The 72,089-nt window shown below is 28.8% G+C and overlaps 4 protein-coding genes and 1 pseudogene across 4 annotated transcripts; 3 read left to right on the forward strand and 2 right to left on the reverse strand.

The window, feature by feature from the left end:
• Positions 1-9,065: 9,065 nt before the first annotated feature.
• On the forward strand, positions 9,066-10,162 carry LOC131171814 (major allergen Pru ar 1-like; annotated as a pseudogene).
• Positions 10,163-10,503: 341 nt separating this feature from the next.
• On the reverse strand, positions 10,504-12,204 carry LOC131172077 (cuscuta receptor 1-like). The gene is made up of 2 exons (XM_058133022.1): positions 11,328-12,204; positions 10,504-11,099 (listed from the first exon to the last, which is right to left on the reverse strand). The coding sequence occupies exons 1-2, from the start codon at positions 12,202-12,204 to the stop codon at positions 10,504-10,506; spliced, it is 1,473 nt and encodes a 490-aa protein (XP_057989005.1).
• A 118-nt stretch (positions 12,205-12,322) lies between these two features.
• Positions 12,323-14,562, forward strand: LOC131168871 (protein TIFY 6B-like). The gene is made up of 5 exons (XM_058131793.1): positions 12,323-12,622; positions 12,732-12,822; positions 12,908-13,211; positions 13,339-13,399; positions 14,174-14,562. Exons 1-5 carry the CDS (start codon positions 12,324-12,326, stop codon positions 14,286-14,288), a joined length of 870 nt encoding a protein of 289 aa, XP_057987776.1. The 5' UTR covers position 12,323; the 3' UTR covers positions 14,289-14,562.
• Positions 14,563-23,117: 8,555 nt separating this feature from the next.
• On the reverse strand, positions 23,118-29,622 carry LOC131172078 (cuscuta receptor 1-like). The gene is made up of 4 exons (XM_058133023.1): positions 29,225-29,622; positions 26,597-26,752; positions 26,317-26,457; positions 23,118-25,415 (listed from the first exon to the last, which is right to left on the reverse strand). Exons 1-4 carry the CDS (start codon positions 29,376-29,378, stop codon positions 23,371-23,373), a joined length of 2,496 nt encoding a protein of 831 aa, XP_057989006.1. The 5' UTR covers positions 29,379-29,622; the 3' UTR covers positions 23,118-23,370.
• A 24,553-nt stretch (positions 29,623-54,175) lies between these two features.
• LOC131171815 (putative receptor protein kinase ZmPK1) lies at positions 54,176-56,666 on the forward strand. Its single transcript, XM_058131795.1, has one exon. It carries the CDS (start codon positions 54,176-54,178, stop codon positions 56,591-56,593), a length of 2,418 nt encoding a protein of 805 aa, XP_057987778.1. The 3' UTR covers positions 56,594-56,666.
• Positions 56,667-72,089: the final 15,423 nt, after the last annotated feature.

Genomic DNA, 72,089 nt, shown 5'->3' on the forward strand with positions numbered 1-72,089 from the left:
ATAGCCATTTTATTTGATTATTAGTCATTTTTAGCTAATTTCATTAGTTAATTAGTTTTTCATAATTGTCGATTTTGGATTAATTTGTAATTTTTACTTTGTTTTGTAGGAAAAATGGTGTTTTTGAAGGACTGAAGATAAATTTTGCCATTGAGGAGTGACTTCTATAGCCAAAGATGTTAAAAACAAGTTTTCAAGCTGAAATATGCATTGACCAAATTGTGCATAACTTGCCGCATAAGCTATGCAGATCTGCATAAGGAGAAAAATCACTGTTCCAATACTCGTAAATGTGCATAAGGAGATCGCATAGCTTATGCATATTCACGCCCCTTATGCACTCTCACGGAATTGTGCATAACCTATGCACCAAGTCATGCGCTTTGCTTAAGTGAACTGTAACCAGTAAAATCGCATAAGGGACTGCATAACTTATGCAGTCCACTTATGCAGTCCCATAAAGGTTTCATTAATGAGCTGGCAGAAGATTCCCTCAGGAAATTCCTCCTAGAACACACCATTTTAGGGCTCCATGTCAGAAAATGCTATAAAAATGACCCTTATCCCATTTTAGAAAGGGGGAGAAAAAGGAGCAGAAAAGGAAAGGAAGAGGAAAGGCAGAATTTGAAGAGTCACTTTCACCTTCCACACCATTTTCAACCAAGATTTGCAGATTTCTTTCTTTCCTTACATTTTTCCTACATTTCTAGTGTTTAGTTTCTTGTTTCTTAACTTGGATTAAAGCTTTATTTCCATTTAAACTCGATATATCTTGTAAGCATTATGGGTAGTGAGTAGTTTACTTTTGATTCTGGAGTAAGGGTTGTAATATTTGAGATATTTTGTGGATTTTGATTAGGTAATCTATATTTTGTGGTCTTAATGAGTTTTATTCATTTCTTGTGTGCTTAATGACATGCTTAGTGTAGGATCCCATTAAGTAATGTTCTTAATCCATGGTTGAGGCACCGAAAGGAGAAGGCCTTGTGATAGATAATCAAGGAATTGGACTTAATTAACTTAGATCTAGAAATAGACTAAGGATTAAGAGGATTCACAGATTGATTAAAGAACTTAATGGGTCTTAATTAACTCTAACTCCACGAAAGTAGGATTAGATTGATTAAGGCACTCTTTGTCTCACTCGAAAGGGAATTCAAAGGATTTAAGAATTAATCTCCTTAAAACCCATAAGTTTCATAAGATTGGATAACCAATTTAAAATCCTAAAATAGCTCGAATATGAAATCCCGAACTCCGGAATCACCTTTTTATCATTGTTAATTTCCAATCAAATTTAATTGCTTGCCATTTTGAATATTGCCATATTTGAACTTGTTTATTTCAATTTGATGCAATTTTAGTTAAATCATTACATAGTTGAATAGATTATCAATTTTGCACATATAAATTTCATACTCCAATACCCATTCAATCTATTGTTTTAATTTCAAAATTAGTTCAATTTAGTCAACTTTTTATATCAAAAATTCAATCATTAACACAACTCCTCGTGGGAACGATATCTTTACTGTATTACTTGTACGACCCGTGCACTTGCGGTTGGGCCACGTCAGCTAACCTTGAAAATCAGTTATATTTTCCAGTCTGTTGTAGATCGATTTTAAAGATTTTAAAGATGAAAATACACTTAGAAGTGGTATGATGCTCTTGTTGAAGTTGTTGAATGAAAAATCAAGAAACTCCAAATTTTCAAGTCCTGATAGTCCTTCACAAGTCATAAAAGAGTATCAGTCAAAGTTTTACTTGAAAATTGAAAATAAATAAATAAGTAAAAGGAAAATCCTGATCAATTGTAATAAAAAGATATCACAATTAGAGCTAACCTTGAATACCACTTTCCAATCTATTGTGAGCTAAATTTAATGATTTTAAAGATGAAAAGATTTGTAAAAATGGTATGATGCTATTGTTGAAGTCGTTGGATGACAAATCAAGAAACTCCAAATTTTGAAGACTTGATAGTCCTTCAAAAGTCATAAAAAAGTGTTAGTCAAGTTTGTGCTTGAAAATTGAAAAATAAGTACATAAATAAATGGAAAATCCTAAAAAATTAGAACAAGGAAACATTTTAAGCTGAGCTAACCTTGAATATCAGTTACACTTTCCAATCCAGTGTAGGCCAAATTCAATGATTTTAAAGATGAAAGATGGCCAATAGATAATACAATGCTCTTGTTGTTGAACCAGTTATATTCTAAATCAAGAAACTCCAACTTGCTGAGTCTTTCTAATCTTTCAAAACCCGCATCATAAGAGGTAGGTACCTAGTTAGATTTATTTATTATTTATTGTTTTCGAGTTGTTAAAAAAAAAAATAATTATGTTTCAATCATAAAACTATGAAAATATCTAAATAATAGTTTCAAACTACTTTTTGTTATTAGTAGCTTTTATTAAATACTAGAAAAAAAAAACTTAAAATATTATGAAACAAAAGGTGTATTAGTTAATGCATAATTATACAATAATGTAAGACAAATTAATATTTTACCTTCATTCTCAACACAATCAATAATACGATTGTTTCGTAAGCTAAGACTCGTCAATTCTTGAAAAGGAAGAAACAAAGATGCATTGAAGCACCATTCAAAGCCCCAATAATCGCTCCGAATACTGAGTTTGGAAACTCGTCCAGTGGTGGAGCTGCAGTGAATATTTTTCCATTTACAACAGTCATCAGTATGTAATCCCCAAGAAAAGAGTGATTGGCCTTCAGGATGATTGAAAGAAGCCTTGAGTTGCAAAAGAGCATTTCTCTCATTCTCCAAACAACCATCACAACTCCACCATCCCTCTAATAATGAAGTTATTACTAAAGCAACCAACAACTGCTTAATTAGCCTCATTTCAATACTTGTATGCGAAATATAAACAATTATTTCTCTTCAATTACGCAATGAAGCAACAGCCTAGCACCTTTGGGCTTTTATAGAACCATGTTGCTTTTATATACATAAGTGTGTGCATGACTTATGTACTTCTGCATGACTTCAAATCCTGCATTTTCTCTTTCCACCGAAACCTGCATAAGGAGAGTGCATAGCTTATGCACTTCTGCATGACCACACTCTCTGAAAACCAAAACCTGCCGAGACTTGCATAAGGAGAGTGCATAGCTTATGCACTTCCGCATGACCACACTTTCTGGAAATCAAAAACTTGCCGAGACTTGCATAAGGAGAGTGCACGGCTTATGCACTTTTGCATGACCACAATTCCTACACTTCCATTTTTAGCCGAAACTTGCATAAGTCAGCGCATAAGCTATGCACTCTTGCATAATCAATTTTTCACACTCCTTATCTTCCACCGAAACCTGCATAAGAGAGTGCATAAGTTATGCACACCTATTCTCCCCTTATGCAGTTTTACACATGTCCTGTTCAAATCAAAAATTTTTTCGGCATCCACTTTCCCACCTCCACTTCCCGACGTTCCTGTTCACGCCTTTCCCCCCACGACCATTTTTCTCGGCATCATCCTTCCTCTCCACTACTCTTTTCGCCGCTTTTGCCCTAACTTCCCTCTGCATCTTTTACTTTCTCCATCACCTCCTCCATTCTCACAATCGACAACCCCATGGAATCGCCTCCTCATTCCCCTCAAACCTCCCCTCTCCAAGTCTCGCCCTTGGCAATGCAGCCTCCCAACCCCGATTCCCCTCCACAAGAAACCCCTCCACCACCTCCCACAGCCACTTATAAAAGAAAAATCAGGTCGAAATCCACCCGACCCATGGCTTCTACACCTCCTCTCACAAAACGTAAAGAACCACTCACCACTCCACTATCAGAGCCTCCACCCAAAAACCCCAAAACTTCAACCTCCACACGACATGAGGCTGGCGTTTCTACCTCTACCCCACAGGCCAAATCACCCTCTTCCAGCAAAAAGCAAATGTCAGCAGCATCACAGGTATCAAAACTACCTTGGCCCTTTCCTGATGCAGCTCACAAGGCAGCCTTTAAGAGACTTAAGGAAAGGAGGGTGCAACGCACTAGGTACATTTCTGCAGATGCCCTCCAATCAGTTGGTTTATTTAATAATGTGGTTGCATACCTTGATGGCTTAGGTTGGATGGAATTTGTGCATAAGCAAGAAATAGTTTATCCAGCTCTAGTTTTGGAATTTATTTCCTCATTTTCTGCTACCCTGAAATTGCATGAGATAGATTACAAGCCAACTATAAAATTTAGATGTTTGGGGCAAAATAGAGAGTTGTCATTAGACCAATTTCATAGCATTTTTGGGTTTGCAATTGATGGACTATTTAGGGTACCATATACAGGGGTAGAGGTAGCAAACAAAGGTGTTTGGAATGCTGCTCAGTTTTGGAGGATTATCACAAACCAACCTCAGACTTTTTCTGCTGGCAGATCCAAAACCTCTCAAATACTAGACCCTGCACTTAGATTTATCCAGAGGCTTATTGCTAGCACTATCTTGGGCAGAGGGACTAGTTCTGGTGCTGTTGGAAAATCTGAATTGTTCATGCTATGGTGTGCTTTTCACAAAGTCAAAGTTTCTCCTGGTTACTTCTTCTGTGAGCATGTGTTACATATTGCCACCAAATCCATAGGTGATATAGTCATGGGTGGGCTCATAACTGTTATAGCCAAGCATTTTGGTTTTAATCCGGAAGAGCATCCACTACCAGCACTTTCAGACACTCTATATTTTAATGCTACACACCTATCCAAAACTGGATTCAGTTTGCCACCTTCTGACACTGCACAACCAGCAGCAGACATAGAAACCACTGCACAACCAGAGGCACATTCTGTCCCACCAGTCCAACAGCATTCTGCTGAACCTACACCACCTACTCAGCCTGCACAGGACATCCCAGCAGATTCTGCACAGCCTACACCTTCTGCAGCTGGACCCTCTTCATCCACAGCACCTCCTCCCCTCAACACTAAAGCCTTATTCACCTATCTTGAAAGGCTTAATGATGATATATATTTTATGGATAGAAAGCTTGAATCTAGTCTTGATACCCTCAAGGATCGTCATGATCAACTCTTTGATTTTGTCATGGAAACCAGAGATAAGCAGAAAGAATTAAAGGAGATGATGAAGCAGCTCATGGTTTTTCTGGGAATGCCACCTCCACCTCCATCACCTCCTCCAGAACCATCACTTCGACAGCAGCCAGCTCCAACCGGTCCCTTAGCAGCATCTTTGGACAAGGGCAAAACAATAGAATTAGATTAGTTTCTGTTTTACTTTTGTTCAAACTTGTAGGAGTTTTTCTTTGTAGATATGTTGAAACAATTTTAGTTTGTTTTGAATTCTGTTTTTCTTGAAGTTCTATTGGATGGCTATTACATTAGTTTTTCATTGATTTTCATTGCCTTTACTGCCCTTTTATGCATAGTTGTCCATACACTGTATATATTTGCATACTTCTACTGGTGTTTGCACATTTTTCCTTGCTCATCATCCTGCAGCAGCTTTTGAAAATATTGCACAAGCTGTAATCCCCTTATGCAAATATTCTGCATAGCCTGTGCAGTCCTTATTGCCACTCATGCAGAACCGCACAGCTTATGCACCCTCTTTATGCACCTGTTATGTACAGCATTTTATTCTGCATAACCTATGCAGCCTCTTATGCATCACCATTATCCCTTGAATTCTCATCTGCTCTATACCAGGTAACTTATTCTTTTTGCTCTTAAATTTCACAATTCCTGGTAATTTCTCTTTACTTTGAGTTTTGATAATGCACTACTTGAGACATTGAGGACAATGTCTAATTTTGAGTTTGGGGGTGTGCATTTTGATTTTTGCTACATTTTTCACATTTTGAGTATAGGAATATCTCATTCCATTCCATTTACATATATATTGTAAATATTTTACATATACATCCATACATACATATACATAACACATTTACACACACATTATACACCACTTAGAAATTGTACACATTGCACACAATTAGATTTTCTCCATTCAGTTAATGCATTGTTCATTTTTAGGAATCATGCATCATGCATTAAAATCTTTTGCCAAATCCCTTGAGTATTGAAAAGTTGCCTATGAGAGTGATTTGACTTACCTTTAGTTGGGTTTGTGGATTGAAAGTTTCCTAAGAGGTGCAAAGTTTTGAAGTGTCTATCCCTTGCCTATACCTTCTTAGCCAAAAAGCCACCCAACTAGTCCTTTAGAGATTGGAGTGTTTAGAGGGAGTTATTGGATATAAGGTAGTCAAATGATGTCTCACCCATCATAGAACAAATTTTCTAAACCTTTCAAGGCGAAATACCAGCTTGTACTTGAAAAGAGAGATGATTAGGCATTCTTTGATTTAAACCTTCTCATTTTAAGCCTTTGGCCCTTTTCCTAATTGAAATTGACCCTTGCAAACCCCTTTGAGCCTTTTTATTCCTAATTTTTCTTGAAACCCTTATTGCTTCCTAGCCAATGAACCAAACACTCTAACCCTTTTCATGAGAATAATTATTTATAATATTAGGTACATAAAAAAAATAAAAAAAAAAGAAGAGAAAAAAAAATACAATAAAAGGGAGAAAAAATGCTTGTCATCTTGTAAAAGTGCTAGTATATGTGCTTTTCATTATTGTCATTCAAATTGAAAGAAATCCACCCAAAGTATTAAAAGGAATGAGTTTGGGGGTTGCATTTTTAGGGACAATCATCAAAAGAAAATGCAAGATACAAGTTTAAAGTACCTAAATGTCCCTCCATTTTTATGTGTTTTGTAAATTATGCTAGCACTTGACAATTCTCATTGCGTATTTCTCTCCTCCATATATAAAAAAAAAAAAGAGAAAAAGAAAAAAAATATAATAAAATAAGAAGCGTACCTTATGTTGTCAAGATTGAAAATATTCTCATGCTTCGAATCCTTTTTACTCATTTTTCTTCTTAGCCTCATTTTTGAACCCCATGGCCCCATTACATCCCTAAAAAGACCTTTGATCTCTTGATAGTACTTGCTACATTAGTGGAGATAGGAGTAGGGAATTTGCCTATGGGATTGGAAAATTATCTATTCATTCATTTAATTCCATCATTCTATATAGAGACACTTTGGTTATTGATTGTCCAAGAATTCCTTTTGAGCATGACTCTCTCTTTTGATTGGTTAGTTTGGAAATTTTGAATGATAATTGACTTGATGGCTAAGCGGTGAAAGCTTGGATAAGCATTAGATTCTTTGCATTTTGAAAGATGGGTATATGGATTGCTGGTATGGCTAAAGGTGTGTTAAGTTACTTTAATAGGTGATTTTCATAGCTCTTTGGATAAGGCACCCCTAAAAAAATTGCATCACATTTTAAAGTTTGCTTGAGGACAAGCAAAAGCTTGAGTTTGGGGGTATTTGATGCATACATTTTGCATAATCATTTAGGTTTAATTTCATAGCCATTTTATTTGATTATTAGTCACTTTTAGCTAATTTCATTAGTTATTTAGTTAGTTTTTCATAATTGTCAATTTTGGATTAATTTGTAAATTTTACTTTGTTTTGTAGGAAAAATGGTGTTTTTGAAGGACTAAAAAGAAATTTTGCCATTGAGGAGTGATTTCTACAGCCAAAGATGTCAAAAACAAGTTTCAAAGTTGAAATATGCATTGGCCAAATTACGCATAACTTGCCGCATAAGTTATGCAGATCTGCATAAGGAGAAGAAACACTGTTCCAATACCTGCCGAATTGTGCATAAGGAGAGTGCATAGCTTATGCAGATTCACGCCTCCCTTATGCAATCTCATGAAATTGTGCATAACTTATGCGCTTGGTCATACAGTTTCGCATAAGAGAGCCAGAAACCAACCGAAAACTGATAAGGGACTGCATGACTTATGCAGTCCACTTATGCAATCCCACAAAGGTTTCATTAATGAGCTGGCAGAAGATTCCCTCAGAAAATCTCACCTCAAACACACCATTTTAGGGCTCCTTGTTAGAAAAAAGTTATAAATAGCCCCATATCCCATTTTAGAAAGGGGAAGAAAGGAGAGGAAGAAAAGGAAAGAAGAGGGCAGCAGCTGAAGAGTCACAATCATCTCCCACACCATTTCCAACCAGATTTGGAGATTTCTTTCTTTTCTTACATTTTTCCTACATTTCTCGTGTTGAGCTTCTTGTTTCTTAGCTTAGATTAAAGCTTTATTTCCACATAAACTCAGAATATCTTGTAAATATTATGGATAGTGAGTAGTTTTCATTAGATTTTGGAGTAAGGGTTGTAATATTTGAGATATTTTGTGGATTTTGATTGGGTAATCCATATTTTGTGGTCTTAATGAGTTTTATTCATTTCTTGTGTGCTCAATGACATACTTAGTGTAGGATCCCATTAAGTGATGTTCTTAATCCATGGTTGAGGCACCGAAAGGAGAAAGCCTTGTGATAGATAATCAAGAAATTGGATTTAATTGACTTAGATCTAGAAATAGACTAAGGATTAAGAGGATTTACAGATTAATTAAAGAACTTAATGGGTCTTAATTAACTCTAACTTCACGAAAGTAGGATTAGATTGATTAAGGCACTCTTTGTTCCACTCGAAAGGGTATTCAAAGGATTTAAGAATTAATCTCCTTAAAACCCGTAAGTTCCACAAGATTGGATAACCAATTTAAAATCCCAAAATAGCTTGAATATGAAATCCCGAACTCCGGAATCGCCTTTTTATCATTGTTAATTTCTAATTGAATTTAATTGCTTGCCATTTTAAATATTGCCATATTTGAATTTGCTTATTTTAATTTGATGCAAATTTAGTTAAATCATTACATAGTTGAATAGATTATTAATTTTGCACATATAGATTTCATACTCTAATACCCATCAATTTATTACTTTAATTTCAAAAATAGTTCAATTTAGTCAACTTTTTATATCAAAAATTCAATCATTAACACAACTCCTTGTGGGAACAATATCTTTTCTATATTACTTGTACGACTCGTGCACTTGCGGTTGGGCCACATCACATTTCCCCAGGGCTATACTTATCTTCACCATCCTCTTTAAATTGTTTTTGTCAAAGTTGGTCATGGGAGTTGTTACTTATGAATGGCAGGTGGCCACCACAGTCGCCCCTATCCAAAATGTTCGAGACTTTTCTCCTGGACTCTGAAATCCTCCTTCCCAAGATACTGCCCCATGCTATTAAGAGTGTTCGTCATTCTTGAGGGAGTTGGAGGACCTGGCACCATCAAGCAAGTTAACTTTGTATGATGGTCTTACTTATACTCCATTCAACATTATATATATGTGTGTGCTTGTGTATACATGTGATTACAATCTGATTCGAATAGAAAATCAGATTGATTTAATCTGCAATAGGAATCAGACTGAAATTAATTTCCCTCTTCTTGAATCAGATAGAAATTGAATCCAACAGTTTCAGCTCAATCCAATTTAAACTGACATTTTTATTTAGACAAAAAAAAAAGAAAAAAGAAAAGAAAAATCCAATCATTAAATTAATTCAAACTGGATCAAATTAAAACTAGACCAATCGAATGTTGTGATCCAAGATTCTAATGTTGTGATCTAAGTTTGTAGATGCAGACTTTCACTTAAATATGACTTAGCCAATTGCTAGACTTGATTTTTATTGTTCTGAAGAAGCATCTTTCAAATCTAACAATGAATATATTTTCTGACTAGCCATGTAAAATACATCAATGTTCAGGTAGCGAATTGAGTCATGTGAAGGAGAGGATAGATGCCATAGACAAGAAGAAATTGACATATGACTACTCTGTGATTGGAAGTGATCCTGCCCTTATGAATAAGGCACTTGATAAAATCTCTTTTCGGATTGAGGTTGAAAGCTGCCCTGATGGAGGATCCATCTTCAAGCGCAGCAGCAAGAGTTACGCTACTGATGGTGCCGAGGTGAATGAAGAGGAAATTAAGGCTGGACAAGAAAAGGCCATGGAAGCCTTTGTGGGAATATCCAGGGCCTTTGAAGCCTACATCTTGGCAAATCCTGATGCTTACTATTTTATTTAGTCAATGAATTTTCCTGCCCCCGTGAGAATTAATTTCAAGCAAATTATTATTTATATGTGGAGTTATCATTCAAAAACTTACCACGAGCTACCATTTATTTATTTTCATGATCAAATTTCATTTTATTATCAAATAATTAAGAATTTAAGTTTGACTATTGCTAAATGAGTTTCCAAAAAAAAAAAAGCTAAATGTAATTTCTGTTATTTTACTGTGAATCTTGAGCAGGTTTGCAGAGTTACTATTTCTTCTCATTCAAGAATGAACAGTAAACAAGAGTACTTAGGAAGCTACAAAGTCAACAAAGTCTGATTATAGCTCATCTAAGCAAGTGAAAAAACAAGTAATGGTACTCTGCAATCAGCTTTAACTCATTATTCTGCAACCATCCCAGCTTACTGAAACTACAACATAAACTCAGCTCATTCATCAAGTTTTAACGCTTCTGAAGTACATAGCAGACCCATACTTCAATAGCATCTAAACAAAAAAGGAATGTTGTCCACCAGAAAATAGTCCAAGTTGGTGAGGCTCAACTCTATCATATAGAACCATGCTCTACGCCAATATGGATTTACGTACAAAACAGCAGCTATGGTCAACAAAACTATGGCATAAGAAGTCAGAAAACTCACATAGAAAGCTTCCATGTCCATAAAGCCACCATCTTTTTTATGATCTTTTTTATCCTCCTCTGAAACTCTTGGCATTAATGTTGAAGAAAAGCAACTTTTAGACAGTGGAGGTCCACAAAGGAAAGGGTTTCCCTCATAGCTACTATTCTCGAAGGTCGCAAATTGTGCAACCATCTCAGGTGTCTTGCCAGATAAGTTGTTGTGTGCTACACTGAAAACAGCTAGAAAATTTAGTTGAGTGAGCTGAGGGATGCTGCCATTCAAGTTGTTGTAGGAAAGATCCAAGCTCTCAATTTGCTTCAAGTTTGAAAATGATTGTGGAATCAATCCTGTCAAACTGTTATGAGACAAGTTTAACACTTGGATCTTGCCAAGATTTCCTATTTCAGTAGGAATTTTACCTGTCAAATTATTGCAGGAGAGATCGAGTCCTGATATGTAATCAAGAATGCTTCATTGGAAATAATACGATACATTCTTTATTGTAAACTGCAAAGGTTGAGTCCTATAACCCATAGAACTCACTGATGCACTTTGATGTGATTGAAGCCAATAGCTAGCAACGTTTATGCAAGGGAGGACATGACCAGAAAGATTATTATTAGAAAGATCAACCAAACTTAATTGGACTAAGTTGCATAACTGACTTGGTATTTCACCTTCAAGATTATTATGACTGAAAAGAAGATAGTTCAGTTTGGGAAAATTGCCAATCCATTCTGGAACCCTTCCAGTGAAAGAGTTGTGACTAAGATCCAATATTGTTAATTCAAAACAATTGTAAAATGCATTCATAAGCGGTCCTTGTAGCCTATTTTTTGATAGATAAACTTCACTAATAAATGGAGGGCCAAAGCTAGATGGTATATTTCCAAAGAAATTGTTCTCTGACAGATCCAAGATTTGGAGAATAGTCATATTCGTTATCCAACCAGGGATGCTACTAGAGAGACGATTATCACTCACGTCCAACATTGCCAACATTGTGCAATTAGCTATGCTATATGGGATACTTCCAGTGAATTGATTGCCATCCAACAATAATCGACTCAATTCTTTGCAATTAGCTTGTTTTGGGAATATTTGGCCATGCAAACTATTGTTTGAAAGAATGAGCTCATGTAACGAACTGCATCCAACAATCAACTCTTGGGGTATTATGCCTGACAAATGATTGTTGGACAAGTCTAATTTTATCAATTGGCTCATTTTGCCAAATGACGAAGGAATGCCACCAGTGAGACCATTTCTGGACAAATTTAATTCTGTCAGTTGACTCATTTTGCCAAATGATGAAGGAATGCCACCAGTGAGACCATTTCCAGACAAGTTTAGAGAATTTAAACTTGGAAAACATACTCCAATTTCTGTTGGAATAGAGCCATTGAAGTAGTTGTCAGAGATGTCTAAGTCTGAAAAATACACATGGGAATGAATTGGCAATTGGAGAGGGCCCGAAAGAGAAGAGTTGTGCAAGTAAAGTGCGTATAATTTTGTGTTGTTCCTGATCAACCAATGTGGAAACTCTCCCTTCATTTTAATAAAATGAAATAACTAATTATATTCAAGCACAAAATGTGCTTTTCATGTTCCTTCCTTTTTTGAACTAATTCCCTTCGGCCCCATCATTTTCCATTTATTAATTGCAGAAAAATATGGCTCTTGATAGACAAGGCGCAAACCATTATACAATGACTGCCTATGCTGTGCAGCATGTTGATGCATATCCAGTCCATCGCCCCCAGCAAATGAGGATATTCCCAGTCATCAACCATCAAAATCCAACAATTACTGTTTCTATGAGCAATCCTAATTTGCAGTCCCATTTTGCTTCAACTGGGAACAATGTAGGTGGTAATTCTATAAATTCACAATATCTTGCAGGAGTTCCAATTGTAAGCCCTGTTTCTGTTCATCCCACTCCAAGTTCCGTTGTTGGTACCACCGATCTTAGGTATCTCCTAATCTAATACCTTAACATGCATTCTTAATTTCTTATGTAACAATATACTAAAGATGGCTGGAATTGCTGATATAACAATAACATTGGTTTTCATTTGTAGAAATGGTTCAAAATCATCTGGGGCTCCTGCTCAATTGACCATATTCTATGCTGGTTCTGTTTGTGTTTATGAGGATATTTCTCCTGAGAAGGTATCGTTTCTCTGTGCTTTGCTTTCTGAACCTTTTGTTTAGAGCTGATGCGCTCTTTTTATTGATGGTTTACTCTTCTGTACAGGCTCAGGCCATTATGCTGTTGGCTGGACATGGGTCTTCAGTAACTCAGAATAAGGCAATCTCCCCAGTTCAAGTGCGGACACCAATCCCTAGGCCTTCTGCTGATGATGGTTTTGTTGGGAGCAAAATCCATACTGCATCTCCATGCTCAGTCCTTCCAAGCCCTATTTCTGTGAACTCTAGTAGCGCCATTGAATTGACAACAGTGAAATCAGTAGGAGCTTTAGCATCCGCAAATAACCAAATTGAAACCTCAAAGACAGTTAGTTCAGTAGCACCTGGTTCTGCAATTCCGATTCCAGCTGGTGTGTCTCTAAGTCTAAGCTTATCTGTTACTTCTAAAATTACAAAGTTTTCTTTTTAAAATAATTATTGAATTGATCTAGTATGCATATATAACGTCATTGTAACAAAATGATGGTTGGCTTGCAGGGGCTGTACCTCAGGCTCGTAAAGCATCATTGGCTCGGTTTCTGGAGAAGCGCAAGGAAAGGTATGTAGTAGTCTCCTAATTTGATGGAAATAATTTGAATTTTATATATAACCATCCTTGATTGTTATGGATTGGGCTTTTTAATTTATTTGCAATATGTGGATGTATGACATTGAAAGTTAAGTTTATGCTTTTAGGATTTCGATTGCTATAGGACATGAAATTTTGCTGTCATGGCATAATATGTAGTTTCAATTGTATGTGAACTGAGTTTCTTCTTAACTAGCACGGTGACATTACATCTTGTATGGTGGATATGTGCTTCATAGTCCTTTGTACACTTCAAAAAAATAGCATGCTTGCACTGAATAGTGAATATACATGCTGGACTTGAAGGTTGACCCATCAAGTTCATAATCCTTCATTGAATCCTAAAAGCTGGAAAAAACTTAATAAATGCTACCAAATGCTTAGTGGTGGATTCAGTTTTACATAAATTGTTAAAGAATCTTTTTGTTCTGGTAAGTGTTGAAAATGTCTATTCCTGATCTCCATCTACTAAGATCAGATAATTTTGTCAAAAGACTATATCTCCTTGTATAAGGGAAAGGCCTGAGTTCAATGTAGGCGTGGGGTTGGGATAGTGCCTATCCTGAGCTTGTTAGGAGAACTATTAGGGGGAAAAGAAAAGGAAAAAAGGAACAAGAAAAGAAGTAGATGCCAAAGATATGGTGGTAAATTGATTATAGTTAGATGATGAACTTGCTTATTTGTTTGTTCTTCAATTGGTTCTAACTCAAGTAACTGATCTTAAATTTTTCTGTATGCATTCAGAGTGATGAATACATCGCCATACAATGTAAGCAAGAAATCCCTAGACTGCAGTGCCACTGAATGTGATGATGTGAGTTTATCCATCAATTCTCTATCTTCTCCCGGCCATCAATGAGCAGTCAAGGACACAGAAGATTCAAATCCAATACCATGCACTCTACAACTATAAAGGAAGAGAGATCTTCATCAACGTCTATTTTTAGTTCTTTAATTGTAAGCTCAATTCTTTTTACTTAAAACTGTTAGGTTTCCTCAATGTCTTAGATATATTGTTCTTACAATCAGTGCCAATTTTTTGAATTTTAACTTAAAATATGTTGTAAAAAATATAATGTTTCACATGATGAATTTTTCCCTTTATTTCTATTCATAGACTACCACATTCATAATGGAACTGTTTTCATGGAAGAATTTACTGTGCTGTGCAGGGGAACTCCTTCATCTTTCTGGCTGATGTTATGTTTTTGAGCTTAGTAATTTCTTGAAATCCACATATTAGTCTTTGATATGTTTTTTAGTAAGATTTGATCCTCAAAGTTTAATTTAGTTAATAAATTAGTGCTTGACTTCTAAGTTATCTTTAATTGCTTTTCAATTCAAAATAATTTAGTCCCTAAAATTTTGTTTTATTAATAAAACAGTTCATTGGCAAAACAATCTTTACATCTAAATTTTATATTCACGTAATTATTTATTTTATATTTAAATAATTACATAAACTTATTTAAACATTAAGGACCAACTTGTTATGCAAAAACATATTAAAGATTAATTTTTGAGTTTTACTATATCTCAAGAACTTAATTATAAATTACCCATAATAATAATAATAATCTCTACTTGTAGCAATCTAATGTGCAAGATAAATTCGGCCAATTATATTCCTATTTCAATTCAGTTGCTTCCCCTTTTTTAAATTTATTTTTTTCCTAATCCTAATTCAATTATGGATTCTAATCCTACTTGAATTTGGACTTCACCGTATATATACTCACCAGGATATATCATAATCCCCAGGATCGTTTGTGCGTAATCATGGGTGGCGAAAGAACCAGTATCAATGACATTCTGAGCGATGAGATATTGCTAGAAATCCTGCATCGGATTCCTTGCAAATCTGCCGGGCAGCGTAATATGCAAGCGTTGGTGCTCTCTAATTCCAATCCCTTATTTCCTTTGTCGCTTCCATGGCCACAACCAACATGATCTCCACCCAAGCAAGATTATTCTCAAACTCTATAAGCAGCAGATGTTCTTGATTCCCCCTCAATGTCCTGGTTTCGAAATTCTCTCTCAGTTTCCTCCCTAAAGATCACATGGTTGTGGGTTAGTGCAACGGCTTACTCTTGTGCACCACAGGTATATTTGATCAGGTCATATACTACATCTGCAATCCTATCACCAAGCAGTGGTCTACACTCCCTCTAGACCCTCGCCGCTATTATTTGGTACCCGTTGGCTTTGTATGCAATCCTTACTACCAAATAGATAATAAGGGATGTGCCCACTATTGATTCCAACCTCCAGTACAAGGGGGTTCGTATTCCTGTCCGCATGGCAGCCAAGTGTGAGTTTGAAGTGGAGGTATTTTCATCTGAGACTGGACAATGGACAGATTCCGTATTGTCATCTCCAAAACCCATTTATTGGTCCACTCCGCTAACCAATGCTATAGTCTACAATGGATTGCTGCATTGGTTGACTAGAGGCAATGAGATTCTTGTTTATGATGTTTACAGTAACAGGGTTGTACTACTTATTGATAAACCAGAAGGCATACCAGATCCATGGTTACGATTGCATTGCCTTGGTTTGTGTCGTGGCTCATTGCATATTTGTGTAGTGTATCGCATGAATTTGCTGATTTGGCAACTCCAGGACTGTAACAAGTGGAGTTTGAAATGTCAGGTTAATCTTACTTTGCAACACAGCATTCTTCATGGCCGTCAATGGCTAAATCCATCTTACTGGTTCTCTGGACGCGTTATTGCTATCCATCCTTATGATCCCAACATCTTGTATATTGGTTTGTCTATGTCAACACGCAGGGTTCTTTCTTGCAATTTGGCAACTAAAACCTCGAAATTAGTTATGGTGTTTTCGTTTCCTTCTAACTATGGTTGCTTGTATCGATAGGAAGATGTATTTACGCTTGCGTGGTGGCCAACTCCTATACCTTCAATTTCACATATCAACTCCAAAAATTGAGTTTTTGGATATTTTCACTTCTTTATTTTGGAAGGATAGACCTGCTACAGCGAAACAATCAACAATTAATTTCTCAAGTTTGGTGAGGAATGGAACTTGGTTTCGTATAATCGTTGTATGTTGATAGGATTTTATTTTGGTAACTTGTTCAAAGTGTATAAGTTTTACGTACAATGGTTGAATAAATTCGTTTTTTGTTCTAACACATTGTAGGTTCCATTTGAAGAAGGAAACCTGGATTGTCAATTCAATACCTAGTCCTTGCTAATTACGAACCTTTCTTGGATCTGAAGAGAACTTTATTGAAAGCGTAGAGCAGAGCATCACAGTACAAAATATCCCCTGGCTAGTTAACAGAGCTTAAGCTAACCAAACCTCGAATTTTACAAAAAGAAACAGATATGAAAAGAGTATAAAACTGGGAGATGATTGTCACTTTAGCTTGAATGTTCTTAAGGGTATTGTCTTTGTTGTGAAAAATATGCTCGTAATGAATAAATAATCAGAATATAACATTCTGTTTGGGAAGAGTTTTATAAGGTTCTAAAATCATAGATTTGCATTTGGGAGTCTCCATTGCCTTTGTTAGCTTACAGCAATTAGCATGATTATAGGAGATTTGTATAGCATAATTACAGCAATTAGCATGATCATAGGAGATTTGTGTAGTATAATTACAGCAATTATTATTCTTGTCTAAATTAGCTCATATTCTCATGTATAAATAGATTTAATATCTCTGTAAATCAGACACAGACAAATACACAATTATTTCCTTCATTACTTGTATTTTTTCTTCTAACCTGGTATCAAAGCCGTAAAGCTTTTATTTTTAGTTTCTGGGGTCTCTCTTCTCTCTCTACAACTTATTCTGGTTCATTCTTTCATTCCTGTTATTATACCATTTTTTTTTCTCCTCATCTTGTTATCAATAGAGAAATCTGATATTTCAAAACCTATTACAACAGTTCTGACTAGTTCCAACTATAATCTTTGGGTTCAAGGAATGGAAAGTTTTTTGATAGGTCACAAGCTTTGGCGTATTGTTACCGGATATATCACTACGCCAACAAGAGAGAACGATGAAACTGATACAAAATTTGTTGACCGTCTTGAGGATTGGGATAGTAAAAATCATCAGATCATCACTTGGTTTTGCAATACCTCTGTCTCATCCATCCATATCCAATTTGCTAATTATGACTCTGCAAAAGAAATTTGGGATTTTTTGGCTAATCGATATCAGACCACTGGACTTGCCCACTATTATCAGTTGTGGACTACTCTTTATAATCTGAAACAAGAAGCAGGTCAATTTGTGAATGATTTTCTTGCTCAGGTCCAACCCATTTGGAATCAAATATCTCAGGCCAAAATCAGTGAAGATCATCTTCATCTCATTTAAGTTCTAATGGCTCTTCGATCAGAATATGAGGCCGTTCAAGCATCCCTGCTATATCGAAATCCACTCCCATCATTGGATACTGCTATTCAAGATATTATTTTTGAAGAGACTCGTCTCAGTTTGGATAAAACTTCTCAATTTGAAACTGCTCTTGCAACTACTCGATCCTCACATCAGAAATCTGGCAATCAACTCTATAAGAATTGCAATCAACTCTATAAGAATTGTAATCAAATTGGTCATACTTTTGTATATTGTCCTACTATAGAATGCAAATATTGTCATGGTTACAGTCATATTCTTGAACATTGTCCCACACGCCCTCCAAGACCAAAAGGATTCAAGAATGTCTCAAAGCTTGGATCTTCCTTTGTCACTGTTGTTGCTGCTACTGAGGGTTCTACTGCCATAACCATGAGTGATCTTGAGGCACAATTCAAACAGGTTATCTCTTCTAATTCTCCTGCTGCCATGTCTGCCACTTCGGATAATTCTTATTGGCTCTTTGACTCTGCATGTTGTAATCATATGACCACTAATCTTAAATTCTTGTCTTCTGCAAAACCTGTATCTTCCTTACCACCAATCCATACTGCAAATTGTACTAAAATGAACATCACACATACTGGTCATGTGTCTACCTCAAATCTTCATCTCCCTGACACCTATTATATCCCTAATTTGGCACTCAATCTTATTTCTATTGGTCAGTTGTGTGAAAAAGGACTAAATGTTATTTTTTCTCCCCATGGTGTCCAGGTACAGGATCCACAAAGGGGACAGATTCTTGGGGAGGGTCGCAGAGTGGGTCGATTATTTGAGCTTGCATCTTTACATCTTCCTCAAAGATTTGTATCTGCAGCTATAATCCCTAATTCTTCCATTCACCAATGGCATCTTCGTCTTGGTCATGCTTCTGCCAGTAAAATTCAACCTTTAATTTCTTGTAGATTATTAGGATCTACTAAGTTTGAGTCATTTAATTGTTTAAATTGTCAGCTTGCAAAACAACCTGCATTATCTTTTTCTCATAATAATACTACTTCAGACACTCCTTTTGGTTTAATTCATTCTGACATTTGGAGTCCTTCTCCTATTTCTTCAATAAATGGTTTTCGTTATTTTGTGATATTTATTGACGATTATTCTCAGTTTACTTGGATATATTTTTTGAAACATCGATCTGAGTTATCACAAATTTACATCACATTTGCAAAAATGATTAAAACTCAGTTCTCTTGTGACATTAAAATTCTCCGAACAGACAATGCCATGGAATATCGGGATTCTTCTTTACTTCAGTTTCTTAGTCAACAAGGCACCGTTGTTCAACGTTCTTGTCCTCACACCTCTCAACAGAATGGGCGAGCCGAATGCAAGCATCGCCATATTCTTGATTCTGTACGTACTCTTCTTTCTGCCTCATGTCCAGAAAAATTTTGGGGAGAAACAGCTCTTCATGTTGTTTATATTATTGACCATCTTCCTACCTTGGTTCTTCATAATTTATCTCCTTTTGAAAAGTTGTTTGGACAACCTCCTGACTATTCCATCCTTAAACCTTTTGGATGTGTTTCTTTTGTTCTTTTACAACCTCATGAACATACCAAATTAGAACCCCGTGCTCGTCTATGTTGTTTTCTTGGTTATGGCATTGAACACAAAGGGTATCGTTGTTGGGATCCTGTTTCTAATAAGTTACGCATCTCTCGTCATGTTACCTTTTGGGACAATACTATGTTCTCTTCTCTTTCCAAATTTCATCACTCTGTCAATACTGACTCTCCATTTTTCACTGACTCCTCCAAAAAGCTGTTTACAAGTCCTGATCCAGGTGATTGTGATGTGCTCAATATTAGCTCAACTACACCTGCCCCTGTTGAATCGGCACCAGTTGTTGATCCAGTACCTGCACCTGCATCTCCTCCTAGCACTACTCTTCGTCGTTCTACCTGTGTAAGAGAAACTCCTCATTATCTTTCTGATTTTCACTGTTACTCTACTATTGCAACCCTTCATGAGCCTTGTTCTTATCGTGAGGCAAGTACTGACCCTCTTTGGCAGAAAACTATGACTGACCAACTTCAGGCTTTAGAGAAAACTCATACTTGGGATTTAGTTGATCTTCCACCAAACAATACCCCTATTGGTTGCAAATGGATTTACAAAATCAAGACCCGTTCTGATGGAACTATTGAACGCTACAAAGCTCGCTTAGTAGCCAAAGGGTACACTCAAGAGTATGGTATCGACTATGAAGAAACTTTTACTCCAGTGGCCCGATTAACATCTATTTGCAGTCTCTTAGCTATTGTTGCAGTTCGTAAATGGAAACTTTTTCAGATGGATGTCAAAAATGCTTTTCTTCATGGTGATTTAACAGAAGAGGTTTATATGCATCCTCCTCCTGGTTATCATTCTCCTCATAAGGTTTGCAAACTTCGGCGAGCCTTATATGGATTAAAACAAGCTCCTAGGGCTTGGTTTGCCAAATTTAGTTCCACTCTTGCTCAACTTGGTTTTCTCTCTAGTCCACATGATTCTGCATTATTCACTCGCCGAACTGATAGTGGTATTGTTCTTCTGTTGCTTTATGTTGATGATATGATAATAACAGGAGATGATTCATCTGGTATTTCAGAGTTACAACATTATCTCAATCAGTATTTTGAAATGAAAAACCTAGGTTCTCTTAGCTATTTTTTAGGTCTTGAAGTTTCTCAAAATTCTGATGGCTATTATCTATCTCAAGCCAAGTATGCATCCGACTTACTTTCTCGAGCAGGCATCACTTACACCTCAATTGCAAACTTACACCTCTTGATGGCACTCCTCTTGATGATCCTACTTTATATCGACAGCTTGTCGGGAGTATTGTTTATCTCATAGTTACTCGACTTGATATTTCATATGCTGTTCATCTGGTCATCCAGTTTATGTATGCTCCTCGCTCAACTCATTTTTCTGCAGTACTTCAAATCCTTCGTTATATCAAAGGCACTCTTTTTCATGGTTTGTACTTTTCGGCTACCTCCTCCCTACTATTATCTGGCTACTCTGATGCTGATTGGGCTGGTGATCTGACAGATCATCGCTCTACAGCTGGTTATTATTTCTTCTTGGGTAATTCTCTTATCTCTTGGCGTAGCAAAAAGCAAACTGTTGTTGCACGTTCTAGCGCAGAATCTGAATATTGTGCTTTTGCTGATGCTACATTTGAATTACTTTGGTTACGGTGGTTATTAACTGATTTGGGTGTCACTCATTCTTTTGCCACAATGCTTCATTACGATAATAGAAGTGCCATACATATTTCTTATAATGATGTATTTCATGAGCGTACCAAACACATCAAAATTGATTGTCATTTTGTATGTCATCATGTTGCTCATGACACCATATGTTTGATTTCTGTCTCCTCTGTCAGCCAAACCGCTGATATATTCACTAAAACGCATCCTCCCGCTCACTTTCAGGATCTCTTAAGCAAACTCAAGTTGGCACCTGTGCTACCACCTTGAGTTTGAAGGGGGGTGTTAGCATAATTACAACAATTAGCATGATTATAGGAGATTTGTGTAGTATAATTACAGCAATTAGTATGATTAGAGGAGATTTGTGTAGCATAATTACAACAATTATTATTCTTGTCTAAATTAGCTCATATTCTCATGTTTAAATAGATGTAATATCTCTATAAATCAGACACAGACAAATACACAATCATTTCCTTCATTACTTGTATTCTTTCTTCTAACAGCCTTTTAGATTTGTGGTTTTCAATTTTTTTAACCAGCCAAATTGATGAGTTGAGAATGTTTTCCCTTCGAAACATTCAAATATCGTAAAAAAAAAAAATCTCTATTTCTTAAAAAAAAAATTGCAAGTGCATATTACTATTAATTATTAATAATTAAATAAAAAAATTGATAAAAATGAAGGGAGGATGAAAGTGAATATTACTACTCATTATTATTAAGACTTGAGGGCGTTAGTATTAAGTTTTCTCACTTTGAAACATTACTCAGTCAGTACCTGTAGCCCAAGGTGGCCACCACAGTCCTCATGGCCTCTGAAATCCTCCTCCCCAAAGTACTGCCCCACGCTATTAAGAGTGTTGTCATTCTTGAAGGAGGTGGAGGAGCTTGCACCATCAAGCAAGTTACCTTCAATGATGGTCTTACTTACACTCCATTCCATATTTATATATATGTGTGCTCACGTAGACATACGATTCTAATTCAAGTCTAAAATTAGATTGATTTAATCTGAAATAGGTATCAGATTTAAATAATTTCCCTTTTCTTGAATTAGACAAAAATCAAATCGAACAGTTTCAGTTCAATGCAATTTAAATTGACATTTTTTAGACAAAAAAAATCCAACAGTTAGATTAATTCAAAGTAAATCGAACAAAAACTAGAACCAAATCGAATGTTTTAATCTGGTTTAAGATCCTTAGTTATACGAATCGAAATTGCTGAGTCTAAAATGAAATTGGATCGAAACTCTGTGTGTGTGTGTGTGCTAGTATATACAGGTTAATTTAAAAAGGAGTGAATGAGAAGGTTTGAGTTTAAAATTAATTTTATCTAAAATAAGAGGTGCTTTTATCATCAGGGCCTCGCATTTGTATGTGACTTGGGCAATTACCACATGTAGACTAAGCTTGTAGATGCAGACTTACACTTAAAGATTGATGCCATAGACGAGGAGAATTTGACATATGACTACTCTGTGATTGCAAGTGATCCTGCCATTGATGGATCTCTTTTCAGATTAAGGTTGAAAGCTGCCTGATGGAGGATCCATCTTCAAGCGAAGCAGCAATAGTTACACTATTGATGGTGCTGAGGCGAATGAAGAGGAAATTAAGGCTGGACAAGAAAAGGCCATGGAAGTCTTTGTAGGAATATTCAGGCTATGATAGGTTGAGGGCTCAAACGCCAACGCTCCAATAATAAAAATTTAAATTTTTAACACAATGTTTTATATTTAAATTGTGCTAAGATCGAAAATTTGAGATTATGGAAAATACAGAGCTATTCAAAATTTGATTTACTACAAAGAATTTTCCTGCGACATGAGAATTAATTTCAAGCAAATTATTATTTATAGCTGGGTGTATGGCCTCATCTCATACACCCAACCATTCAAAAACTTCCACAAGCAAACATTTATTTTATTTTCACGATCAAATTTCATTTTATCATCAAATAATTAAGAATTTAAGTTTGAATATTGCAGAATGAGTTAAAAAAAAAATTGCTAAATGTAATTTATCTTATTTTCATTTTTAGACAAATATTCAAACTTACAGTACTATATATCTTGAGCAGGCTTGCAGAGTGACTACTTCTCATTCAAGAAATGAACAGCACACAAGAGTACATAGGAAGTTGCAAAGTCAACAAGCTATGTTTATAGCTCATCTAACTGACTGACAGAAACAAGCAATAAATGATGTTCTGCAATCAGCTTCAGCTCATTATTCTGCAACCTTCCCAGCTTACACAACTACAACACAAACTCAGCTGACTCATAGCAGACCCATGGTTTCTAAAGTACATAGCAGACCCAGGCTTCAATAGCATCTAAACACAAAAGGAATATTGTCCACCAGAAAATAGTACAAGTTGGTGAGGCTCAACTCTATCATATAGAACCATGCTCTTCGCCAATATGGATTTATGTACAAAACGGCTGCCATGGTCAACAACATTATGGCATAAGAAATCATAAAACTCACATAGAAAGCATACATGTCGATAAAGCCACCATCTTTTTTATGATCTTTTCTGTCCTCCTCTGAAACTCTTGGCATTATTGATGAAGAAGAGCAGCTTTTAGATAGTGGAGGTCCACAAAGGAAAGGGTTTCCCTCATAACTACTGTTCTCGAATGTCCCAAATTGTGCAACCATCTCAGGTGTCTTGCCAGATAAATTGTTGTGCGCTACACTGAAGACAGCTAGAAAATATAGTTGAGTGAGTTGAGGGATTTTGCCATTCAAGTTGTTATAGGAAAGATCCAAGCTCTCAATTTGCTTTAGGTTTGAAAATGATTGTGGAATCAATCCCGTCAACTTGTTATGGGACAGGTTTAACAGCTGGATTTTGTCAAGATTTCCTATTTCAACAGGAATTTCACCTGTCAAATTGTTGCAGGACAGATCGAGTCCTGACATGAGGCTGAGAATGATTCCTTGGAAATAACGCAATGCATTCTTTGTTGTAACCTCCAAAGGTTGAGCCATAGAATCTTTAGGATAACGCCCGTAAATGTTTGGTTGATAAGGATACCTAAGAAGGCTTATGCAGGGGGGAACAGGACCAGAAAGATTATTATTAGAAAAATCAACCAATCTTAATTTGAATAAGTGGCACAACTGAATTGGTATTTCACCTTCAAGTCTATTATAACCCAAAAGAAGATAGGTCAATGTTGAAAAATTGCCAATCCATTCTGGAATCCTTTTAGTGAAATCGTTGTGACTAAGATCCAATATTGTTAATTCAGAACAACCATAAAATGCATTCGTCAACGGTCCTTGTAGCCTATTTTTTGATAGATAAACTTGACTGATCCTTGGAGGGACAAAGCTAGATGGCAGGTTTCCAAAGAAACTGTTCTCTGACAGATCCAAGATATCAAGAGAAGTTATATTCCCTATCCAACCAGGGATGCTACCAAAGAGACGATTATAACTCACGTCCAACATTTCCAACATTGTGCAATTACTTATGCTATATGGGATACTTCCAGTGAATTGATTGCCATCCAACAATAATAGAATCAATTCTTTGCAAGTAGCTTGTTTTGGGAATATTTGGCCGTGCAAACTATTGTTTGAAAGAATGAGCTCATATAACGAACTGCATCCAACAATCAACTCTTGGGGTATTATGCCTGACAAATGATTGCTGGACAAGTCTAATTCTTTCAGTTGACTCATTTTGCCAAATGACGAAGGAATGCCACCGGTGAGACCATTTCCAGACAAGTCTAGAGAATTTAAACTTGGAAAACATACTCCAATTTCTGTTGGAATAGAGCCATTGAAGTAGTTGTCAGAGATGTCTAAGTCTGAAAAATGCACATGGGAATGAATTGGCAATTGGAGAGGCCCCGAAAGAGAACAGTTGGGCAAGTAAAGTGTGTGTAATTTTGTGTTGTTCCTGATCAACCAATGTGGAAACTCTCCCTTCATTTTAATATTTCCCATATCAACATATTCTAATTTATGCTGATAGTAGAAGAACTTGGGAAACACTCCGCCATCTCCTTGACCTGACAAATATAGGGTCCGTAGTTGAAATTTTGGTGTCAGAGTAGGCACATCTATATCTGCATATATTTCATTCTCATGACAATCCAAGTGCTTGAGCTTTGAAAGGTTGAAGAATGGCAGAAGAGAGATTGGGATTTGGAACAGGTTGCTTGAAAGATCTAATGTGTGCATGGATGTGAGGGTCCCCAGGGGAGATAAGGAGATATTTCCGATGAAGTGATTGGAAGATAGATCTAACAGTTGAAGGGATGTTAAATTTGCCAGACATGAAGGTAAAGTGCCACTGAGATCATTGTTGCTCATATCTAACTTTTGAAGATGTTTTAACTCGCATAAACCTAAAATTATTTATGTGAAAAGTGTTAGTACAAATCTAAAATGTCTCTATCAAATATCAATTTGTGAGGGTTAATTATGGTAAAAAGGACATTCTAAGCTTTGCTTTCAAATATATTTTCATTTTTAGAAATGTATTAACAAGCAATTTGAAATTTTTGAAAGACTAGTAAGGGTCTATGTTTATTTTTTATTTATTTTTTTTTTTTATAAAATGATATACTAAACTTTATTAAAATGTCTTAAGTCTGAAAATAATATAAAAATTTTAAAAATTATTTTATTTATTGCATACTACTACATCAATATAATTATTAACATAAAAACAAATGTCTTTAAAATTGATATCATTTTGTCAAATATTCAAGTGAGTATAAAAAAAATTCATAAAATTCATTTTTGTAATAAACCATGAGTGTGACAAAAAGAGGGTTAAAAGAACCTTACCTTTGGCTGTAGGTATGGTGCCGTTTAGTTGACAAGAGGACAATAATAAAATCTTAAGAGAGGGCATCTTTTCGATGTCTTTTAAGAAGTTGTTGTGGAGAGTAGACGATGTCAAATCCAAATGCTCCAAATTTTTGAAATTCGGCAAGCCTATTAAAAAATAATATTGCTGTTTTTATTAAAAAAATAATAATTCAATTATGTGTTTAATAACACAATTAAAGAATGAAAATTGATATTTTAATATAATGATAAAGGTGAGATTATTTAAAAATGAAAATCACACATAAACCTTAATATTATGAAAATATTATTCATCAAATATAGTCATTAAATAAATAAATAAATAAATAAAAGAGCTTAACAGATAAATCTTGACATGTATACTGTATAGCTCAAATGAAGTTTTTTGAAGGCTATAAATGACCTTTTTTTTTTTAAATCTTATCGAATTACCTTGACTAGGTAGGTCAGCATTGAGGCCTTGCATAGATAAAAATTTAAGAGAGGGCAATGCTCTAAGGCTCTTAAAAGACTCTTCATCCAATGAGGAATCATCCAGGGACAACTCTTCCACGCTTGAAAAATTACCCATCTCTACTTAATGAAAAAAAAAAAAAAAGGGGCAGAGCTCCAATGAAACTAGGCAAATTAATCACAAGTATTTCAGCATATATGCAAGCAATGACTAATGAGAATAACTTGAAGGAGTTTTGGGCATATCTCAAAAACCTACCTTGAGCAAATATTCCTCCTTTGAAGCTGTTATCCATTAGAGAAAGGGTCTTGAGAAATGGGTATACCCCTAATAATTCCAGCTGAATGCTGTTTCTTCCATCCCCATTATTGTCATCAAGGAAAAGAGAGCTCAAATTCCTAATGATTTTGATATCTGCAAGTGAATGAACAAAATATAGTATTCAAACATGTGTTTTTATATCTTCGATCATGCTCAATGCCATTATACCAATTGGCAAGCCAATGTGATCTTTGGACATCTTAGCAAAGGAGGGTTGTATTTTATTGTTCATATTAGCCTACGGGGCTTAAGGCTAGTCCATATACACACACACTTACTTGTAAGAAATTGCTTCACTAGTGAATACAATTATGTTTTGTGATATAATTGAGAAAATATGTAATATTTAATTTATGGAATTGGAATCTATATTGAAAATACAATAAAAATCAACAACCAGGACCACCCAACTATACTATGAAATGATTGTTATTAATGCAAGAATCAAACTTTGTTTTAACTGGCATACCTCTTGAGTCCACAACTTTGGTAATTTGATTTCTTCGTAGGCTCAGTACCTTTAAGTTGCCCAAAGCATCCAATTCTAGATATAAGAAGAAGTAAAACAAATCCTATATAATTAGCATGTTCATCTAATAATTGTCGAATGTTATTGAGTTTGTAAGAGAACTAGAAATAATATTTTATAAATAAATAAATAGAAAGAAAAAAAAAAAGAAAAAGAAAATGAAACTCACTTTGAATATCGACTGTACCTCTCAATCCACAATCATCCAAATGTAATTCTTTTAAAGATGAAAGATCACCAATGGATGATAGGGTACTATTGCTGAAGTCATTAAGACTTAAATCAAGAAATTCCAAATTGCTAAGTTTTGATAGTCCTTCAATTGTGCACCAAAGTAGTTCTAGTTAGTGACTTTACATGTAATTTTCTTTTTTCTTAAAAAAAGTGTGTGTGTGTGTGTGTGTATATATATATATATATATATTATACTTTTAAATTTTTTAATATATATTATTTATTTATTTTATAATATTAAATTTTTATTATTGTAAAATAAATATTTTCTTAAATAATTATTCAATTTTAGTCACAGAAAAGTTATAGCATAGCTTTGTTTATTAAAAAAAAAAAAAAGGTCATTATTTTTAACGGTTGAAAAAGAGTAATTTTATTATGATGGAAAACTTAGAAGTTTTTCTCTTAGAAGGTTTAATTAAATTTTGAGAAAGTGAAAAAATTTCAATTCTTAATTTTGAAAATTGGCACAAGTGAACATGATACTTTTTTCTTCTAATTTTCTTAAAAAGTTCTTTTTGCAAATTACCCTAATTTTTCACAAGTGAATAACTCAAGAATCTGAAAATTTTCCAGTATAGTCCTCCACAAGTCAAAAAAAAAAAAACATTGGTTAAAATTTGTTCTTGAATAAGATTGAAAAATAAATAAAAGGAGACCTTGAAAAATTATAATATAAAAATATCACAATTTGAGCTAACCTTGAAAATCAGTTATATTTTTTAGTATGTTGTAGGACAATTTTAAAGATTTTAAAGATGAAAATACACTTAGAAGTGGCATGATGCTCTTGTTGAAGTTGTTGTATGACAAATCAAGAAACTCCAAATTTTCAAATCCTGATAGTTCTTCACAAGTCATAAAAGAGTATGTGAAAGTTCTACTTGAAAATTGAAAATAAGGGCCTGTTTGGATTAACTGTTGAATACAACTGATAGCTGTTAGCTGATAGCTGTTACTGTTAGCTGATAGCTGATAACTGATAGCTGATGATAGCTATTTTATATTAAGTGTTTGGTAAAATTATATTTAGCTGTTGCTGTTAATATGTGAAATGACTAATAAGGGTATATATCATATAATTTATTTTATTATTTAAATAAATATAAAATTATAAATTTATTACATTATATTATTTATTTTATTATTAAATTAAATATATAATTATTAAATTAATATATTATATTATTTAAATAAATATATAATTATTAATCTTTTATATTATATCATTTATTTTATTATTGAAATAAGAAAATAATTATTTTTTTTAAGATAATTAAATAATTTTTTTAAGATAATTAAATAATTTTAAAAATATAGATAAAATAATAAAATAATTATTATTGTTAATAGAAAAATTTATAATTAATTTTAAGTTTTTAGATATAAATAAATATTTTATATTTTATGTTATTAATAAAAAATATTTTAACAAAGTTGAAATATGTTAATTAAAATGTTAAAATTATAAATAAAAAAATAAAAATATTAATAATATTAATTTTCAAGTTAAATAAAAAAGGATAATATGGTCAAAATAAAAAATAAAACCAGATCAGCTATCAGCTGATGAGAAACAGCTCTAAAAATAGAGCTGATACAAACTGCAGCTGATGGGTATCATATCAGTTGCCCATCAGCTATCAGCTCTATTTTTTTAAGCTTGCCAAACACCACAATTTACCTATTTGGGTGTCTATCAGCTATCAGCTGCACCCAACAGGTAAACCAAACACCCCCTAAATAAGTAAAAGAAAAATTCTGATCAATTATAATAAAAAGATATCACAATTAGAGCTAACCTTGAATATCACTTTCCAAACCATTGCGGGCTAAATTTAATGATTTTAAAGATGGAAAGATGTGTAAAAATGGTATGATGCTATTGTTGAAGTTGTTGGATGACAAATCAAGAAACTCCAAATTTTGAAGACTTGATAATCCTTCAAAAGTCATAAAAAAGTGTTAGTCAAGTTTGTGCTTGAAAATTGAAAAATAAGTACATAAATAAATGGAAAATCCTCAAAAATTAGAACAAGGAAACATTTTAAGTTGAGCTAACCTTGAATATCAGTTACACTTTCCAATCCAGTGTCGGCCAAATTCAATGATTTTAAAGATGAAAGATGGCCAATAGATGATACAATGCTCTTGTTGTTGAACAACTTACCTTCTAAATCAAGAAACTCCAACTCGCTGAGCCTTTCTAATCGTTCAAAACCTGCATCATAAGAGGTAGGTACCTAGTTAGATTTATTTATTATTTATTGTTTTCGAGTTGTTAAAAAAAAAAAAACTTAATTATGTTTGAATCATAAAACTATGAAAATATCTAAATAATAGTTTCAAACTACTTTTTGTTATTAGCAGCTTTTATCAAATATTAGAAAAAAAAAACTTAAAATATTATGAAACAAAAGGTGTATTAGTTATTGCATAATTATACGATAATGCAAGACAAATTAATATTCTACCTTCATTCTCAACACAATCAATCATATGATTGTTTCGTAAGCTAAGACTCGTCAATTCTTGAAAAGGAAGAAACAAAGAGGCATTGAAGCACCATTCAACGGCCGAATAATAGCCGCAAATACTGAGTTTGGAAACTCGTCCAATGGTGGAGCTGCAGTTAATATTTTCCCATTTACAACAGTCATCAGTATGTAATTCCCAAGAAAAGAGTGATTGGCCTTCAGGATGATTGAAAGAAGCCTTGAGTTGCAAAAGAGCATTTCTCTCATTCTCCAAACAACCATCACAGCTCTACCATCCCTCTAATAATGAAGCTATTACTAAAGCAACCAACAGCTGCTTAATTAGCCTCATTTTAGTACTTGTATGCGAAATATAAACAATTATTTCTCTTCAATTGCACAATGAAGCAACAGCCTAGCACCTTTGGGCTTTTATAGACCCATGTTTGTGTAATAATTTCTGTTGAGCTTCCTTGCTTCATCAACTAGTTTTTCTTTTCTTTTTTCACCCAGTCAAGTCTCCTCCCTTCTTCTCCTTTATATGGGCTTTTGAGTAAAATAGCATAAGAAGATTGGCAAGTCTCTGGAATTTATTTGCTTTTATCCACAACGCTTTTTCTGGCCTTTTTTACACGGCAAAAATAAAAAGACAAATGTGGAAAAAAAAATTATCACCAACGTCACGCATATTTCATGTAAATCAACAGTCATGCAATTATAATGAATCAAATTTGATTAATATAATATATTTTTTCAAAATCTACAATTATAATGTAAAGGTTAAAAATTTATTTTTAGAAAATATTATTTTAATGCTGTTAAAAAAATGGTTTAATTATTTTAGAATTGTATAATTAAAATATATTGAATTTAATTAATTTCAAACCAATATATATATAATGAATTGTTGTTCCAAATAATATTTTAAAAGCCATATTAAATATATTTTTATGCATTTTGACAACATGTCTCCAACGTGGTTGTCAAACTCATAATTTATTTAATATGGCTTTTAAAATATTATTTGGAACAACAATTCATTATATATATATATATATATTATTTATAAGGAAGTAAAATTCATATATTTATAAAGAGAAAGCATATACTCTTGAAAATTCTAGTATTTTATGAGATTGACTGCTATCCACGATTGACCTAAACCAATTAAAATGATTTGAATTCTAATATTTTTACTGATTCAATTAATTAAAACTAATTCAAATTCTAATATTTTACGAGTAGGGTTTGATTAGCACAAGGGTAGCTTGAATTATTTACAACTCTGATAATCAGTACAAAAAGTTGATCCATGCTCAATTATTTTATATCTTATAAATCAAAGCCACTTTCTGCAAATGTTCATGTTTTGCTGCTTTCTGTGGTCCATAAGTTGGGGAATGGTCGCTGACTCGCAAGTCTTGATTTGAAATGGAACCACTATATTTTAATGCTCCCATGTTTGTATTTACTTTATCTGTGATTTTCATTCCACCCCTTAGACTGTGTTTGTTTTGAAGGAAAATAATTTTATTATCTATTCCATTTATGTTCGGTTAAGAAGAAAATAGATTTCTACTCCCATTTTCTTTTCAAATTGAATGAAAGTGGGAGAAAATGTTTAAAATTGCAAAATTATCTCCTTATTTGTAGATTATTTTTTAATATTTAATGATAAAATTATAATTTTATTATTTAAAGAAATAACTTTTCTTTCAATATATATTTTCCTTCCTCTCTTCCTTCTTTCCTATTATTTTCCTTCCCTTCAATATATGTATATATATAATCATTGCATTCTTTTATCTTCTTTCAATTATTTTCTTTCCTCTTATTCAAACATAGTGTTAATTTTTTCACTATTAAAACAAGAAAAACTATTATTTAATCTCTCTATTTTGATAAAATTAACTATTTAATTCTCTTATTTTCAAAAATATATTAGTAGTTGTATTTTGTTACGTGTTCTCTTTAGTCTTTTCATTTAGTTTAAATCAAGTTTTCTTGTCAATGTATTTAAAAGAGAGATAACTCAGAAAATAGAAAGAGAATATGTAATTATATTTTTTAAATTACAGGAATTAAATGAAATTACAAACGGATGCATAAAATAGCCATAAGGAGTAAGCAGTAAATGGAAAAAAAATGGTAAGCAGTTCAGCTTCCTAGCTTCGTTAACTAACTACTTCTTTTTTTCTTCTTCTTAGCCAAAAATATTATCATAATGATAAAAAAGAAAGAGGGGGTGGAACAGCCACAAGTTTTCATCACCACTCATCATACTTTAAAATTGGAGAAAATAGTGCAATCATATAAAATAATTTTATTTTAACCATTGATCATGGTAATCACATTATAATCAACGGCTAAAGTGCAATTGTTGTACGTACAACAATTACACTAGATAATTATTCTGAAATTTGGGCCAAATTATTCTATTGAAATAATTTTGTTTCACCAAGTCAAGTCTCCCTCTTCCCTTTTTCTCCTTTATATGGGTTTTTGAGTAAAATAGGTTAGGAAAGTCGGCAAGTCTTTGGAATTTGTTTGCTTTAATCCACAACACTTTTTCTAGCCTTTCTTATACGGCAAAATAAAAAACTAATGTGAAAAAATGATTATTAACAACGTTACACACATGTCATGTAAACCAATGGTAACGTAATTATGATGAATCAAATTTAATTTAATATAATATCTTTTTTTAAATCTATAATTATTGGGTACGTAGAATCATAAACACTTGAAATAAAATGTTATTTCCGTGTTTGAGGTTTGAGATTATGATGGAAAGGTTAAAATGTATTTTTATAAAATATTATTTTTATGTATATATTGAATTCATGTTCTCAACAATAATCTAAATTCCGTGTTAAATAAATTTTATGTATAAATTTTATGTATTTGATATGTATTGAACATATTTTCACACGCCAAAATTTTTTAAAATTATTTAATTTTGACATACGTCTTCTTCATTTTTATTTTTATTTTAATTTTTTTATCATACTATTTCTCTTGAATTAATTAATGAAGCAACATCCTAACACTTTGAGCTTTTTATAAGCCTGGGTTGTATAATAATTTGAGTTGAGCCTCGTAGCTTGATCAAGTAAATGTTCCAAAGCTCGTCATGTCTTGAACTACTTGCTTTAATAGAGTCAAGTCTTGTGTGGCCTGCCCATAAACAATTTTTCTTGCATTTTTTATACGGCAAAATAAAGGAATTAGTTTGCTTTATCTGAGTCAAGTCTCGAGTGGAAGTGCGAATCTAATATGTACTGCCCAGCAACACTTTTTCTTGCTTTCTTTATAAAGCAGAATAAATGACTTTATTGTTTATGGAAAATGATGCCATTTTGAGTAGGAATCTATGATAATAGGATTAAACTGTTGGGCTAATACCTCGATCGTTAAGCACTTGCTTGTTAGTTTGAAATCGTTTGGTTTGATTCAGAATTAAACCAAAATAACCAATTGATTGAAATTCAAAAATATAAAAACTGAAACAAGCTGAGGTTATGAAAGGAATCAAACCAAATCAAATCGATTATTTCAGTTTGGTTTTTCAATTTTAACCTTCTCTTTTCACTTTCCTACATTTTCCCTCACTTTTTTGGATTTTCTCTCAAACCAACTAACCCCAGGCTAAAATAAAAAACCTTCCACGCATACTCTTTCCCACGAATAGAAAAAATTATAATATATATCGGGAGTACTAAAAAATAGTATTATCTTGGTCGCATATTTTTAATTTTTTATTTTAAGAAAATAAGACTCATATATTTACATAAACAATAAAAAATAGTATTATGTTGGCCGCATATTTCCTTCCTATATCCAAATACAAAAAGAAAAAAAAATATATTTTTCCTCTTAATCATTGTATTCTTTAATCTTCCTCTAATTATTTTCTTTCCTCCCATCTAAATAGTCTTAATTTCTTTCTATATTAAAATAAGAAAAATTACTATTTAATCTTTCTATTTTAATAAAATTAACTATTTAATATCTTATTTTCAAAAATATATTAGTAGTTACATTTTGTTCCATCTACTCTTTAATCTTTTAATTTAGTTTAAATAAAATTTTCTGTCTGTCAATATATTTAAAAGAGAGATAAATTGATAAATTACTATTATGAAAACTAAATAGTTCAAGATTTAGAAAATAGAAAGAGAGTGTATAATTGTATTTTTCAAGAAGCAATAGCTTAGCACATTTGGGCTTTTTTTTCCCTTTATGTTAATAAAAATATTATTATAATGATAAAAAGAAACAAAGGGTGCAACAACCACCAAATTTTCATCACGAAGTTAGTTACGCCACTCATCAATCATAAGTTAAAATTGGAGAAAACAGTGCAATTATGTACTATAGTCTTATTATAATGATTGATTATAATCAATGATTAAAGTATAATTATTGTATATATAATAATTATACTAAATAATTATTCTGAAAATAGGGCCATATTTTTCAATTGAAATAATTTTGTTTTACGAAGTCAAGTCCTCTCTCTCTCTCTTTCCTTCTCCTTCATAAGGGCTTTTGAGTAAAATAGCATAGGAAAATTAGTAAAATAGGGCTTTTCAGGTACACTAGCCTTTCTTATTTGGCAAAATAGAAGACGAATGTAAAAATGCGATTATCACAAATGTTAAACATATTTCATGTAAACTAATGGCTACCCAATTATAATGAATAAAATTTAATTTAATATAATATATTTTTTCAAAATCTACAATTTCTAGGATGTAGAATCACAAATATTTAAAATAAAGTGTTTGCTCTGTACTATTTCAAGCATGAAATTACGATGGAAAGGTTTTTTAGAAAGTATTATTTTAAATATTATTAACGAATTTGTTTAATAATTATTTTAGAATTTTATAATTAAAATATATTAAATTTAATTTCAAATGAATTTTTATTATTCATTATAATTAATTTATTTAATGAATTGCTTTTAACAATATTAAATAAATTTTTAAGCATTTGATATGTGTTGAACATATTTTCATACACGTCAAAATTTTTTAAAATTATTTAATTTTGAGAACATGGTTGGAACACGACGTCTTTTTTTTTTGTTTATTTTTATTTTTATTTTTTTATCCTATTAATTATTTTGTATATATATATATATATATATATATACTTTAAACACTTTTTCTTGCCTTTCGTTGTAAGGCACGATGGAAGACTTTGCTGTTCATGGAAAATGATACCATTTTGATTACGAATGGCTAAATAATAATAAAAAAAAATCATTTTTTTTTGTTTTAATTAAAACTTTTTAATTTTATATATAACTTTAATCGTAAAACTTTCATATTTTTTTAATTTTAATAATAAATTTAATTAAAATAATTACATTCATTGATTAATAAAAATAATTCTAATCCTTTTGATTTTATTAATTTGTTCAATAATTTTTAATTCAGAAAACTTCGTATTGACTAATATTGACAATGTAGATAAATATTTGAATTATTTTTATCAATTGAACCATCCCATTAAACAAACCACTAAAATTAAAATTAATATGAAAATTTGAGTATTAAATTGATAAAATTAAAAGACTTACTTAAAATTGAAAAAGTTTACGAAGGTTTGAACTTTTCTAGTCATTTGGTCATTATGAATCCAAGGTAATAAGCACTGAATCATTGGACTAATAGCTCGATGGTTAAGCACTAGCCTCTTATGTAAGAGATTTTGAGTTTAATCTTTGACCATTCTATATTTATTCTAAATATTTTCAAAGCATAAAAAGATAATGAGCAAAATCATATAAAATATATTATGAATTTACGATAGAAATAAGCATGATATTGCGAGATATTTTGTCATCACTATGAAAAACTTTCCATTACAAAATTTCACCTTTAACATCCTGTCGATTTGGTCAAAGTTAATGCTTCAGTCGTTGCAACTATGCTACAGTTGATCTCAAAAATTAAAGTTTTAATCATAAAAATTTGTAATAATTAAAAAATTAAATTTATTAATTATAAATATTTTTGAAATAATTAATTTTAAAAATTTATTTTTATTAACATTTAAAAATAATAATTTTTATAAATGATTTTGAACTTCCAATTGCAATATTATATGAAACTATAATTTTTTTCTTTTTATTCTATGAAAGCCTAATTAATGCACCGAGTAACAATGGATAGGTAGATAAAGAGATTCGAACTCAAGATCTCACCATTCCCTTTACTTATAAGATAAAGAAAAACGAATCAGACTGCCCCTGATTGACATAAAACTATAATCGTTAATCTTTAATTTTGTACGATGAATATTGAGATATGTCACCAAATCTATACGATTTTAAATGCATATTTCAGTTGGCAGTCTCATTTTTCAGTATTTTATAGACCCAGGCTGTATAATAATTTGAGTTGAGCTTCCTAGCTTGATCCACTACTTGGCAAATGTTCCACCACTCATCATGTCTTGAACTGCTTGCTTTAATGGAGTCAAGTCTTGTGTGGCCTGCCCATAAATAATTTTTCTTGCCTTTTTTATACGGCAAAAAAAAGGAATTAGTTTGCTTTGTCTGAGTCAAGTCTTGAGGGGAAGTGTGAATCTAATACATACCGTCTAGCAACACTTTTTCTTGCCTTCTTTATAAGGCAGAATAAATGACTTTATTGTTCATTGAAAATGATGCCATTTTGATTATGAATATAAGATAATAAGATTGAACCATTGGGCTAATCGCTTGATGATTGAGCATTTGCTTGTTAGTTTAAAATCGGTTGGTTCAATTCAGAAACAAATAAAAATAACCAATTAATTAAAATGAAAAATATAAAAATTGAAATATGTTGAGGTAATGAAAGGAATCAAACCGAACCAATTTTATTATTTTAATTTAGTTTTTCGATTTTGACCTTCTCTTTTCACTTCTCTATATTTGCCTCACTTTCTTTGATATTCTCTCAAGCCAACTAATTACATACTGAAATAGAAAATCTTCGACACATATTCTTTCTCATGAACAGAAAAAATTATAGTATATATAAAGAACACTAAAAAATAGTATCATCTCAACTACAAATTTTCAATTTTACTTTATTTATAAAAAAATGAGACTTATATATTTATAAAGAGAAAGTATGTACTTGTGAAAATTATGTGCAATTTAGAGCAATGTCCAGGTCGAGTGCTATCCTTGAAACAATTAAAATGATTTGAATTCTAATATTTTACTGATTCGATTAATTAAAACTAATTCAAAATCTAATATTTTATGAGTAGGGTCTGATTAGCACAGGGTCAGATTTGAATTATTTACAACTCTGACAATCAGTGCACAACGTGGTTGGAACGCGAAGTCTTCCTAGCTTGGTCAAGTACTTGGAAAATGTTTCAACACTCATCATGTCTTGAACTACTTGCTTTAATAGAGTCAAGTCTCGTGTGCCCCACCCTGCAACATTTTTTCTTGCTTTTTTTATACGGCAAAATAAAGGAATTAGTTTGCTTTTCTTGAATCAAGTGTTGAGTGGAAGTGCGAATCAAATAAATGACTTTATTGTTCATGGAAAATGATGCATTTTGATTATGAATCTAACATAATAGGTCTAATAGCTCGACCATTGAGCCATTGCTTTTTAGTTTGAAATCGATTGGTTTGATTTGGAATTAAACCAAAATAATCAATTCATTAAAATGCAAAAGTATAAAAACTGAAACAAGCCTAGGTTATTAAAAGAAACGAACCAAATCAGATAGATTATTTTAGTTTAATTTTTTGATTTTGATCTTCTCTTTTCACTTCTTTGAATTTTTCCTCAGTTTCTTAGATATTCTCTCAAACCAACTAATCATATTCGTTCTTATGAACATGAAAAATTATAATATGAATCGGAGTCATTAAAAAAATAATATTTTCTTTATTTATAAGGAAGTAAGACTCATATATTTATAAAGAGAAAGCATGTACTCGTAAAAATTCTAATATTTTACGAGATCAAGCAGTATTCACAATTAACTTAAAACAATTAAAATGATTTGGATTCTAATATTTTACTAATTTAATTAAAACTAATTCAAATTCTAATGTTTACGAGTTGAATTATTTACAACTGTGATAATCAGTACAAAGCGTTGATCCATGCTCAATTATTTCATATCTTATAAATCAAAGCCAATTTCTGTAAATATCCACATTTTGCTGCTTTCTGCAGTCCACAAGTTGGGCAATGGTCGTTGACTCGCAAGTCTTGATTTCAAATGGAACCACCATATTTTAATGCTCCCATGTCCGGACTGACTTTATTTGCGATTTCCATTCCGCCCATTTATATTTGGTTAAGAAGAAAATAGATAAAAAAGAAAATTTTGAAAAGATAATAAATGTTAGATTCTACTCCTATTTTCTTTTTAAATTGAATGAAAGTGGGAGAAAATGCTTAAAATTACAAAATTATCTCCTTATTTGTAGATTATTTCGAATATTTAATGATAAAATTATAATTTTATTATTTAAAGAAATAACTTTCCTTTCAATATATATTTTCCTTCCTATTTCTAAACATATATATTAATCATTGTATTATTTTATCTTCTTCCAATTATTTTTTTTCCTCCCATTCAAACATAATGTTAATTTCTTTTTATATTAAAATAAAAAAAATTATTATTTAATCTCTCTATTTTAATAAAATTAAATATTTAATACTCTTATTTTCAAAAATATATTGATAGTTGTATTTTGTTGCGTCTACTCTTTAGTCTTTCCGTTTAGTTTAAATTATATTAATTGTGTATTCTTTTATCTTCTTCCAATTATTTTCTTTCCTCAAGAAAAATTATTATTTAATTTCTCTATTTTAATAAAATTAATTATTTAATTCTTATATTTTCAAAAATATATTAGTAGTTATATTTTGTTAGTCTACCTACTCTTTAGTCTTTTTATTTAGTTTAAATCAAGTTTTCTTGTCGATGTATTTAAAAGAAAAATAACTTACTATTACGAGAATTAAATAATTTAAAGACCTCAAAAATAGAAAGAGAGTATGTAATTATATTTTTTCAAATTACATAATTAAATAAAATTACAAACTGGCGCATTAAATAACCATAAGGATTAAGCAGTAAATGGAAAAAAAAAGGAAATTAATAATATAATTTTTCAAAATAGAGAATCAAATAGTTAGTTTATGTAAAATAAAGGGATTAAATAAAAATTTTCCCTAAAAAGTTAACTTACAAATTAAAATTCAATTTCATACAATTTAATTAATATTACTTTTAGTATCGAAAATTTTCGAAGCAAATAAATAAATCACATTTATAAATAATTATATAATATTTTTAATTATCTTTAAATTTTAATTATCATAATAAATTATTATTTTATATCACTAATAATCGTATCTTGATTTAACTTCAAAATTGTAATACTATTTTTATCATAAAAGTTTTTATTATATGATTGTTTATTATTTTGAAAGCACTATTTGATTAATAGTTAAAAAATTATATTATTTTAATAATTTTTATAAATATCAATATTATCCTCGTTTTAACAATTGCAACACTTAATTACATATCATTTATATAAATTTAAACAATTAAATTACTTTTAAACATATTTTAACTAAATATTTAAATTATTTAAAAATTATTATTAAGTAATCTTACAATACAATTAACTACTTATTTTTTTTAATTTAACTTATAAATTAAAAAATATATTTTAAATAAAAAATTAAAAATAAGTAGTAAAACCGAACATGTTCATAATTGACAATAGTGGCAATAATTAATGAGAACTTTTGGGCCCTAGCAGCCTCAAAATCCAATTTTCAAACACTGTCAAGCCCAGGGGCGAAGCTTGGGGCCGCAAAGGAAGTTTGGCCCTCAAAATGTGAAGTTTTGGCGTGTGGATAGCTTTTTTTCTTTCTTCTTCTTCTTCTTTTTTTTTTTTTCGCAAGTTTTAGAGATTTCCTTTTTCATCTTTCTCACACATATGATCACAGGGTGCAACTACTTGGCAATTACTTTCTTCACCTCACCAATGACTTACAGTAAATAAATATAAAAAAATTTGAATAAATTTTTACCTTTTATAATAATAAATTTTTAATTAATTTATAGTGTAATTAATTAAAATACCTATTTAATTCTTTTTATACATATATTAATAGCAGTTTCCATAACTATTTCATTAAAATTTATAATAAAAGTACTTTATTCAAAAAATAATTTAAATTTTATGAAATTTTTATATTTTATCTTACAATTTTTGTAAATCAATATTTATTTTTGTAAATTACAAAAAATATATTAGATTAATAAGAAAATAATATTACTTTTAAAATATATAAACATAATATTTTTTTGTTATTAATATAATAAAAAAATTAAATTACTAATAATGAATTGAATTATTTAATTTTAATAATAATAAAATATATACATTATTATTAATTAAAAATAATATTTTATTATATTATTTTTTAAAAATACTATATTAAAGTGTAACTTTTTTATTAATGTAATATATTTTTATAAAATAATTCTTTTGAAAAAAAAGTCATAACTTTACATAAATTTATAATATAAAATAAATATATTTCATAAAAATTAAAATTTTAAAATGTTGTTATTTTCTATTAATATAATAAATATTAAAAATACATAATATTTTTCAAAAGATAAATTTCATAATTTTCAATACTGTAACTTTTATTGGTTTTAATCATCTTTATTTGTATCTAAATTTTTGATGCTATCATATTTGTAATTTATTTTTTAAATTTTGATTCTATATAGAAATATAGTTGAGAAATAATTTATGCATAAAAATATAGATATTTAATTAAAATTTAAAATAATTCTATTAAAAATTAATGATAATAAAATATAGATAATCAAAATATTAGTTATAATTACATTCAATATATAATTATAATTAAATAAAATGTTTAAAATTTAAGAAATATTAAATAAGAAATTTATAAAAAAATAATAATTAAAGAAATATTAATTAAATATATTTAAATAAATAAATTTTGAGAAATGATAACTACAGACTTTGAAAGAAATAATAAAAAAGTACAAATAAAAAAATATTTAAGAGTATTTAGGTAAAATGAAAATATTTGATCAGAGAAGAGCGTGTGATGTGTATTAAATGTCTCTTATGACATATTATATATACACAAATAAATAAAAATCATTTAAATAAAAAAATTAATTTATAATTAAATATTATTTAATTAAATAACGATAATAAAAGTATTCAAAATCAAATTTTATAATAATCAAATATTTCCTATTTATCAGGCCATTTCAATTAAATAGCTATAAGTTCGCCATAATAATAATAATAATAATAATAAATATTGCAAAAGTAAAATAAAAGAATATTAAATTATTAACATAAAAAATAATATTATTATAAATAAGTCAAATCTATATATTTTATTTTTATAATTTTTATGTAGACTACACATTTTTGTCTTTCAAATTTTTTAACATAGAATTCATAATAAAAATATTAATTAAAGATATGAAATAATTTATAGTTGATCAAATTATGTGATAGTTGATCATAAGATCATAAACTAATGGTCAATTTTCTTTAAACTAATAGCCATCAGTGATCTTTCATTAGTATTATTATTGAGGGTAGCATATAGCAAATAATATTTTTAAATAAATGAATTTATAAAAAAAAGTATAAATAATTGTTAAATGTTACATTTAATCATAAAAGGTCTTAATTTTTAAAAATTAAAATTTAAAAATAATAATAATTTAAATTATAAATATTAAGGTAGTATTGTAAATAATAGTGATAATTAAAAGGAAGTAAAAAATTAAATAATAATTAGTATTTATAAAATAATATAAATAATTTTTAAACATTATATTTAATTACAAAATATTTTAATTTTTAAAAATTAAATTTAAAAAAATAATAATTTAAATTATAAATGTTAAGGTAGTATTATAAATAATAATAATAATTAAAAATGAATAAAAAAAATTAATATAAAAAAGAGTATGTACTAAAGGTGATGCGTGGTAAGTTTTTTAATAAAAATGTTACGTGACATCTCCTTGAAAATACCACTATACTTTATATATATGTATAGATTTTGTTTCACCTAGTCAAGTCTCCTCCCTCTTTCCTCTCCTTTTCTAGCCTTTCTCATACGGCAAAATAAATGACCAATGTGAAAATTCGATTATCATCAACGTTACACATATTTCATGTAAACTAATAATAATGCAATTATAATGAATCAAATTTAATTTAATATAACACATTTTTTCAAAATTCACAATTACTGAGTATGCAGAATCACAAACCCTTAAAATAAAGTGTTATCTTCGTGTTTGAGGCTTGAGATTACGATTGAAAGATTAAAAATGTATTTTTATAAAATATTCTTTTTAATATTGTTGAAAAAATGGTTTAATTATTTTAGAATTTTATAATTACAATATATTAAATTTAATTAATTTCAAATCAAATTTTAATATTCATTATATGTATTAAATTCATGTTCTCAACAATAATCTAAATACCATGTTAAATAAATTTTTATGCATTTGATACGTGTTGAAAATATTTTCACACGCCAAAATTTTTTAAAATTATTTAATTTTGACAAACGTCTTCTTTATTTTTATTTTTTTATAATATTTATTATTTCTCTTGAATTAATTAACGAAACAATATCCTAACACTTTAAGCTTTTTATGAACCCGGGTTGTATAATAATTTGAGTTGAGCTTGGTAGCTTGATCAAGTAAATGTTCCAACACTCATCATGTCTTCAAGTACTTGCTTTAATATAGTCAAGTCTTGTGTGGCCTGCCCATAAACAATTTTTCTTGCGTTCTTAATGAGGCAGAATAAATGACTTTATTGTTCATGGAAAATGATGCTGTTTTGAGTGGGAATATCATATAATAGGATTGAATTGTTGAGCTAATAACTCGATCTTAAGCACGCACTTGTTAGTTTGAAACCGGTTGGTTTGATTAAGAATTAAACAAAAATAAACAATTAATTGAACCTTTTGTCGAGTAAGAAAATCAAGCATTTTTAATATATTAATATATTTTATTTATATTATATATATATATTTTTTATATTATTTATTATTTATTAATTTATTTATTAATTTATAATAAAATTATTTATTAATTTATATTTCTATTTATTATTAATTTAATTTATTTCTATTTTAATTTAATTTATTTCTATGTATTATTAATTTTATTATTATTTTATATTAAAATTATGCAAAAATATAAAATGTGAAATACGTTGAAGTTATGAAAGGAATCAAACCAAATCAAATCAATTATTTCAGTTTAATTTTTCAATTTTAACCTTCTCTTTTCACTTACCTACATTTTCTTTCACTTTTTTGGATATTCCCTCAAACCAACTAACCCCAGGCTAAAATAAAAAACCTTCCATGCATATTCTTTCCCATGAACAGGAAAAATTATAGTGCATATCTGGAGCACTAAAAAGTAGCATTATTTTGTCCATATATTTTTAATTTTTTTTTTTAAAAAATAAAACTCATATATTTATAAAAAGAAAGCATGTGGATTTAGAGCAATGTCCAGATAGAGCACTGTCCACAACGACTTAGGTAACTTTCTTTTAAACTGACAGTTAATGCTTCTATGTCCGTATCTACTTTATTTGTGATTTCCATTCCATCCCTTTAGAATGTGTTTGGATTGAAGGGAGATGAGAGAGGAAACTTTGAGAGGAAAATAGTTTTATTATCCATTCAGTTTATGTTTGTTAAGAAGAAAATAGATAAAAAAGAAAATCTTGAAAGGAAAATAAATGTTAGAATCCACTTCCATTTTTTTTCAAATTGAAAGAAAGTGGGAGAAAATATTTAAAATTACAAAATTATCTCTGAATTTTGTAGAATGTTTTTGAATATTTAAGGATAAAATTATAATTTTATTAAGTGTTTTAAAAAATAACTTTCCTTTCTTTCTATATCCAAATATAAAAAGAAAAAAATATATATATATATGTTTTTCCTCTAAATCATTGAATTTTTTTATCTTCCTCTAATTATTTTTTTTCCTTCCATCCAAACAGTCTTAATTTCTTGTCATATTAAAATAAAAAACTACTATTTAATCTCTATTTTAATAAAATTAACTATTTAATCCTCTTATTTTAAAAAATATATTAGTCATTATATTTTTTTTCGTCTACTCTTTAGTCTTTCAATTTAATTTAAAGAAAATTTTTTGTTTGTCTATATATTTAAAAGAAAAATAAATTACCATTAGGATAATTAAATAGTTAAAGACTTAGAAAATAATAAAAAAATATATATATATAATTATATTTTTTAAATTATAGAAATTGAATGACGTAATAGCTTAACATCTTTAGGCTTTTTATAGGCTTCATCAACTACTTTTTCTTTTTTTGTTTATTAGTCAAAAATATTATTATAGTGATAAAAAAGAAACAGAGGGTGCAAAACCACCAATTTTTCATCACCACTCGTCATACGATGAAATTGGAGTAAATAGTGCTATCATATGAAATGGTTTTATTCTAACCAATGATCATGGCAATCACATTATAGTCAATGGTTAAAGTGCATACATTTACACAAGATAATTATTTTGAAAATTGGGCCATATTATTCTATTGAAATGATATTGTTTCACCAAGTTGAGTCTCCTCTCTCTCTCTCTTCCCTTCTTCTCCTTTATATGGACTTTTGAGTAAAATAGCATAGCAAGATTGGCAAGTCCTGGGAATTTGTTTGCTTTAATCCACAACACTTTTTCTAGCCTTTCTTATATTGCAAAATAAAAGACCAATGTAAAAAAGCGATTATCACCAATGTTATGCATATTTCACATAAACCAATGGTAACACAATTATAATGAATCAAATTTAATTTGATATAATATATTTTTTTATAATCTATAATTATTGGGGACGTAAAATCACAAACACTTAAAATAAAGTGTTATTTTTGTGTTTGAGGTTTGAGATTATGATGGAAAGGTTAAAAATGTATTTTTATAAAATATTATTTTTAATATTGTTAAAAAATGGTTTAATTATTTTAGAATATTATAATTAAAATATATTGAATTTAATTAATTTCAAATCAATTTTTAATATTCATTATATATTGAATTCATGTTCTCAACAATAATCTAAATACCATGTTAAATAAAAAACCTTCCATGCATATTCTTTTCCACGAACAGAAAAAATTATAGTACATATCAGGAGTACTAAAAAGTAGTATTAATTTATCCACATATTTTTAATTTTTTTAAAAGAAAATAAGACTCATATATTTATAAAAAGAAAATAAATGTTAGAATCCACTTCCATTTTCTTTTCAAATTGAAAGAAAGTGGGAGAAAATGTTTAAAATTACAAAATTATCTCTGAATTTTGTAGAATATTTTTGAATATTTAAGGAAAAAATTATAATTTTATTAATTATTTTAAAAAATAACTTTCTTTTCAATATTTTCCTTCCTATATCTAAATATATATATATATATATATATATTCTCTTAATCATTGTATTCTTTTATCTTCCTCTAATTATTTTCTTTCCTCCTATCTAGACGGTCTTAATTTCTTTCCATATTAAAATAAGGAAAACTACTATTTAATCTTTATTTTAATAAAATTAACTATTTAATCCTTTTATTTTTAAAAATATATTACTCATTGTATTTTTTTTTGTTTACTTTTTAGTCTTTCAGTTTAGTTTAAATAAAATTTTTGGTTTGTCAATATATTTAAAAGAGAAATAAATTACCATTACAAGAATTAAATAGTTAAAGATTTAGAAAAAAAAAATGATATATAATTATATTTTTCAAATTACAGAAATTGAATGAACAATAGCCTAACATCTTTGGATTTTTTATAGACCCAAGTTGTGTAATAATTTCAGTTGAGCTTCCTAGCTTTATCAACTGCATTTTTTTTTTTCTTAATCAACCATCAATTTTTCATTACCAGTAGAAGTTAGTTGTGCCACTCATCATATGTTAAAATGGGAGAAAATATTGCAATCATGTATAATAGTTTTATTAGAACCGCTAATCATGATAATCACACTATAATTAAAGATTAAAATACAATTATTGCACATAAAATAATTAAATTAGATAATTATTCTGAAAACAGGGCCATATTTTCTATTGAAACAATTTTGTTTTGCCAAGTCAAGTCTCCTCTCTCTTTCCTTCTCCTTTTTATGGGCTTTTGAGTAAAATAGCATAGGAAATTTGGCAAGTCATTGGATTTCATTTGCATTAATCCATAGCACTTTTTCTAGCCTTTCTTATGCAGCAAAATCCAAGACCAATGTAAAAAGGTGATTATCACCAATGTTATGCATATTTCATGTAATCTAATAATAACGCAATTATAATGAATGAAATTTAATTTAATATAATATATTTTTTTCAAAATCTACAAATTACTAGGACGTAGAATCACAAACACCTAAAATAAAGTGTTTTCTCTATATTTCAAGCTTGAGATTATGCTGGAAGTGTTTTTTAGAAGACATAATTTTAAATATTATTGAAAAGTTTGTTTAATAATTATTTTAGAATTTTAAAATATATTAAATTTAATTTCAAATCAATTTTTATTATTCATTATAATTAATTTATTTAATGAATTGCTTTTAACAATATTAAATAAATTTTTATGCGTTTGATACGTGTTGAACATATTTTCATACACGTCAAAATTTTTTAAAATTATTTAATTTTGACGACATGGTTGGAGCACGACTTCTTCTTTTTTTTGTTTATTTTTATTTTTATTTTCCTTATCATATATATATATATATATATATATATATATATATATATATATATATATATATATAATTTATATGATTTGTTATTATGTAGTTATTATTATTCCTAAAAATATAATTTTAAAATTTGAAATAATTAATTTATATTTTTTATACATTGGAAAGTAATAATAATTAATTTGATATTATTTCATTATTATTATTATTTTACTTAAAACACTTTTTCTTGCCTCTCTTTGTAAGGCATAATGGAATACTTTGCTGTTCATGGAAAATGATACCATTTTGATGATGAATGGCTAAGGTAATACATACTGAATCATTGGACTAGTAGATCGATAGTTGCGCACTTGCTTGTTAATTTGAAATCGATTGGTTCAATTTGGAATCAAACAAAAATAATCAATTAATTGAAATAAAGAAAAAAAAAAAGAAAACTCAAACATTCGGAGATAATGAAAGAAATTGAATCGAATCAATTCTATTATTTCAGTTTAGTTTTTCAATTTTGACCTTTTCTTTTTTACTTTCCTATATTTGTCTCACTTTTTTGAATATTCTCTCAAAGTAACTAATCACATGCCAAATAGAAAACCTTCCACACATATTTTTTCTCACGAACAGTAATTTTATCTTGACCATATATTTTTAATTTTACTTGTAAAGAGAAGTGAGACACACATATTTATAAAGGGAAAGTATGTATTTATGAAAATTAAATGCTCACAAAGATTTAGGATTTGATTAACACAAGGGTAGGTTGAAATATTTACAACACTGATAATTAGTACAAAGCATTGGACCTCGTGATTCGCGCTCAATTATTTCATATCTTATAAATCAATGCTCAGTTATTTCAAATCTCTGTAAGGGTCCATAAGTTGATAAATAGTCGTTGACTTGCAAGTCTTGATTTGAAATGGAACCACCATTTTATAATTATGCATATATACTCAACATTTTAAAATCACAAAATTATCTCTATATTTTATAAATTATTTTTGAATATTTAAAGATATATTATAATTTTCTCATTTTAAAAAATAAATTTTCTTTCAAAATTATATATACATATTCCTTAATCATTGTATTCTTTTATCTTCCTTCAATTATTTTCTTCCTCCCATCTAAATATAGTATTAATTTATTTCTATATTAAAATAAAAAAAATTAATATTTAATCTCTTTATTTTAATATAATTAATTATTTAATTCTTTTATTTTAAAAAATATATTACTCGTTCTACTTTGTTCTATCTACTCTTTAATCATCTTTCCGTTTAGTTGAAATCAAGTTTTCTGTTTGTAAATGCTCTGTTGCCCTTTAGTAGCTCATAAGCATTTTGCAGACAATTAGTTTGGAATTTTTTTTTTTTTTGGAATTTTCCATTTGGGGATTATGAATAATAAGTGGCTGAATTGCGTAGATTTTTTATAAGCTAATTTTTATTAAATTTAGCTAAATTACATAGAAGGCGTATGCCAAGAATTCCTTTTACTATTTGCTGAATTTCTCAAATTTGGTGTGGAATGGAGCTTGATTTTCTTAATGGGTGAGGGGAATTCGAGAATACCCACCACAAGAAGTAAATGGGCAGAACAGGGAAAAATTATTAAATACAATTATTGTATATTGAAACGATTTTATTTTTTATTATCGATCATGGTAGATTCTATATTGTTTAAAGTGCATGTGTTATATATACAATGATTATTTCGAATATATTTGTTTTTGTTCTAACTTATTAAAATTTCCCTTCAAGAAGGAATCAAAATTTAAGTTTGAATATTGCTAAATGAGTGTGTGTGTGTATATATATATAAAAGTTTTGTAGAATTTGATTTTGAAAGAAAACTGAAAGTGACTCCTTCCTCTCATTCAAGAAATGAGCAGTATACAATTGTATACAAAGTTACCAATGTCTGTTACAACTCATCTAACTAACTGACAAAAACAAGTAATAAATTTTATGCAAATTTTAACCAATCCAATTCCAGGCAAGCTATAACCAACAATTCGAGAATTAGTTCCAATAATATTGAAGAGTTAATATTATTCTTATTGCTAATTAGTAATGAGTCTAGTAAGTCACACACATACGAGTAATATGATCAAAGTATAATTAATTTGATTAATTAATTAAATAGTTTAATTAATTAAATTAACAAATTTAGTTTGTAATTAGATTGTAAAGTTCCTAATATAGCTTGAAACTAAATTTATCAATAGAAATATTCAAGTTAATATTTAAAGTGTTTAAATATAAATTTAATTAATTAAGCATAAGGAAGGAACACCACAAAAAAAAACAGTTGTTTCAGAGACGGAATTTGTGACGGAAATAAGTCCGTCAGAAAGAATTTCTTTTAGCGACATATTTTCAACGGATTAATAACGGGTATCAATTTAAGGGAATAGTGACGGATATTAAACTAATTAGCGACGGGTTATTAACAAAATTTGTGACGGACAATAGTTCCTTCAGAAATCCGTCATAAAGTTTAGATTTTAAGATTTAAAACCCTAATGTCGACAGCCGTATTTTATCTCCTCTCTTTCAAAACGGCTCTTCCTCTTTTCTCTCTTTTTCGACAGTGGGGAATTGCTCCGTCTTTCCGTTTGTGACAATCCACCACCGTAAGTAATTTGGTTTCAGCGCTCTCGACAGTAATTTGTTCTTCTCAATTTCCTGCATCTGGTTTCAGCGCTCAATAGGTAAGTAATTTGATTTTATTTTTTTATTTGATTTTAGTTTTAGATTTCTAATCGAATTTCTTGCGTTCTCTTTCTTTTCTTAATTTACTTTGTATAGAAAATTCAAGTCTGGTATTGTATTCGTGTAGTTTTTTAGATATGAGCTTCGCATTTTTTAATTTTTCTGACACAATGATAAAATGGTCAAATACAGATGATTATTAAATAATTGAGGGATTAACGTAAAGGGACAAGAGGGTATCCATATGAGAAGATGTTAATTTAGAGCTACGGGATCAAGATTCAAAAGTATTGACTTGTATTTGAACTATAGGGGAGAAGAATTAGTCTGTGTTAAAAAAGATGCAAATGACAAGAGAGAACATTAATATAATTCGGAACATGGCATGTGTGAATGAGCAAATGGACAACCATGTGATGATGGTTTGGATTGAAGTGGACAAGTGCTGGGGTTATTTTTATGATTTTGACAACTCCAAGGTTGAAAAATTATTTCTAATTTCATTTTATATTTGATTTTAATGAGTTTGATGAGATGGTTTATGCTTATTATGTCATTAAATAGTCATTAAGAATATAATCAGAAATAATTCAAGACTGCATTATTTGCTTAAGAAAATGCAATATCTATCATAGAAAAGTAAAGTATTTACAAAAATTGTATTTAGATACATAGAATTAAAACTATTTATAAATGAATCCCTATAAAATTAGAATATTTATAATGAAAAAAGAGGAAAAATTACAAGGAGCAGACAGAGAATGAAAAGTTGGTCCAAACTAATTACAAATCAATTGTTGAGTTGTAATCTGGAATTTCCTTTGTTGTTGTTTCATTGAATGTGTAAAGGAATTTTTTTTAGTTGTCTCTGCCCCTCTGGCATACATGTGCACACTTACATCTCTTTTTCTAGCTGATAAATAAGATTTATTTTACTTGCATTTTAATATCTGATGATGTAAGGACAGCCTGATTGATGCATGTCCATGGGTTGGATTCACCTAAGTTCTATTCCTTTATTTTTTTTTCTTTATTTCTTTCATTTTTGTGAAAGCATTGAAAAAAAAAGTTGCTGTCCACATCAGTATTAGGTAAAATTCCGAAAAAGACTTAAGCAATTCTTTTAACACTAATGTATTTGATAAAAAATTAAAAAAAATTAAGTATTAAAAGTTATCATTTAAAAGTTTTAATTAAGTTCAGTATGTTTTTGTTAAATGGTATTAGATTAATCTTTATTTTGGTATGAATCAAACTTTTTTTTTTTTTTAATATTGAGCTGTCTATAAATTTAGTTTCTATAAATTTTATGCTCTAAATGTTTATGCTTGGACACGAAAAGATGTGTATTACCTATTGATCAGATATTAGATAAAAGTATTAAATATTTAATGGCTCAACATACCCATACGCATTACCAAATCACACCTTTCTTTTTCTTTCTTTCTTTCTTTTTTTTTTCTTTCTTTCTTTCGTGGAGACTGGAAATAAAGAGAAAATTATATAAGAAGTTTATGTAATTATATAAGAAGATACAATGAGTCTTAAAGAAAAAACTTTCTATTTAATTTTTATTTTCCTTTAAAAATAAAAAGAATTGTGGGCTTTTATTTATTTTATCAAAATACCATACTATGCCTTATTAGCCTTAGAAAGCCCAATTAGATCCAATTAGGTTTTTTAATAAAACAAATTCTTAAAATTAAATTAAAAAATGAATTTTATTTAAATTTAATTAAACATTTTTTACTCTTGAAAATTATTTTCTCCAAGAAATATACTATGCATATGATTATTCATTTTCAATGTCTTTAAATATATCTCACAATCATACAAATTTTTCATCATTGAGTTCTTCACAACCTCAATACACATACTCATAGGGTACAAAAATAGGGGTCCACAAATAAGATGCAATGATGGACTTATCCGAAGATGCATTCCAGGGGAAGAAGTTGAAAGTATACTTCAGTATTGCCATTCCTCGCCTTGCAGAGGACACTGCAGCACTTCAAAAATAATGCAATCAAGTTTCTAAACAAGTAATGTAATGCTAATTATATTGGAAATATTTGTGATGAGTTTGTAGGCTTCCAAAATTTAATATCATAATTTGCTTCAAAATCATGAGTATGAAAAAGCAAGAAGAGGAAGCAAAGCCTTTCTATAAACCTACAATGTTAACTTTTTTTATTTCCATCTTGTAAATTTCAATCAATTATTTGTATTGGTTTAAGTCTAGATTTATATAGAAAATTTTACATAACTTAGTTTTCACGAAATTCTTAATTAAAAGGGAACAAATCAAAATGTTCACTTTTTTAAAAAATGAAAAATTTAATTTGGGAAAGCATTTTAGTTGAAAGTTACATTTAATTTACTTTCCAAAGCTTCAAATGGATTAGAAATCCGATTTCTATGTTAAAAGTTATTGCTTTTTTTTTTTTTTTTAAGTTTTTGGGGAATCAGAGCAAAAGCACTATAGGCAAACGAAACTAGGATTTTAGGTAGGCAAAAGTCTTTTTTCAAAAATGACATTCTAGCTGAAGGGATTTTGGTAGCCTAAAGTAAGGACTTCGACAGCTGAACCTAAGTTTTTAGAATATATATTTATATATATATATATATTAAGTGATTGAACAACAACGGTCATGTTTATACTAAAACTATGAATAAAAGTTTTTTGTATCTAGAGAAAGTTACAGCCACCATTTATTTATGAATTTATTACATTAGAATCCTCTTTCACACTTTCTTTATCTATAACTTGAGTTAAAGCATTTAATTCTTTGAGATTTCTTTTGAATTGTAATTTTTTTTATTGTTTTGAGATAGAAAGTGAAGTTGTTCAGTAAATTTATTATTTCTCTTCATTAAATAGTGGTTGTACAATATTAAGTTACTCTTTGGTGAAAAAAAGATCGTAAGAGAGGTAGAGTTTAGTCTCAAGGAATAATAAAAAAATTAATCATCACCCTATGAAGATTGATTAGTAGAGTTAACTCTCAAGAAGAGCTTGAAGAGAAGATATAGGTTTTTAAAGCTGAATTTTAATAAATTTCTTGTGCATTTCAATTTTTTCCCTCCATTCTTGTTCTTTAAATTGCTAATTTTCATCTTAGCTTTCAAATTTTTAATTACAATTCAATTCACCCCTCTTGGATTATTTCAAGGGACAACATACATTTTAAATATAATAAATATAAAATTAAAACTATATTTAAATATATATTATATTTAAAATATATTTGGCAATAATTACTATACTTTATATATTTAAAATATTTGAATATTTTATATATTTAAAATATATTTTAAATTTTATGTTAACTATATTTAAAAATTTGGTGAAACAAAATTTAAATATATTGAACAAATTAAAAAAATGCATAATATGAAAAATGGATTATTATGTAAATGAAAGATAGTTTAAATGCTTTTTTTTTCTTTATATTCTTTTATAAAACTATAATTTATCACTATAGTCTAAATTTTATTTTTCTTGAAATAAAAAATAAAAATTAACGTGATTGACATGTAAAAATAATAATAATATATTATATTGTAGATCTAATATGTATAATTATTAATTATAAAATATATTAACTTATAAAGTTTAAAGGAAGAGAATGAAGAGATTATTTTATTAATAAAATAAAATTTTAAAGATTTAAACGTTTTGATTGAAAATAGAATTAAGAATATTTTAATATTTTATTATAATTAATGATAAATTAATATGTTAATAAAATAAAAAAATGAGAATTAAATAATATAGCAATTAATATTTTTGAATAGGACAAACGTTACGTTGTTTAGCTGATTAGTAGCCTGTTTATATAAAAGTTCTTTACATAATAAAAGAATTTTTTGATAAATTCACTATCACATTATTTATAAACAAATTAAAAAAATTAAATATTTTATAATAATATACTATTTAATTTTTTTAACATTTCTATAATTATAAATAAATATAAATATTATGAAGTATTTGATTAGTTTAATTTATAAATATCATGATAGATTAAATTTACTTATAAAAGAATTAATTAAAAATTCCTTTTTTTTTAGTAGTATAGCAATAGTCATAATATAAATATTGTGACTTCATAGTGTTTTTTTTTTTTTAATAGGAAAAGTTTTTTTAGTGAAAGATATTGAATAAATAATTTGAATTAGTGATTTTGAAAGAGCTATATTTAATTAAAATTTGAGCTATGAATTAAATTCCTAACTTTTTTATATAATTTATTTATAAATTATTTCATTAATTTTTATGATTGAATTCTATCATATGTTTTAAACTCAAAATTTTACAGTTCTAAAATTAATTAGATAGTATTTTTATAAAATTTTTTTAATTTTAAAAAGGAAATTTATTATTATAAAAAAACCCATATTATTTCGTAAATTTTAAAATTATTGAATTATTTATGAAATTATATTTAAATTTAACCAAAATTAAATAGAAAACTAATTAAATCAAGGAATGAAAATCAATTAATCTCTCACTCTAGCCATAGGAAAAAGGCTAAAAAAAAATTTTATATTAGGGAAAACTAAAATAAAATTTGGGTCTTTTGTTTATTGTTCAAGCACACCAATCCCCTTCATCAATTTCATTCCACAGTACATAAATGCCATTGACAAGGCAGATGAAGCACAATCTTCCTTTTCACATTTTTCACAGAAGTTCTGTACATATGGCTGCTCCTTTCATCTTGATTGTTTTCTGTCTGATTACATCCCCTCCGTCTGCATCTTCATCATCATCAACTCATCATAATGATTATATCACTTTAAATGAAGGATCATCTCTCTCCGTAGAGAGGCCAGATCATGTTTTGATTTCACCTAATGCCATTTTCACAGCTGGTTTTTACCCAGTTGGGGAAAATGCTTATTCCTTTGCTATATGGTTCACTGAACCCTATTGTTCTAACTGTCGCACGGTAGTCTGGATGGCTAACCGAGATGCACCCATTAATGGTAGAAACTCAAAGCTATCTCTGCTTAAAACTGGAAATCTCATATTGACTGATGCTGGTAAATCAGTTGTTTGGGCCTCCAACACTTTCTCACTCTCTTCATCTTCATTGCAGCTTTATGATACTGGTAATCTCGTTCTAATCACTACTACAAACCGCGTCATTCTATGGCAAAGCTTTGATGCACCTACAGATACCCTTCTTCCTCTGCAGCCACTCAACAGAGACTCACTTCTTGTTTCTTCAAGAAGCTTGACAAACTTTTCTTCTGGTTTCTACAAGCTAGCTTTCGATGACGATAATGTTCTTCGTCTTGTTTATGATGGTCCTGAAGTTTCAAGTGCTTTCTGGCCAGCCCATTGGCTTCTGAGCCGGGAAGCTGGGAGATCATCGTACAACAGCAGCAGAATCGCTTTACTTGACGCATTTGGCAATTTTATTTCATCAGATAATTTCACTTTCTTCTCTGCGGATTATGGAGTTCAACTTCAGCGAAGATTGACCCTTGATTTTGATGGTAATCTTCGACTGTACAGCAGAGAGAATGAGAACGGAAGCTGGGTAATTTCATGGCAAGCCTTTGCTCAACCATGCAAGATTCATGCAGCTTGCGGACCTAATAGTGTTTGCAAATATGTTCCTAGCTTTGGTAGGAAATGTTCTTGCCTCCCAGGATATAAAATTAAAAATCCTGCTGATTGGTCTTTAGGATGCGAACCAGAAATTTTGGTTTCTAGTGTTGAAACCGAGGTTATATTCATTCGATTACCTCACGTTGAAATGTATGGTTATGATTTTGGTTACTTTGAGAATTATACTCTGGAGATGTGCAAGGAAGTATGCCTACGAAGATATGATTGCAAAGGTTTCGCATTAAAATACGTCTTCCAGAACCACCCTGACAACGTTCCTTATTGTTTCCCGAAGTTACAATTGCTAAATGGATATACTACGCCAAATTTCAGAGGAGATTTTTACTTGAAAGTGCCAAAAACAAGTCCTTACAAAGACTGGTCAGCTAAAGAACTCACTCTAGATTGTCCTGCTGAAGCTACTAAGCAGCTTGAGAGAAGGTATGTTAAAACTGATGGAAACAGGTCAGAAAAATTCTTGCTTGGTTTTGTTACTACAGTTGGGATAGTTGAGATTCTTGCCATGGTTTTGGTGTGGCTTTACTTCATTGTAAGCCGGCAAAAGAGAGATGCAACTTCTGAAGACTACTTTCTTGTTGCTACTGGTTTCAGAAGATTTACCTACTCAGAGCTTAAGGCAGCAACAAGAAATTTCAGTGAAGAAATTGGCAGAGGAGCGACCGGAATTGTCTATAAAGGGATATTAGATGATCAGCGAGTTGCAGCAATCAAACGACTACACGATGCTAGCGAAGGAAAAGCTGAATTTCTAGCAGAAGTAAGCACTGTTGGGAAGCTTAATCACATGAACTTGATAGAGATGTGGGGATACTGTGCAGACGAAAAGCATAGGCTTTTGGTCTACGAGAATATGGAGAAGGGATCCTTAGCTAAAAACCTCTCTTCCATGGAACTTGATTGGAAAAAGAGGTTTAAAATTGCATTGGGCACTGCTAAAGGCCTAGCTTATTTGCATGAAGAATGCTTGGAATGGGTTCTACATTGTGATGTAAAGCCACAGAATATACTTTTGGATGCTAACTATGAGCCTAAGCTATCAGATTTTGGTCTATCTAGGCTACTAAGCAGAGGTCATGAGCTTCACAAATCAAGCTTCTCAATGATAAGAGGAACAAGAGGTTACATGGCTCCAGAGTGGATATTTAATCTGCCCATCACTTCCAAAGTGGACGTCTACAGCTATGGGGTGGTGGTGTTAGAGATGGTGACCGGAAGGAGCCCGTCGATGGCTGATAATGGGGGAGAGGTGGAGCACAAGACGTTGGTCGAATGGGTGAAAGAGAAGAAACATGGAGCTTCTGCAAGGAGTAGTTACTGGGTTGAAGAGATCACAAATCCCGCCACTGGAACGGACTATGATAGGAAGAAATTGGAAGGTCTAATTGGAGTGGCATTGAAGTGCGTGGAGGAAAGCAAAGACGCTAGACCCACCATGAACCAAGTAGTTGAGATGCTTCTAGAGATTGAAAATCATCATTAGGCAAACTGAGAATTTTCTTCTACATTGTATCTACTTTGAATTCAAGATATATGATAGAAATTGATATTCAAAATCGGTAATATCGGCGAGACATTGATCCGTAAGTATGTTTTTCCCTAGCTAATCAACTATTATTATACATATATGTATGTATATATATAACTTCAAACACTTTTTCTTGCGTTTCTTTGTAAAGGCATAATGGAAGACTTTGCTGTTCATGAAAAATGATACCATTTTGATTATGAATGGCTAAATAATAATAATAAAAAATTTTGTTTTAATTAAAATCTTTTAATTTCATATATAATTTTAATCTTAAAATTTTTATATATTTTTAATTTTAGTAATAAATTTAATTAAAACAATTAAATTCATCGATTAATAAAAATAATTCTAATCCTTTTGATTTTATTAATTTGTTCAATGATTTTTAATTCAGAAAATTTCGTATTGATAGAGAAGTATTTAATAATTAAGCAATATAAATGAAAAAGCTAAAAAAATTAAATATAAAATGAGTGTAAATAATATAATCAAAGAATCTAATTACAATATTCAAAATAATATGTGTTCATAAAATAAGTGTGTGTATAAGACGGAGAGAAATTAATTAAAATAAAATTTTGATTTGGTAAAATGATATTTTTTATCCTTTGAAAATGATTGCTAAAACTAGTAAAAAATTAAAAGGATTGACCAATATTGACAATGTAGATAAATATTTGAATTATTTTTATCAATTGAATCATCCCATTAAACTAACCACTAAAATTGAAATTAATATGAAAATTTGAGTATTAAATTGATAAAATTAAAAGGCTTAATTAAAATTGAAAAAGTTTACAAAAGGTTATAACTTTTCTAGTTATTTGGCCATTATGAATCTAAGGTAATAGCTCGTTGGTTGAGCACTAGCCTCTTATGTAAGAGATTTTGAGTCTAATCTTTCACAAATCTATATTTATTCTAAATATTTTCAAAGCATAAAAGATAATGAGCAAAATCATATAAAATATATTATGAATTTACTATAGAAATAAGCATGATATTGAGAGATATTTTGTCGTCACTATAAATTCTACAGGTTGAATTTATTATATGATTCCAATACAAAATTTCACCTTTAACATCCTGTCGAGTTGGTCAAAGTTAATGCTTCAGTCATTGCAACTATGCTACAGTTGATCTCAAAAATTAAAGTTTTAATCACAAAAATTTGTAATAATTAAAAAATTAAATATATTAATTATAAATATTTTTGAAATGATTAATTTTTAAAATTTATTTTTATTAACATTAAAATAATAATTTTTTTAAATGATTTTGAATTTCCAATTGCAATAATGTATGAAACTATAATATTTTCTTTTTATTTTGTGGAGGCCTAATTAATGGATTGAGTAAAAACGGATAGGTAGATGAAGAACTTAAGACCTCACCATCATCATTACCCCTACCTTAAAGATGAAGAAAAATCAATCAGACTGCTCTGATTGGGGTGAAACTATAATAATTAATTTTTAATTGTGTAATGAATATTGAGATGTGTCACCAAATCTATATGATTTTAAATGTATATTTCAGTTGGCAATCTTATTTGTCAGTATTTTATAGACCCAGGTTGTATAATAATTTGAGTTGAGCTTCCTAACTTGATCAACTACTTGGCAAATGTTGCACCACTCATCATGTCTTGAATCGCTTGCTTTAATAGAGTCAAGTCTTGTGTGGCCTGCCCAGAAACAATTTTTCTTGCCTTTTTTATACGGCAAAATAAAGGAATTAGTTTGCTTTGTCTGAGTCAAGTCTTAAGTGGAAGTGTGAATCTAATACATACTGTCTAGCTACACTTTTTCTTGCCTTCTTTAAAAGGCAGAATAAATGACTTCTTGTTCATTGAAAATGATACCATTTTGGTTATGAATCTAAGATAATGGGATTGAACCATTGAGCTAATAGCTCGGTGGTTGAGCACTTGCTTGTTAGCTTGAAATCGGTTGGTTCAATTCGAAATCAAGCAAAAATAATCAATTAATTGAACTGAAAAAATATAAAAACAGAAACATGCTGAGGTAATGAAAGGAATCGAATGAACTAATTCTATTATTTCAGCTTAGTTTTTCGATTTTGACATTCTCTTTTCACTTTTCTACATTTGCCTCACTTTCTTGGATATTCTCTCAAACCAACTAATTACATACCAAAATAGAAAACCTTTCTTTCAACACATATTCTTTCTCACGAACAGAAAAAATTATAGTATATATTAAGAGCACTAAAAAATAGAATTATTTTAACTACGCATTTTCAAATTCGATTAATTAAAACTAATTCAAATTCTAATATTTTACGAGTAGGGTCTGATTAGCACAAGGTTAGGTTGAATTATTTACAACTCTGATAATCAGTGCAAAGCATTGGAATCAGCATTTTATAATTATGCATATGCCCTCAACATTTTAAAATCACAAAATTATCTCTATATTTTATAAATTATTTTTAATATTTAAGGATAAATTATAATTTTATTATTTCAAAAAATAACTTTCCTTTCAATATTTCTTTTCTATATCCAAATATATATATATATATATATATATATATATATATATATATATATATATATTCCTTTTAATCGTTGTATTCTTTTATTTTTCTCCAATTATTTTCTTTCCTCTCATCCAAACATAGTGATTATTTCTTTTTATTCCAAATATGATTATTTTGTGATTACTTTATTAATATGTAGTTTTTGAATAGTTTATCTTATTAAAATATATTTTAATTAATAAAAATAAATTTTTACTATAAAGTTTCACTAAAAATAAATATAAAATATATTTTATATTCTAAATATATTTTATATAATAAAAAAATATTTAAATATATAATTTAAATCAATAGACAATTTTGTTAATCAAATAAAATTTTAAGGACTATTTTATTAATTAAATAAAACTTTAGAGATTATGTTATAATTTATCGTTAACTTTCTCAAATCTAATTTAGTCATTTAATTACAATTGTGACAATTAATTATGATTCAGCTATAATACATACAAAATAAAATTTTGACCATAATCATGAATACTCTAAAAATTTTAGATTTTTTTTATCCAATATGCCTTTCTAAAATAATATATATATATATATATATATATATATATATATATATGGGGAAAATTTCAGCATAACAGTAGAATACCATTCTATTTCCTTTAGTTGAGCTTCCTACCTTCATCAACCACTTTTTTTTTAAAATTTTTTTTCTTTTTATTAGCTAAAAATATTATTATAATGATAAAAAGAAACCGAAGGTGCAATGACCACCAACTTTTCATCAATTGTTGCACCACTCGTCATATATTAAAATTAGCATAATGCCGATGTATGAATAATTTATAATTTTTATTTTTTTATTTAATTTTTAATCACATTCTAAATAAGATAAATTATTATTATTAAATTAATTTTTAATTAAAATTTCTCTCTTATTTAATTTAATTTGAATTAATTTTTATCTGTTATAATAATAAAATTTTAGTTAATTTATGGTGTCAATAATTAAAATACCTATTTAATTCTTTTTATACATATATTAATAATAGTTTCTATAATTACTTCATTAAAATATAATAAAATTACTTTATTCAAACAATAATTTAAATTTCATGAAATTTTTATATATTATCTTATAATTTATAAAAATTAATTTTTTTAGATTACAGAAAATATATTAGATTAGTGAAAAAATAATGTTATTTAAAAAAATATATAAATATAAATTTTTAATATTAATATGATAAAAAATATATTAAATTACTAAAAATGAATTGAATTATTTAATTTTAATAATAATAAAAATATATAACATTATTATTAATTAAAAATAACATTTTATTATATTATTTTTTAAAAATATTATATGTTTAAATTTTTATAAAGTAAATTTTTTTATTAATTTAATATATTTTTCATAAAATAATTCTTTCAAAAAATATTAACGTTTTACATAAATTTATGATATAAGATAAATATAGTTCATAAAAATTAAAATTTTAAAATATCATCACTTTTTATTAAAATAATAAATGTTAAAATACATATTATTTTTCAAAAAATAGATTCTATAATTTTAATATTGTAACTTTATTTTTTTTAGTCATCTTTACTTAAATTCAATTTTTATAACAGTAAAATATTTCTTATTTATTTAGCTGTTTCAATTCAATAGTTATAAATTAATTATAATGATAATAATAATAATAAGTATTAATTAATCTGAGAAAAATAAAATAAAAAATATTAAATTATTAACATAAAAATTAATACATACTAATTAAAAATAAGTCAAATTTTTATATTTTATTTTTATAACTTTTTATTTAGACTACACTTTTTGTCTTTCAAAATTTTTAACAAAGATTTCACAATAGAAAATATAACAATATAATAATAATATTTATTAAAAATATGAAATAATTAAATATTAATTAAATTATATGAAAGTTGATTATTGATACATACATTTTGCATAGTCATTTAGATTTAATTTCATAGCTATTTTATTTGATTATTAGTCACTTTTAGCTAATTTCATTAGTTATTTAGTTAGTTTTTCATAATTGTCAATTTTGGATTAATTTGTAATTTTTACTTTGTTTTGTAGGAAAAATGGTGCTTTTGAAGGACTAAAAAGAAATTTTACTTTTGAGGAGTGATTTCTACAACCAAAGATGTCAAAAACAAGTTTTAAAGTTGAAGTATGCATTGGCCAAATTGCGCATAACTTGCCGCATAAGTTATGCAGTTCTGCATAAGGAGAAGAAACTGTCCCAAACACCTGCCGAAATTTGCATAAGTTGCCGCATAACTTATGCAGATTCGTGCCTCCCTTATGCAACCTCACAGAATTGTGCATAACTTATGCAGTCTTGTACCTCGCTCATGCAGTTTCGCACAAGAGAGCCAGAAACCAGCCGAAAACTGCATAAGGGACTGCATAACTTATGCAGTTCACTTATACAGTCCCACAAAGACTTCATAATGAGCTGGCAGAAGATTTCCTCAGAAAATCACACCTCAAACACACCATTTTAGGGCTCATTGTCAGAAAAAAAAAAGTTATAAATAGACCCTTATCCCATTTTAGAAAGAGAGGAGGAAAAGAGAGGAAAAGGAAAATGAAGAGGGCAGCAGCTGAAGAGTAAAAAATGTCACTCCCTCCATTTCCAACCAGATTTGGAGTTTTCTTTCCTTTCTTGCACATTTCCTACCTTTCTAGTATTGGGTTTCTTATTTCTTAGCTTAGATTAATGTTTTATTTCCTTATTAACTCAGAATATCTTGTAAATATTATGGACAGTGAGTAGTTTTCATTTGATTCTGGAGTAAGGGATGTAATATTTGAGATATTTTATGGATTTTGATTGGGTAATCCATATTTTGTGGTCTTAATGAGTTTTATTCATTTCTTGTGTGCTCAATGACATGCTTAGTGTAGGATCCCATTAAGTGTTGTTCTTAATCCATGGTTGAGGCACCGAAAGGAGAAAACCTTGTGATAGATAATCAAGAAATTGGACTTAATTAACTTAGATCTTGTAACGCCCTCAACGTAAGTAGTCCGTACATTTTACTGTTCCGACGACTAATGTCTGTTCGGACAGTCAAGATGTCTGGAACTATACTTAAACTATAGTGAGGAGACATAAATTAATGAAATAAATATTAAAAAAAATATAGGAAAAAAAAATTTTGAGAAAAATAAATTAAAGTTTAGAGAATTTATAAATTAGTATAAAATAATAAAAATAACCCGATGAGCACCATGAAAGGCATTTTGGTCATTTTACCCCTAGAGGTGAATTTTGACTCAAATGTCAAATTAAAATTAGGAAATAAAATAATTAACATAAATTAAATTTATGAATTTGAATTTGGAAAATGAGAAGAGAAAGAATAAGAAAAGAAAAGAAAAGGAAAGAAAAGAAAAGAAAGGAAATAGACTTATGGCATTTTAAAAAAAATAAAGTACAATAATTATAGAATATATATATATAAGACACAAGAGACAAAAATTCACCAACCACAAGTCTTCTTCATTTCCTCTTCTCTCTCCTTGCCGTCTCCATGTTCTCCCCCCTCCACCATTTTTGCTCAAGCTTTGAGCTTGAGTTTCTCTTCATTTATCCACCAAAACGCATGGTCCCCTTCATTAAAAATTTAGCCCATATCATAAGGAAGCTCTAGGTACCCATAGGGAGAAGGAAAGTTGAAGTTTTGAGAAAATTTTCAAGTTGGGTCACAAGAGGTTAGTGCTTTTCTCCCTTCCTTCTTCTTTTAATACTTGAAAGTGACTTGAGATAAGTGGAAATTTCAAGAAATTAACAAGAAATTCATGAACCCATGATGTCCCCAAATTTTGGCAGCCATGAAATGTGTTGGGCTTTATTGTGTTTAAATAATGTAAATGAGTTTAGAGATGATGATTGATATGATTATATGTATGAGAAGTGAAAAGGGATTGAATTGATTGAGTTTGAAACTTGAAAATTAGGGTTTGTGTACATGACTTGGAGATTTTGTGTAAATGCTTGAAATTTGACCTAATTGGGATGAGATTGTTGCTTATAGAAGTGTATTGCATGCAAATTGAAGTAAGAAAGTTGGAGGAGATTAAGTTTTGGAAGTGTCAATTTTCTGGTTGTGTTTGTTGAGGGCAGTGTACATTTTAGGCCATAAATAAAATTGTGTGACCCCAATTGGTATGAGGCCAATTGGAGGTGAAACTAGACCCAAAATAGCCCATTTTCCATGAAGAAACCATGCCCAAATTCTGTCCAAAACTTGACCTAAATACTGCTCAAATTCGGATTTTCCTGCACCCAACCTAGAAAACGACCAAATGAATAGTACGTGTTCATTTGGTCATAACTCTCTCTATACTGGTCCAAATGACCTAAAATTTTACCCATGGAAAGTTTAGATATAGGGCTACACTTTTCATGAAGACCACTTAACCCAGTTTTGCCTTTAACAAATTCAAATTGTTAGCACAAATTGGGTCACTGAAACTGCCAACCCAAAAAATGACCAAATGAATAGTACGTGTTTATTTGGTCATAACTCTCTCTATACTGGTTCAAATGATCCAAAATTTCACCCATGGAAAGTTTAGACATAGGGCTACACTTTTCATGAAGACCACTTAACCCAGTTTTGCCTTTAACCAATTCAAATTGGTAGCACAAGTTGGGTCACTAAAACTGCCAACCCAAAAATTGTCCAAAAATACTGTCCCTTTGGTATGCTTGACCAGTTTTAGCAAAACTGTCATAACTTGGTCTCCAAAGCTGCAAATTGAGTGAAACTAGTGCTAAAAGTTTTATGAGACATAGCACAACAATTTTTATGTTTTGACCAAGCTCTAAAAACCATTACATCCTAGGGAAAATATTAGCCAAAATTAGGAAGTGAAATCTGGAAAATGTTAAGTTGAACCCAGAATGCCATTTGATACCCGTGTGTTCATTTGGCCATAACTCCCATTAGGAAATTCCATTTGAGATGTGCAAATATGACCTGGAAACATGATACTTAGGGCTACAATATTGATTTAGACACCTTTACCAAATTCTAAGTGTAAAGACCCTAAAAAAAGGGTCAAACATACTGCCCTGAAGTTGGTTATTGCCCTTATAGGACTGAGAGTCCAGGTTAATACACTGACTATAACTCACCATACCAAGCTTGAAAAATTATGAAATTGTAGCTGGGAGTCCCTAAGACATAGAGGAACATATCTTGTGAAGGAACCTAAGTCTAAAAATAACAATAAAATGATCAAATGACTGGTTAAAGTTTATTGACCAGAAATTATAAATTCTAGACAGCTTAGAGGCAAACGGACCAGTTATGGTATTTTGACCATAACTTGAGTTCTATAACCCCAAATTCAGTTATTCAAAAACTGAAATTCAAGTTTAAACATAGAGGAGAAATTATTATGAAGGAAGTGTAACTAAATAGACATCCTAACCTAGTAAAATTCCTAGATAAATATGACACATCAACATGAACCTAAAGAAAGGTTCATGGAAAAAATGCTATATATGAAAATTAAAATACTCATAAGGATAATTAAATATTAAAAATGATATGAATATGTAAATTGAGACTAATGTCCTATTAATATGAAATTAATAGTACCAATGAACAGTACTAAAAAATCATGAACAGAAAAATTATAGTATATATAAAGAACACTAAAAATAGTATTATCTCAACTACAAATTTTCAATTTTACTTTATTTATAAAAATGAGACTCATATATTTATAAAGAGAAAATATGTACTTGTGAAAATTATGTGCAATTTAGAGCAATGTCCGTGTCGAGTGCTATCCTTGAAACAATTAAAATGATTTGAATTCTAATATTTTACTGTTTGATTAATTAAAACTAATTCAAAATCTAATATTTTATGAGTAGGGTCTGATTAGCACAAGGGTCAGATTTGAATTATTTACAATTCGACAATCGATGCACAACGTGGTTGGAACGCGAAGTCTTCCTAGCTTGGTCAAGTACTTGGCAAATGTTTCAACACTCATCATGTCTTGAAATACTTGCTTTAATAGAGTCGAGTCTCGTGTGCCCCACCCTGCAACATTACCGAATTTGTTTAATAATTATTTTAGAATTTTATAATTAAAATATATTAAATTTAATTTCAAATGAATTTTTATTATTCATTATAATTAATTCATTTAATGAATTGCTTTTAACAATATTAAATAAATTTTTAAGCATTTGATATGTGTTGAACATATTTTCATACACGTCAAAATTTTTTAAAATTATTTAATTTTGAGAACATGGTTGGAACACGACGTCTTTTTTTTTTGTTTATTTTTATTTTTATTTTTTTATCCTATTAATTATTTTACATATATATATATATATATATATATATATATATATATATATATATATATATATATATATATATATATATACTTTAAACACTTTTTCTTGCCTTTCGTTGTAAGGCACGATGGAAGACTTTGCTATTCATGGAAAATGATACCATTTTGATTACGAATGGCTAAATAATAATAAAAAAAAATCATTTTTTTTTGTTTTAATTAAAACTTTTTAGTTTTATATATAACTTTAATCGTAAAACTTTCATATTTTTTTAATTTTAATAATAAATTTAGTTAAAATAATTAAATTGATTGATTAATAAAAATAATTCTAATCCTTTTGATTTTATTAATTTGTTCAATAATTTTTAATTCAGAAAACTTCGTATTGACTAATATTGACAATGTAGATAAATATTTGAATTATTTTTATCAATTGAATCATCCCATTAAACAAACCACTAAAATTGAAATTAATATGAAAATTTGAGTATTAAATTGATAAAATTAAAAGACTTACTTAAAATTGAAAAAGTTTACAAAGGTTTGAACTTTTCTAGTCATTTGGTCATTATGAATCCAAGGTAATAAGCACTGAATCATTGGACTAATAGCTCGATGGTTAAGCACTAGCCTCTTATGTAAGAGATTTTGAGTTTAATCTTTGACCATTCTATATTTATTCTAAATATTTTCAAAGCATAAAAAGATAATGAGCAAAATCATATACAATATATTATGAATTTACGATAGAAATAAGCATGATATTGCGAGATATTTTGTCATCACTATGAAAAAACTTTCCATTACAAAATTTCACCTTTAACATCCTGTCGATTTGGTCAAAGTTAATGCTTCAGTCGTTGCAACTATGCTACAGTTGATCTCAAAAATTAAAGTTTTAATCATAAAAATTTGTAATAATTAAAAAATTAAATATATTAATTATAAATATTTTTGAAATGATTAATTTTAAAAATTTATTTTTATTAACATTTAAAAATAATAATTTTTATAAATGATTTTGAACTTCCAATTGCAATATTATATGAAACTATAATTTTTTTCTTTTTATTCTATGAAGGCCTAATTAATGGACCGAGTAACAATGGATAGGTAGATAAAGAGATTCGAACTCAAGATCTCACCATTCCCTTTACTTATAAGATAAAGAAAAACGAATCAGACTGCCCCTGATTGACATAAAACTATAATCGTTAATCTTTAATTTTGTACGATGAATATTGAGATATGTCACCAAATCTATACGATTTTAAATGCATATTTCAGTTGGCAGTCTCATTTTTCAGTATTTTATAGACCCAGGCTGTATAATAATTTGAGTTGAGCTTCCTAGCTTGATCCACTACTTGGCAAATGTTCCACCACTCATCATATCTTGAACTGCTTGCTTTAATGGAGTCAAGTCTTGTGTGGCCTGCCCATAAACAATTTTTCTTGCCTTTTTTATACGGCAAAAAAAAGGAATTAGTTTGCTTTGTCTGAGTCAAGTCTTGAGGGGAAGTGTGAATCTAATACATACCGTCTAGCAACACTTTTTCTTGCCTTCTTTATAAGGCAGAATAAATGACTTTATTGTTCATTGAAAATGATGCCATTTTGATTATGAATATAAGATAATAAGATTGAACCATTGGGCTAATCGCTTGATGGTTGAGCATTTGCTTTTTAGTTTAAAATCGGTTGGTTCAATTCAGAAACAAATAAAAATAACCAATTAATTAAAATAAAAAATATAAAAATTGAAATATGTTGAGGTAATGAAAGGAATCAAACCGAACCAATTTTATTATTTTAATTTAGTTTTTCGATTTTGACCTTCTCTTTTCACTTCTCTATATTTGCCTCACTTTCTTTGATATTCTCTCAAGCCAACTAATTACATACTGAAATAGAAAATCTTCGACACATATTCTTTCTCATGAACAGAAAAAATTATAGTATATATAAAGAACACTAAAAAATAGTATCATCTCAACTACAAATTTTCAATTTTACTTTATTTATAAAAAAATGAGACTTATATATTTATAAAGAGAAAGTATGTACTTGTGAAAATTATGTGCAATTTAGAGCAATGTCCAGGTCGAGTGCTATCCTTGAAACAATTAAAATGATTTGAATTCTAATATTTTACTGATTCGATTAATTAAAACTAATTCAAAATCTAATATTTTATGAGTAGGGTCTGATTAGCACAAGGGTCAGATTTGAATTATTTACAACTCTGACAATCAGTGCACAACGTGGTTGGAACGCAAAGTCTTCCTAGCTTGGTCAAGTACTTGGAAAATGTTTCAACACTCATCATGTCTTGAACTACTTGCTTTAATAGAGTCAAGTCTCGTGTGTCCCACCCTGCAACATTTTTTCTTGCTTTTTTTATACGGCAAAATAAAGGAATTAGTTTGCTTTTCTTGAATCAAGTGTTGAGTGGAAGTGCGAATCAAATAAATGACTTTATTGTTCATGGAAAATGATGCATTTTGATTATGAATCTAACATAATAGGTCTAATAGCTCGACCATTGAGCCATTGCTTTTTAGTTTGAAATCGATTGGTTTGATTTGGAATTAAACCAAAATAATCAATTCATTAAAATGCAAAAGTATAAAAACTGAAACTAGCCTAGGTTATTAAAAGAAACGAACCAAATCAGATAGATTATTTTAGTTTAATTTTTTGATTTTGATCTTCTCTTTTCACTTCTTTGAATTTTTCCTCAGTTTCTTAGATATTCTCTCAAACCAACTAATCATATTCGTTCTTATGAACATGAAAAATTATAATATGAATCGGAGTCATTAAAAAAATAATATTTTCTTTATTTATAAGGAAGTAAGACTCATATATTTATAAAGAGAAAGCATGTACTCGTGAAAATTCTAATATTTTACGAGATCAAGCAGTATCCACAATTAACTTAAAACAATTAAAATGATTTGGATTCTAATATTTTACTAATTTAATTAAAACTAATTCAAATTCTAATGTTTACGAGTAGGGTTAGTTGAATTATTTACAACTGTGATAATCAGTACAAAGCGTTGATCCATGCTCAATTATTTCATATCTTATAAATCAAAGCCAATTTCTGTAAATGTCCATATTTTGCTGCTTTCTGCAGTCCACAAGTTGGGGAATGGTCGTTGACTCGCAAGTCTTGATTTCAAATGGAACCACCATATTTTAATGCTCCCATGTCCGGACTGACTTTATTTGCGATTTCCATTCCGCCCATTTATATTTGGTTAAGAAGAAAATAGATAAAAAAGAAAATTTTGAAAAGATAATAAATGTTAGATTCTACTCCTATTTTCTTTTTAAATTGAATGAAAGTGGGAGAAAATGCTTAAAATTACAAAATTATCTCCTTATTTGTAGATTATTTTTGAATATTTAATGATAAAATTATAATTTTATTATTTAAAGAAATAACTTTCCTTTCAATATATATTTTCCTTCCTATTTCCAAACATATATATTAATCATTGTATTATTTTATCTTCTTCCAATTATTTTTTTTCCTTCCCATTCAAACATAGTGTTAATTTCTTTCTATATTAAAACAAGAAAAATTATTATTTAATCTCTCTATTTTAATAAAATTAAATATTTAATACTCTTATTTTCAAAAATATATTGATAGTTGTATTTTGTTGCGTCTACTCTTTAGTCTTTCCGTTTAGTTTAAATTATATTAATCGTGTATTCTTTTATCTTCTTCCAATTATTTTCTTTCCTCAAGAAAAATTATTATTTAATTTCTTTATTTTAATAAAATTAATTATTTAATTCTTATATTTTCAAAAATATATTAGTAGTTATATTTTGTTAGTCTACCTACTCTTTAGTCTTTTCATTTAGTTTAAATCAAGTTTTCTTGTCAATGTATTTAAAAGAAAAATAACTTACTATTACGAGAATTAAATAATTTAAAGACTTCAAAAATAGAAAGAGAGTATGTAATTATATTTTTCAAATTACATAATTGAATAAAATTACAAACTCGCGCATTAAATAACCATAAGGATTAAGCAGTAAATGGAAAAGAAAAATAGGAAATTAATAATATAATTTTTCAAAATAGAGAATCAAATAGTTAGTTTATGTAAAATAAAGGGATTAAATAAAAATTTTCCCTAAAAAGTTAACTTACAAATTAAAATTTAATTTCATACAATTTAATTAATATTACTTTTAGTATCGAAAATTTTCGAAGCAAATAAATAAATCACATTTATAAATAATTATATAATATTTATAATTATTTTTAAATTTTAATTATCATAATAAATTATTATTTTATATCACTAATAATCGTATCTTGATTTAACTACAAAATTGTAATGCTATTTTTATCATAAAAGTTTTTATTATATGATTGTTTATTAACAAAATTTATTTGCATATATATATAATAAAAAACTGACAACGTATTAAACCTAAGTCACGGGCACAATCATAGTAGCCACAATCATAGTATTGATAGGTGAAGTTAATCCAATAAATACAGAGAGTATTTAATTTAATTTATAAGTTAATTAATTTTATTTATAAGTAGAAAGTTAAACGTATATTAATATTTGATTTGATTTATAAATTAAAAAATATATTTAACATAAGTAAGAAATTTACTTATGACTTATCTATTTATTTTGAAAGCACTATTTGATTAATAGTAAAAAAATTATATTATTTCAATAATTTTTATAAATATCAATATTATCCTCGTTTTAATAATGGCAATACTTAATTACATATCATTTATATAAATTTAAACAATTAAATTACTTTTAAACATATTTTAACTAAACATTTAAATTATTTAAAAATTATTATTAAGTAATCTTACAATACAATTAACTACTTATTTTTTTTTAATTTAATTTATAAATTAAAAAAATATTTTAAATAAAAAATTAAAAATAAGTAGTAAAATCGAACATGTTCATAATTGACAATAGTGGTAATAATTAATGAGAACTTTTGGGCCCTAGCAGCCTCAAAATCCAATTTTCAAACACTGTCAAGCCCAGGGGCGAAGCTTGGGGCCGCAAAGGAAGTTTGGCCCTCAAAATATGAAGTTTTGGCGTGTGGATAGCTTTTTTTCTTTCTTCTTCTTCTTTTTGTTTTTTTTTTCGCAAGTTTTAGAGATTTCCTTTTTCATCTTTCTCACACATATGATCACAGGGTGCAACTACTTGGCAATTACTTTCTTCACCTCACCAATGACTTACAGTAAATAAATATAAAAAAATTTGAATAAATTTTTACCTTTTATAATAATAAATTTTTAATTAATTTATAGTGTAATTAATTAAAATACCTATTTAATTTTTTTTATACATATATTAATAGCAGTTCCAATAACTATTTCATTTAAAATTGTAATAAAAGTACTTTATTCAAAAAATAATTTAAATTTTATGAAATTTTTATATTTTATCTTATAATTTTTGTAAATCAATATTTATTTTTGTAAATTACAAAAAATATATTAGATTAATAAGAAAATAATATTACTTTAAAAATATATAAACATAATATTTTTTTTGTTATTAATATAATAAAAAAATTAAATTACTGATAATGAATTGAATTATTTAATTTTAATAATAATAAAATATATACATTATTAATAATTAAAAATAACATTTTATTATATTATTTTTAAAAAATACTATATTAAAGTGTAACTTTTTTATTAATGTAATATATTTTTATAAAATAATTCTTTTGAAAAAAAAGTCATAACTTTACATAAATTTATAATATAAAATAAATATATTTCATAAAAATTAAAATTTTAAAATGTTGTCATTTTCTATTAATATAATAAATATTAAAAATACATAATATTTTTCAAAAGGTAAATTTCATAATTTTTAATACTGTAACTTTTATTGGTTTTAATCATCTTTATTTGTATCTAAATTTTTGATGCTATTATATTTGTAATTTATTTTTTAAATTTTGCTTCTATATAGAAATATAGTTGATAAATAATTTATGCATAAAAATATAGATATTTAATTAAAATTTAAAATAATTCTATTAAAAATTAATGATAATAAAATATAGATAATCAAAATATTAGTTATAATTACATTCAATATATAATTATAATTAAATAAAATGTTTAAAAGTTTAAGAAATATTAAATAAGAAATTTATAAAAAAAATAATTAAATAAATATTAATTAAATATATTTAAATAAATAAATTTTGAGAAATAATAAAAAAAGTGCAAATAAAAAAATATTTAAGAGTATTTAGGTAAAATGAAAATATTTGATAAGAGAAAAGCGTGTGATGTGTATTAAATATCTCTTATGACATATTATATATACACAAATAAATAAAAATCATTTAAATAAAAAAAATTAATTAATAATTAAATATTATTTAATTAAATAACAATAATAAAAGTATTCAAAATCAAATTTTATAATAATCAAATGTTTCCTATTTATCAGGCCATTTCAATTAAATAAATGAATTTATAAAAAAAAGTATAAATAATTTTTAAATGTTACATTT

This window comes from Hevea brasiliensis, chromosome 13 (genome assembly GCF_030052815.1).
Source record: "Hevea brasiliensis isolate MT/VB/25A 57/8 chromosome 13, ASM3005281v1, whole genome shotgun sequence".
Lineage (NCBI taxonomy): Eukaryota > Viridiplantae > Streptophyta > Magnoliopsida > Malpighiales > Euphorbiaceae > Hevea > Hevea brasiliensis.

Bases quoted from the DNA above. Each gene is read 5' to 3' on its own strand.
- LOC131172078 (XM_058133023.1), bottom strand. From the start codon at position 29,378: ATGACTTTTGAAGGATTATCAAGTCTTCAAAATTTGGAGTTTCTTGAT. The intron at 26,753-29,224 runs GTTAGCTCTAAT...ATTCACTTGCAG, and splicing joins TTTGGAAAGTGATATTCAAG to ATATCAAAATCATTAGGAAT. The intron at 26,458-26,596 runs GTAGGTTTTTGA...TTCATTAAGTAG, and splicing joins AGGAGGAATATTTGCTCAAG to AGATGGGTAATTTTTCAAGC.
- LOC131172077 (XM_058133022.1), bottom strand. From the start codon at position 12,204: ATGAAGGGAGAGTTTCCACATTGGTTGATCAGGAACAACACAAAATTA. The intron at 11,100-11,327 runs GTGAAATACCAA...ATTACATATCAG, and splicing joins CAGTCATAATAATCTTGAAG to GACTCGATCTCTCCTGCAAT.
- LOC131171815 (XM_058131795.1), top strand. From the start codon at position 54,176: ATGGCTGCTCCTTTCATCTTGATTGTTTTCTGTCTGATTACATCCCCT.
- LOC131168871 (XM_058131793.1), top strand. From the start codon at position 12,324: ATGGCTCTTGATAGACAAGGCGCAAACCATTATACAATGACTGCCTAT. The intron at 12,823-12,907 runs GTATCGTTTCTC...TCTTCTGTACAG, and splicing joins AGGATATTTCTCCTGAGAAG to GCTCAGGCCATTATGCTGTT. The intron at 13,400-14,173 runs GTATGTAGTAGT...GTATGCATTCAG, and splicing joins CTGGAGAAGCGCAAGGAAAG to AGTGATGAATACATCGCCAT.